Source organism: Talpa europaea, assembly GCF_964194135.1.
Source record: "Talpa europaea genome assembly, chromosome: 12".
NCBI classification, from domain to species: domain Eukaryota; kingdom Metazoa; phylum Chordata; class Mammalia; order Eulipotyphla; family Talpidae; genus Talpa; species Talpa europaea.
In genome coordinates this window covers 47,291,201-47,342,941 of record NC_140079.1, presented here as the reverse complement: position 1 = coordinate 47,342,941, position 51,741 = coordinate 47,291,201, and the positions used below count along the sequence as shown (strand labels likewise).

The 51,741-nt window shown below is 47.5% G+C and overlaps 2 protein-coding genes across 2 annotated transcripts; both read right to left on the bottom strand.

The window, feature by feature from the left end:
- Nucleotides 1-16,066: 16,066 nt before the first annotated feature.
- On the bottom strand, nucleotides 16,067-30,661 carry MAP1S (microtubule associated protein 1S; the record flags this gene model as incomplete). The annotated part of the gene is made up of 8 exons (XM_084250029.1): nucleotides 16,067-16,259; nucleotides 17,118-17,353; nucleotides 23,511-25,872; nucleotides 26,449-26,589; nucleotides 27,335-27,435; nucleotides 28,773-28,874; nucleotides 30,255-30,517; nucleotides 30,657-30,661. 8 exons carry the CDS (start codon nucleotides 30,659-30,661, stop codon nucleotides 16,104-16,106), a joined length of 3,366 nt encoding a protein of 1,121 aa, XP_084106155.1. The 3' UTR covers nucleotides 16,067-16,103.
- Nucleotides 30,662-43,871: 13,210 nt separating this feature from the next.
- LOC311182039 (large ribosomal subunit protein uL6-like) lies at nucleotides 43,872-44,357 on the bottom strand (the record flags this gene model as incomplete). Its single annotated transcript, XM_084250589.1, has 1 exon — nucleotides 43,872-44,357. The coding sequence occupies one exon, from the start codon at nucleotides 44,355-44,357 to the stop codon at nucleotides 43,872-43,874; it is 486 nt and encodes a 161-aa protein (XP_084106715.1).
- Between the last annotated feature and the right edge of the window lie 7,384 nt (nucleotides 44,358-51,741).

Sequence of the window (51,741 nt, the reverse complement as noted above, 5' to 3'; positions counted from 1 at the left end):
TGTGTCCCCATGAGTCATAACCCTGAACCCAGAAGCCAGCATTCACATGGTATCTGAGTCACTGTCTAGTTCGGTGTCTCAGTTTCCCCACTATCAAAACAAGAAAAGCGGCTAGAAAGGGTCTTTCTAGGGACCCCCAGGTCTCCCTGCAGTAGGTGCTGGGCCAAGTTTCTGGGCATGGGAGGGACACTCAGTGTCCTTGGCATGTTCTCGAGGCCGGGTTTGTCACTGGAGCCTGCAGGCCTCATCCATAATTCATGACCCCGCTGGTAGCTCAGCAGCAGCTGGGAGCCCAGGAGGTGCAGTGGCAGCAGGGACCACAGGATGGGAAAGCTCCCAGGCTTCCCCAGGAAGGCCTGAGCAAGGACCTCTGGCATGGCTGCCCCTCATTGATCCTCAGTTTATCTGATCTTGAAAGTGAGTTTAATTTGACCAATGATCATCTATTCCCCTACTCCCTTGATTTCTGTGAATCATGTAGCACCTATTAGCCCACCCAGGCGAGGACAATGCCAAGTCCCATGAGATGATTCAGCCTCAGGTCTGGTGCCCGAGGGACCCCTAGTCCAGGGGGAACGGAGCTGGATGTGACATCCCAGTACTGTAGGGTCCAGTCTGGGCCACGTGAAGGAATGAGGGCTGGGGGATTCTGGAGTGAAGAAGGGGGCATGGGAACTGGGGTTTCCAAGCACAAGCAGGCGTTTAACAGGCAAGAATTTATATCAGCAAATATTGCCAACCACCACTCTGTGCTGGGCAAAGCTGGGGCCTCTGAGAAAACCCAGTCTGGCAGAGAGCATAGGAGGTTGATATCTCAAGGAGGAAAAGGCCTGAATTCCCATTCATTCCTTAGGTTCTGGCCATGACCTAGACAATAGTCCAGATCCCTTAGAGGGGTACTGACCAATATGGGAACCATGAGCTCCAAATGGTAACTTAATTTTAAAGCTCTCTGCAATTAAACCCCAGCTTCTCCATGTGCTAGCCTTGTTATCAGGACTCAGTGGCCACATGGGGCTGGTGGCTGCCGCCTTGTGTAGCACAGATAAAGTTCTGCTAGACAGTGCTTGCTAGATGATTTAAGAGCCACTGGGTCCAAGTTCCCCAGAAACCAGGAATCTCGCTATTGTTTTTACAACTCTGAGTAAATGGCCCCTTCCCCACACATACACCAAGTGCCATGTGTGTGCCCAGCTCTTACAGGTACCAGTTCATTCAGCCTCTACAATCACACCATGAGGCTCAACCCCAACTGTACAAATAGGGAAACTGAGGCACAGAGCTGTCAGTTGTTGCCCCCAGGCCCGTGAGATTTTATCCCTGACCTGTCAAAGAACTCTAGCACAGAACAAACATATATGGCTCTGGATCTCCAAGTTCCATCTACAGCCCTACTATAATGGGGAGCAGGAAGGCAGTGAGGAAGGGGGCCCTCACGCAGGTACAGGCCCAGCCCAGGAAGTGACATCTGCTGCTTCTCCCAGAGCCTCAGGGGGCAGATAGGCCTTCCTTCTCTCAAGGGGGTTGAAGAGGGGCTCCAGGGCCATAACCTGAACTCACCAGAGAGGGCAGCGGGTGTGGCTGGGGCCCCAGTGAGACAGGCCGTGCCAGCAGACAGCCACAAGCCTGCCACTTCCGTCAGCACCACGCAGAGGCCCTACTGTGTCGGGACAGGAAGCTCATCCCGCCCCGCCCACTACCCAACCGTCACCTTAAGTCCCCTCCCAGACCAGCAACCCTGGGGCCTGCCTGGAATCCCACTGGCCTCAGGTGGGTAAACTGAGGCCCCTGACTTGGTGCCTCCAGTCTGGGGCAATTATTACTGAGCATAAAATGCACAACAACAATTGTGAAATAATACACCCATAAATTAAGCACCAAGCCTGGGTAAGTAAGCATTCCACATCTCGCCATCCAAGGTGTAGCAATGATGCCTGCTTCACAGAGGGTGAAACTGAGGCTCAGAGAGGTTAGCCTAAATACCAAGATTGCACAGCAAATATCAGCAACGCTGAGACTCAAATCCAGGGCTGCATTAGCATTTTCATGGACCCTGAGGCAATAAATATTGCCTTTGTGGGCTCCTTTCTCCATTAACAAAAGAATATAAACCCTGTTTTACAACTGCACTGGCATGGAGACAAATATATTAATGTTACATATGAATATGTTTTCTTTGTCCTAAAGCTCATTTTTTTCCCCTTCTGAGTTTAAAGGAAGTTAAAACATCATCACAGGCCCCAGAAATTTTGTGCCTCAGACAGAGTAGTTACTGCATCTGATGGGCAAGTCAGCTTGTCTTGAACCAGGTCTCCTGGCCTCTGCAGCACCCAGGCAAAACCCAGAGAAGGACCTGACCAATGTCACACAGCAGGTTGCTGGCTGACCTGGAAGGCCCCATCCTTGGGTTGCTGTAAGTGGGGAACAGAGTCCTTCCCAAGGGGGTTCTGACATGAGCTCTGGGCACCACCTGGAGATACATCCTGCCACGTAAGCACCAGTTTCCCAAACCCTGGACCTCTGAGGGGGTGTGAGAGTGTGTGGACAGGCCCAGGAGCAGACGAAACAGCACAGGAACCAAGTCAGCAAAGAAGGGTTCTGCTCTTCACATGGCAGGGTCCCCAGCACCCCTGACCTCTTGCTGGGTGACCTTGGACTGTCCCTGACCTCTGAGTCTCCAGGGTCCTATAAAATAGGATCTGACATTTTGCTCCCTGCTGGACTGCAGTTTGCACATAGTACAGTCCACGTAGGGGCTTTTCTCTCTTTCTTTCCAGTAACCAACTACTCTGCCTGTCGGGTACCACTCTGATTCAGTGATTGGCTCTGTCAGGCCTTTCCTCCCCTTTAGGCCTCAACACCAGGGCTGGGAGCACGCGTGTGACTGGCTTGGTTATCAAAACGGCACCTGGAAGCTGTGTCTCATCTCAGTCATTACCTCAGTAGGGAAACTGAGGTATGGGCCCATGTAATGCGGCACCTGGGCTGCTGAGTGGGCATTTGAGTGCAGAAATTTTTCAGTCCTCCTCACTGCTTCCCTGGCTCTTTGTCACTTCATTTGGCAAACACCCATTGAGCACCAAATGTATACATGAGTCTAGGTTCTAGAAACACAGCAGACAACACCCTGGCAAACTCCCCTTTGTTCGCCCCTCTCCCAGCCAGCTGTGACCCCATTTATGATCGTTAATATCACAATTAGTATTATAATGATTATGTCTGCATTTACAGCACTCCCAGCCTCCCACAGTGTTCTCTGATCCTCTGAGAGAGGGATACAGTCCATTCCACAAAAGGAAATACCAAGGCACAGAGGGCAAAGCCCCACACACAGGGGAAGCCACATTTGAACCTGGGGGCATCTGACTCCCGACTGAAGGTTCAACCCTACACATGCTCTCAGGACAGAGCGTCAAGGGACAGGTGATGGGCTGCCCTGGCACCTCTCCCATCTCCTGCCCAGGACCCCGCCCAAGAACTGGCTCGCCCCTGGCGTGGGTGATGGTATGTGGGTCAGGGTGTGCCCTGGGCAGCCCCACCGGTGAGGCCAGGGTGTCAGAGGCCCTGTTCCTACAACTGCAGCTTGATAACATGTTTTATGGTTGGCCCTTCCAGCAATGCCTAGATGCAACCATCAACCCATTTTGCAGTGCAGTAAACTAAGGCTCAGAGACCACCAAGTCACATGGGGGTGCCTCTAAACTCACTGCTCTCTCATCCCCAAACCTCCAACATCTTAAGCAGAAGGGTAGAATCACAATCTGGCAATGGATGAGATGAATGGGTTTCAGAAACGTAGAGCACAGGCTCCAAAGCCTCCAACCCCATTTCCAAACAGGGAAACTGAGGCTCAGGGATTACAGTCACCTGCCCAAGGTCACTGGTGAGGCAGGTCCCTTTGAAGCCACCTCATGGTCTCCACTGCGGCTGGGGCAGGCAACTCCCAAGATCTGAGGCAGATGGAGGGGCTGCCCACCCCCAAGCCTCCTCCACACCCCACTCACAGTCAGCCTCCAGCAAGATCTTAATTTACCTCAATTTATTTTAATCTGGGAACAGATGCTCGCTGCCCACCCCCCTACTGAGGAAGGGATCATCCCCAAGTCTGATCTCCAGGCCCTTTCAGACCTGACTGGCCAGTCTTGGCCAGGCAAGACACCACACTGACCCTTTCCCCAGAATTCCAACCTTGGGGTCCTGGCAGAGGATGCCAGTGAAACGCCCTCACCCCATCCTTGTAGGGAACTGGAATAGGACCATTGAGAGGAGGAATCAGGGGATCCCCAGCTCCTCAGCCAGGCCTAGATCAGGGTTCACAGCCTAGAAAATGGGAAGGGGGCTCCTCATCTCTGTCCTCAGGGTAGCAGGCCATGGCTGGGAAAGGGAAATTGGGATAAAAACCACTTCGGCTGTTTCTCTGGACCCCAGGTTGGAGTGGGAGCAACGCCCTATCTCTGCATCCCCGAACCCGGATCCAGGCTTAGAATAAAGGGATTTGGGGAGGGGTCTCGCGTCGTAGCCGCCCCTCTGTTCGCTCTGGTTCTAGGGCTGGACACCGGGTACGTGGAATGGGAACCCTGTCTCCCTCCACTGACCAGCGATGATCGAGAGGCGGGGGAGGCCGGGACGCCCACCGCGCAGCCCCCCACCCCGTTCGCCATCCCTCACGCTCCGTCGTGCCTTTGCTCCCGCGGGCTGCCAGGATTGCCCGGCGCGGGGGAGCTGAGCGGGCCGGAGGGTTCGGGGTTCCCGGGGACAGCACTCACCTCCCGAGCTCGGGCCGAGCCCCGCGCCCGCCGCCACCTGCGGCTCGGTCGCTGACACCCGAGCCCGCCCCGCCCCGTCCCGCCCCGCCCTTCGCGGCTGCGGCGCCGCCGCCCGCAGCTCCACCCCCGGGGCGTGGCCAGGGGAGTCCCCACCCCCGCTACCGCGCCGGGAGGCTGGGGCGGGCTCTGAGTTCGCGTCGCCCGCCATTGGGCCATTTAGGCGGCCAGCGCCACCAGCCCAGTGCGCTGATTGGCTAAACTGAAGAAGAGGCTCTTTTTTAAAAAAAATTTCTCCCCCCTAGCACCACCCTAAATCATTTGCATAATTTAAAGCGGCAGGCGCCATTTCTTCCAATAGAGACCTGGTGGGAGCGGGCAGTGGTGACATGTTTCTTAGCCCCCAGTGTATTCCAGGCACTGAGCAGGCTCGTTTGATGTCCCCCACAGACCTGTGAGCGGGAGGGTAGTAATCCTTATTTGAGCCACAAAGTGGAGAACGTTAGGAGGGCAGCTTCAGGATCTGGCCCCAGGCCGAGAACCATCCCCCCAAGAAGTCTGTCTTATCACCAATCTTTAAGGCCTCCCCTTCTTATCTGAGTCGGTGCCCCATTCAGTCTTCCACTGGGGCCCTTGACTGCTGTCCCTGGCAGTAAGCTTGCTCCACCTTGACCTCCCAGCTCAGTAAGGGAGCCTCAGAGGCAGACCATCAGGGTGTCCCTAAGCGTCTTCTCTTTATCATTCCACACTTGGTCCTGCTGCCCCTGTGTCTCTGAGACAGGCCCAATTTACCCATTTTTCCTGTGCACCAAGGTGGCTCAGGTCCTGGTCCAGCTATCTGCAGCTTGGTTGCTGCCTCAGCTTCGTAAGCAGGCCTCTTACTCCCGCTACCCAGATCATCTCTGTCCCCATGACAGCAATAGTGTTTTGTAAAATAACAGTTTTATTTTAGAGCAGTTTTTAATTTATAGGATTATTATGAAGATAGTACAGTGAATTTCTGCGTAACCCACCCCCACATGCTGACATCTTAACATTCCAACCACAATGCTGTGAGCCAGTACTGAGGCATTATTATTAATTGAAGCTCACATGTTATTAAGACAATTCCATTTCCCCTAATGTCCCTTTGCTGCCAGCACCTCAGTTCACATTTACTATCAGATCCCTTAAGTTCCTCTGGGCTCAGATATATTTTCACTTTCTGGTTTTGATATCCTAACAATTTTGAGATCTGTTAAGGAGTGTGTGGGATGTCCTCAGTCAGGGTTTGCCTGGCGTTTTACTTGTAGTTGGACAGGGGAATGGGTTTGGGGGACCACAGAGGTGATGTGCCCTCTCACCACAGTGTGTCCGAGACACTTGCCATCATTGTGATTGCCACTGACAGGGCCTTGGTACTTGGCTGAGCAGCATCTGTCAGGTGTCTCTACTGTAAAGTGACTCCCCCCACTTCCATGCCCTGACCTTTGGAAGGAAGTCCTGTGCACAGACCCTGAAGGTGGGGGGTCCCTCTTCTCCCCTCCATAGCATCTGCACAAATTATTTGGGATTCTTCTGCCTGAAGATTTATTTTTGTCCTCCATTTATTATCTTTATGCTTTATTGATTATGTTGCTGAAATTGTACTAACTTTGGCTTCTGGAAGCTGGTTCACTGCATGTCATGTCCCTAGGACATGTCTCCATTGCATCCAGGTTTTTTTAGTTTGTTTTAGTACTTCCTTACTTTTGTCATTACGATATGCTCCAGACTCATCTGGTATATCTCCTCCCCTAGTCCTTGAGTAGGGCTTTTTTTCCAAAGTTATAATCCTGGAGGCTTTCTTTTTTTTTTTTTAAAGCCATTTTCTTTTTTTTTCAAGATTTATTTATTTATTTATACAAGCACTGGGTACAGTCAGAAGTGCAGGAGGGTGAGAGAATTCACCAGAGCCAGAGCGGGGAGCAGAACAGGCAGAGTGACGAGGTACACTGCTGAGGGAAGCAGCGGGCGGCAGGAGAGGTCTGCTTGCCTTGTGGGACCCTCCTCCGGTGGCCCGGGAGCAGCCGGGGATCAAACTGGTGCTGCAGAGGCTGCGGGTAGCTTCGCAGCCCAGCGCTCAACTGCTGCGCCACCTGGGAGGCCCCTGGAGGCTTTCTATAGAGAATCCTCTTAGAAACTGAGGTCTGGGGCCTCCCTAGTGGTGCAGGGGTTAAAGACACAGCACTATCAAGCTATTGGCAGCCACTGCAGCACAAGTTTGATCCCCAAATCCCCCACCACCCAAGGAGCTGGCCTACATGGCCATGGTACAACAGACCTCTCCTCTCTTGCCCACTGCTCCCCTCAGCAGTGTATTTCAGTAGATTCACTTGTTCTGCTCCCCACTCTGTCTCTGATGAATCCTCTCACACACCCCGCACCTCTGGACTACACCCCAGTTCTTGTATGCATAAATAAAAAAAAAGAAGAAGCTGAGGCCTGGGCAGTAGGCATGCTGGTTGCTGCTGGGGTGCTGTTGCTTCTAAGTCCCTCAGATGACAGGACAAGGACACAAATGTGTGTATATGAACCTATGATTAGGCACATATCTATAAATATTGATTTTCCATATGTAGCTCTTTTGCCTAAATTGAATGGTATCTATATTAAGTTAAACATGAGCTCAGGCAGATGTCTCTGCATCTAATCTATTATCAAATGAATCCTTCCAGTCTCCTCCCCTTGCCTATCTGCAATCTCCCTCTCCAGCTGCGAGAGGGAGCTGTCTCCTACCACCTGCCCTGCATTTGCTTGCTCTATTCCTGTGTACACGGCTTCAGGACATTAACCGGGGCTCACAGAGCATTTCCAAACACAATCACCTTCCTCTCCAGCTCCAAGTTCTCTGGTAACTGCCCAACATCATCATTAAAGACCCTGGCTGTCTCCCTGAAGTCTTCAGGGCCTACGTCGTCTGGCCTGGCTCACAAATCTGTCTTCACCTCTTCTGCCACCTGGCTGCGTCTAGCAGAATTGTTCCCACTTTCATGCCCTTTGTCCAGTCCCACATCTGACTGGTAACTTCTCTATCTATAACTCTCAGTTCCTATATAGTTGCCTCTCGCCTCCACCCAGCCTTTCTTCCACATCATCGCTGACCCTCCAGGGCTGGGGTGGTAGTTTGAGGGTCCTGGCACCACTTACACTGTCCAACTGTATTGCTCCTTCCCATACATGCCTCCCCAAGGGCAAGGGGGGAGGGCAGTGGTTCCCGGTTTACAGATGAGGGGTTGGGGAGGCAGGCATCAAAGTCATGTCAGAGTCACTTGACGCAGGAGCTCTGGTGTTAAAGCTTTCATCCGCCCTGACTTTATATCCCCAAAGATGACATAGGGATGGGAGGAGAGAATGCAGAACCAGGTAGTTTGTTCATAGTCTGAGGCACCTAGAGGTTCAGGTAATTTCTTATTTCTGAGATGAGGGAGCAGAAAAGTAACATTCCCAAGATCAACCAGCAGTACCGCCAAGCTAGGACTCAACCAACATTTCCTGAGCACCTACTATGTACAGGAGGGTAAAGGCACCAGCTGTGTGTTGGTCAGCGGGTGCACACCCTGTCTTCTCCCAGCAGCAACCCTGCTGCCCCTCTGTCCTCAGGGGTTCACAGTGGGGAGAACAGATAAAACAGAGTCTGGAAGGGTTAGGAGTTAAAAAAAAAAAACCAAACAGACATGTTGGTGGACAGTGTGGCATTTAAAACAGAGTGCGCCTGCAAAAACCAGAGGAGGAGCAGAAGACCAAAAGCAGGGAGAGCTTCCTGGAGGGACCACAGTAGATGCGGCTGGGGAGATGAGCTGGTGTTACCTGCCTTTCCTGGCAGGCCAACTATCCATCCCACAAGCCCACGTCTCCCCAGAAAAGTGCCCTGGTTGGTGATGCTCCACAGGGAACCAGGGCCTCCAGCCCCAGCATCAGCCTCTCCCAACTCGTTCTCCCAGACCCCAACAGCCCTCGATCCTGGCCACCTCCCACCCCTGGAACGGGAAGTCGCAGGAAGCTCCAGCCGGGTATCTGAGCAGCTGCAGCGCCAGCCACAGCCCCAGGTTCCCAATCTCCTCTCGGTTCCTCTAAGCAGAGTCTGCCTCCATGGGTCTCACGGGAGGGGCAGAAATGAGCTCCTGCTCCCAACATGGCTTAATCTTTGCATCCCATAATGGCTCCGGATCCCCGGGTGCCTCATGCATCCCCTGTGTGTCTCCCAACTTGAGTTCACCTCGAGAGGGCAGCATCCACTGATTTGAGTGGTTGCCAGTGATGAATGATCTAAGGGAGAGGACCCCCGGCCTTCAAAGTCTGGAGCTGATTCTATATTGAAGCAATACTGAGAAACGGGGTGGGAGGGAGAAGGGCAGACTCAAGGTGAATATCGAGGGGTGGAGTTACAGGCCAAGGTCACAAAGGAGGATCCTGAGCCTGCTGCAGGGCCAGGGCCTCCAGGTATCTTGGCAGCAGCAGGGATATTTTTAGTGCAAGCTCAGCTGAGGCTGAACCAGACAGCTGTCTGGAGAGATTGGGGGAGAGGGAGGGAGAAAAGGAAAGAGTGAGGGTAAAGGGGATAGAGAGGAATGGGGGAGGGGAAGTAGAGAAAGGGGTGGAACTCCAGTCCCCAAACTGTTCCAGCTCTTGGATGGGAAAGTCAGAGACTATGGCCCTTAGGCAGGACTTGGCAAACCACCGCCCTAGGGCAAAGTGCCACCTTTGTCTATTTGTGTAAATGAAGTTTACCTCAGGGTTGAGTGGACTGAACAGAGACTGTATAGCCAACAATACCAAAAATGGTTTACTATTGGCTCTTTGCAGAGACAGCTTGCCCACCACAGCCAGGACAAAACTCTCCTTGGGGGAGATTTGTCAGCAGTGATTGATTTTCACCAGTGATTTTGCTTCTCCTTGCTCTCCTCCTTCCAGGCCCAGATGGTCCCCACTCAGAATGGTTCCAATTTTCAACTTTATGATGGTATGAAAGTAATAAGCATTCAGTAGAAAGCATGGAAATGCAGTGTGATCCTTTTAAGACTGGGCCACAGGAATGATTTTCCAGTCAGCCAATACGCCTGTGTGTGCAATCACCACACGAGATATTCCTCGCTAGTATAAAATGGACTTTGTGCTAGATGATTTTGCCCACCTGGAGGCTAATGCAATCCCTCCCTGAGTTGAGGCAATTTGTACAGGGAGCTGTCATGTGATTTGCTTTGGTCAGTGACATGAGCGGCAGTGGTACCTGATTCATCATGTCTCTCCTCTCCCCCTCCTGCCTCTCACCACATGTTCTAGGTGGTTGGAAGTTGTGTGATCCTCGGCTGCTGAGTGAGGGTGATGAGAAAGAGCAACATCAAAATCTGAAGCAGGGAAAGATACACCAAGTGCTGAGGGCCAAAGCCCAGGCTCAAAGTGGAGTTCGTTCTAGGAAGTAAGGCTGGGTCAATATAAGAAAAACTATCAATAACTCAAAAAAGGGAGGGGGGAGGGATAAATGTATGATCCCCTCCAGTAGCTCTTTGAGACTGTGTTATCAAGTGCACACAAGTTTGAAACATGTTATATCTTCTTAGTGAAATAAAGCTTTAATTTATCTCATTTCTGGTAACATGCCAAAACTTTACATTATGTAATCAATATGGCTATATCAGCTTAAAAAAAGATAAACTAGATTTGTTTTCCCCTTTTTCTTCAGTTTTCAGCATCTTTATGTTTAGATGTTTCTTTTAAGTAGCATGAAACTTCACTTTTCAAAAATACAGTCCAGGGGCTTCCCTGGTGGTGCAAGGGGTTAAGTCTCAGCACTCTGAAGCACTCTGGGCCAGGCAGATGACCCACATGGCACAGCAGACCTCTCCTGACTCGCCCGCTGCTCCCCTCAGCAGTGTATTTCAGTACATTTGCCTGTTCTGCTCCCCATTCTGTCGCTGGTGAATCCTCTCACCCCCCACACCTCTGGCCTATATCCCAGCTCTTGTATGCATAAATAAATCTTTAAAAAATATATATAGTCCAACCATCTTTCCCTTTAAATTTTTTTTTGGTTCATTTAAATTTATTGAAATCACTGGAAATTTTTATGCATTTCTATTATTTTGGGTTATTTGTATCACCGTCCCTTTAGAAGGACTATTTTGCTTTTGAAAGATTTATTTATGCATACAAGAACTGGGGTACAGGCCAGAGGTGTGGGGGGTTAGAAGATTCACCAGAGACAGAGTAGGGAACAGAACAGGCAGATTGACTGAAATACACTGCTGAGAGGAGCAGCCGGCAAGTCAGGCAAGGTCTGCTGCATCATGTGGGTTGCTCCCTGGCAGGGGATCGAATTGTGCTGCAGAGGCTGTGGCTAGCTTCATAAGTTGCATCTTAACCCCTTGCGTCATCAGGGAGGCCCTGGAAGGACTATTTTGGATTACTTCTTTTTCACTCTAATCCCCCTTCCTCTTTAGTAGTTGGGAAGTTACAGTTTACTTCTATTCTCCTAGTCTTTACTATGACAAATTTTTAATATCATACTCTGCTCACCCAAATAATGTTCTCCCATCAAACAGGATTTAAAGCTTTCTTACTCCATCAGCTCTTCCTTCACATTGTTGTCTAAATTTAATTAAGTTTTTACTCCTATACCTGGGACATTACACATCTTGTTAACAAAGATGGCGATTCTTTAGTGGCACTCACATATTTCCCACTTTTATGTTCACCATTTCCTCCTTTTCACAGTCCGTCTAGCTATTTTCTGAAAAATTGCCTCAGAATTTTGATCAAAGAGGGTCTTCATTTCTCCCATATCCTCCTTTCTTGTTGTATGATAGTTTCTGGGTTGTTATAATAACGGGATGCTAAATGGCCTTTTACCAACATGGACTGCATATATGAAGGTGGTCTTAGCACTGTGCCATCAAGTCTAGGTGTGTAGGGGCTGTCCCATCTACATTTGGGTAATTATACTTTATGACACTCACACAATGACAAAATTGCCTAAAGGCGTGTTTCTCAGAATGTATCCCGGTTGTTAAGAGGTGTGACTGTTTTTCCCCAGCCCCTTGAAGAGGATCCCCACTGTGTCCTGGGTTCCCTGTTGTGGGCTGGGGCATTGGCGCTCCAATTGTCATTCTTGCTTTGCTTCTCAACTTTGTTTTTCTGCACTTTCATTCTTGTTTTTGTATATCCTTTTGGGGGCATTCTGAAAATACTGACGTGTTTAATGAATTCTGGAAAATTCTGTCATTACCTTCCTTCAGAGTTGCTTCTATTCTTTCAGTGCTTTTCTTTTCTCATGTTTGAGAAACGTCCTCAGTCCCATCTTCCAGTTCATCAGATTTTTCTTCCTCAGCCATCTCACATCCATGATCAACCCCATCCAGTGTTTGAAATCTCAGTGATTAATTTAATTTCTCTTCTATCTGGTTCTTCTGCAAATACTACCTTTTGCTTTGTTCACATTTCAGAATTAAACATACCTGTGGTGGGTCTGATGATCCCAAAATTGAAAGTTCTGGCTACTATCACTTCTGTTGGTTCCCACTCACAGCAGGTTCTGAGTGTTTTTTTTTTTAAAGATTTATTTTTATTTATTTATATAAGCACTGGGCACAGTCAGAAGAGCAGGAGGGTGAGAGAACTCACCAGAGTGGGTAGCAGAGCAGGCAGAAGGACCGAAGCACACCACTGAGCGGAGCAGCGGGCTGCAGGAGAGGCCTGTGCGCCATGCAGGACCCTCCTCCAGTGGCCGGGGAGCAGCCGGGGATCGAACTGGCGCTGCAGAGGCCGCGGGCAGCCTCGCAACCCAGTGCTCAACCGCTGCGCCACCGGGGAGGCCCAGGTTCTGAGTTTTGATGCTAGCTCGTACTCACTGGGATGTGATTGGGAAAATTCCTTACAGCGTGTGTGTGTTTGTGTGTGTGTGTATGTGTGTGTGTATGTGTGTGTGTATGTAGTTTCTTCCAGCAAACCCCTAGGGTCACTACCATCCTAGACTGCTGTAAACCATGCTGCCCAGTGGAGGCTGGCAGACACCCAAATAATGTCTGGGTTGCAAACTCACATGAGGTGACAGTCATGGGACTTGATTCACCACCTCCAATTCTCCCCCCAGCGCCAAACTACAAGGTTGGAGATATCCAAGTTTCCTTTCTATCCTGAAAACTAATTCTGATTCTAAAAACACCCTTTGAGGTCTTATCAGACTCACCATCCGAAAGTCCAAGAAAACAGAAGACCAAAGCTGCCTTGTCCAACTCAATCCAGCACTTCCAGTTGCTTTAACTCGATGGGGAGGGGCAGCTTGGCTTCACTATTTGGTCAGAAACAGAAGCTGACATCATTTCTCCTGCATGTGTCTGGGCCCCTCTGTGGAGATCTGACAACTCCAACAAGAATGAGCATGGGAAAATAGAAGGGAATTGATGAAGGAAAAAAATAGAAGAAAAAACCACCTAATCAGCTATTTGGACACCAATGACAAGAGCATGGAAAAGAAGTCAGCCCTGGGTTAGAGCAGATTCAGAAAGAGGCCAATACACAGTCTCATTCAGGGAGGAGGGCTTGTGGGACAGTCACTCATCCCTCTGGGGTGGGCCAGCCCTACTTCTCTTCATCCCCAAATAAATCCTAAATGGTAAAAAAAAAAATAATAGGAACTTATAAGCAATTTGTTTTTTGGGAGAATTCGTGTCAACTGCAGGAAAGGTCTCCTAAAGCACCAAGAGAGATTTAATGAGTGTGGTTTGAAAACCATAAATAAATGAATGGCTTTGCTATAAACGTTTTAAACAAAACTTGAAAGGTGAGTTTGGAAAACATTTACAACACAAAAGTTTATTAATGGTTAAGATGGTAAATTTTATGTTTTTGCTTGCCAAATTAAATATATTTTTTAAGTTTATTGTCCCTATTGAAAAAAAATTATAATATACAAATGAAAAGAGACAAACATCTTATGAGTTAAAGTTAAACAAAGAAAACCTCCCTGGTTAGGAAAGAAATGAGAAGATGCCACCCCCACTTGACAGTTTAGGCAAAATGAAAATCGGGGGGATGCAGCCTTGTGTATGAAATGACCCATCTGGAGACTGGGACTAAGTGATCATAGGAGGGCAAGGAACATAACCCACCCTGCCTGGCAGCAGGAGTGGCCAGTGCTGACTTTGTGTTGAGTCAACTTGGCAAGACCCAGGACTTCCTTCCCTGAAAATTTCCCTGGAAGTAGAGGGTGGAAATGGTGATGAGAGGTGGTTGCAGTCTCTGATCCAGACCCCATGACCTCTGAAGCCCTGCTTGTCACTGCGCCCCCTCCTGGCCACCATGTGTGCACTGAGATGGTGACCAGGTACCGGTTCTCGGGCATCACCGCCGTGTTCTCAGTGTCCACAGTGTTCTCCTGTGTCTCCAGGGGCTCCCATAGGATCACCCAATGTCTATCTGCCCATCCTGACTACCAGGCCCAGAGATAGGTCTCCACATTTCTCATGAAATTACCAGTGATTGTTTACCTGGCTCCCATAGGAAGTTGCCAGGTGCTGAAACCAATCCTTTGTTGAAATCTTCATGCTTGCTGCTGGCCCTGCAACTCTGATCCCCAGTTTTATGTATTCCCCACAAATTCAAAATTTGTATGTGAATGTCCTAATCTCCAAGGTAATAGTGTCTGGACGTGGGGCCTTTGGAAGGTAGTTAGAGTTAGATGGGCTCATGAGGGTGGTTCCCCATGATGGGATCAGCACTCTTATATGGGCTCCAGAAAACTTGCCGACTAGTGTTCCTCCCTCTGGCCATGTCTGTACATAGGGTGAAGGCCTTTCACCTCCAAGTTAGGAAGAGAATCCTGACCAGAAACTAACTCTGTGGCACCTTGATCTTAGATTCCCCAGCCCCCAGAACTGTGAGAAATGTGTTGTTTAAACACCCCCCACGCCCCAATCTGTGTACAGTAGTCCCCCTTATCCTCAGAGGATCTGTTCCACGATCCCCAGTGGATGTGGGAAACCATGGACAGTCTGACACCCTACATGTGTTGTTTCTTCCTATACACACATACCTCTAGTAGTTTAAATTATAAATCAGGCAGATTAAGAGAATAAAAACAAAAATTAAAAATAGAACAATTTTAACAAATATAATGTATAGAGTATAGTAAAATTTGGGTAAATGTGGTCCGTCAAAATATCTTATTGTATGAAATATTTTTGGACCATGGTTGACTGTGACTGACACCTTAGATGAAGGGAGACAAGCGTACTCTGACAGCAGTCTGAACGCACTCAGACACGGACTGTGATGCAGAGGAGCCTGTACCACGGAAGCCCATGCAGCCGGCCACACAGCGATCCAGTCACCGTCTGCAGGAAGAGAGCATGTGCTGACGCAATGAGGTTAGACCATGCTGTGGGGTGTGTCCTTGGGCCACCATCACAAAGGATCATGTATTGGAGACTACAAACAGGACTTTATTCTCTCCCAGTTCTAGACACTGGGAATCTGAAATCCATGTGTGGGCAGGGCTGGTTCCTTCTGAAAGTTCAATGGAAGAATCTTTCCTGACTCTTCCAGCTTCTGATGGCTCCAAGTGTCCTGTGCTTGGAGTGCTAGCACTGCACTACCTACCTCAGGCTTCATGTGCCTTCTCCGAATCTCCTCTTCTGTCTCTTAGGATGCTTGTCATTGGATTTAGGGCCACCCTAATCCAGGATGACCTTATCTCAAGATCCTTCATTTAATCATATTCACAAAGAGTCTTTTTCCATTTGTGGGGATACTCACAGGTATTGGGGTTCAGACTAATGTGGTTTTGGGGTAGCCATTCAATCCATCTTGATGGGACCTTGTCTAATACTCTATCTAGGTGTTTTTATATGGTACAGAGACAGGAAGGGGGGATCCCTCTGAAGCCCTTCCTGCAGAGTGTGCCTCTCCTGCCATAAGTGCCAATGGTTTCTGAGATGGAGTTTCACTGGTTTAATGGCTTTGGAGCAGAGACTGGGTTCACAGCTCACTTCAGCACTGACTGGTTTGTGTGACAGGGGTCCTGCAGTTGACTTTGGGGGGAATGCCACCTTCCCAGTCTGTCAAATGGACCCTTATGGTCACTGGGTTGGACCGGAAGGCGGTAGACAGCATGGTTGTTACCTGAGAGGTACTCTCACCCCTAGGTCTGACCTGGAGCCACCAGGGGAGTCCTCAGAATCTGTCCCCTGGGACTGAGGGCCCACTGTCTCAGACAAAGAATCCCATTGGTACGAGGAAGTGAGGCTACAGCCAATTGAAGTACCTGGTTTATTTCTGATGCAGGAGAATCTCAGAACAGTGGCAGGTTCTGGCAGTGGGGAGGTACTAGAACTCCACCTTGCATGCAGGGAAGGCCTCATCCTGCATCGATACAGTGCTGTTGCTGCCCAGCACCGTGATGCCCAGAGCCTGGTGCCGGGCATGCGTCTCCTCATACCATTCATGCATCGCCACTGAATCGAAGGTAGGAATCAGGGTGACCTGTGAGAAGACAAGCGAACCGCTATTGAGTGAAGTGGCTTCCCATCCCATTCCATACACTGCCGTGCATCACCTGATGCTTACAGCCAGACCAGCCCCAAAGTCCCTTCCCTTCTCCACAGCACCCAAAGGACCCTCACAACACAGTTCATCATAGCTCTGTGAATCCCTGGACCACACCCCATGCTTCTTATTCACCCTCTGCCTCCATTGCTCCCCCCTTTTCTTGTTCTGATCTCCCTCTGCTTCCTTGGTTAGTCAAGTTGGCTCCCACCTGCTGTGCCTCCCATCTGGGACTCTGCTCTATCAGCTGTGTAAGAGCAGAGGTTGCTCATACAAGGCCGGTGTCAGTGCTCACACACAATACCTGTGTACCATGTATCTGGAAACTTCCCTGTCTACCTAGATTTGGCTCAATATGTAAGGCTCTATTTCTATGTGGCTTTGAGCAAGCACAGCCTCTGCATAAATTCTCAACTTTCTAGCTGCATAGACACCACATATCCCATCATTTTCCTTGGCTAATTTTCATGCGACCACAGTGGTTAAGAGTCAGGGAGTCAAACCAGCTCTCTCCAGGTCCAAGTTTGCTACAGATGGATAAGGACATGGACATGATGGGAACAAGGTCCCGAGACTGGGACAGACTCCTCACTTTGGTCTCATTGTCCTGTTGGGAACAATCTACTTCCTCCTCTGTGACTTGGGTGAAGGTGGCACCGACCTCACAGGACTGTGCAGGGTTAACAATAAGACATCAGAAGGCATCTCACCCCATGTTCCATGCCAAGAGCTTGGGCAACGTCATAATGACATTTAGTGTTGTCAGACTACCTGAGGCCTCAAGTGGCTACACACCTGGAGGTCACGGTCCCACTGCTGCTTGCCGGCCAGCAGTGCATCCAATACAGACCGCATGCCTTCCTCCTTGCACTGGTCCTGACCACTGATGACATAGCAGAGGGCACGCACGCGCCGGAAGAACTCCTCATCCAGCAGGCGGGTGCTGTTCCCACTAGGCAGGTAGGCCAGGTCAAGGTAGACAGGAGAGCCAGATGAAGCTGCTGATCCTCCTGGACGGCTGCTGGTTGCCCCTGCAAGCAAGAGAACAGGGTCAGTCATGAGTTTCTGAAACCAGAAAGGGGCCAAGACCCAGGACCCAAGACAAGGCTCCCAGCACCACTGGCATCTCTCTGCACAGCACCACACTGGCAGGGGCAGTTATCCCAATGATCTCTGCAAACACCCAAGGCTCCCTTTCAGTGCCTGGAACCTCCCTGGCCAGTGCCTGAGCACAGACAACCCTAGAGTCAGAGGGTGGGGGCAACTGGGAAGGGCTTCCAGAAAGGGAGTTTTGAGAAGCTTGAGCTCCCACAGCAGCCAGAACCTGGAATGCGCTGCTGCTTCTGCAGTCTCCACATGTTCAATTACTCAAGAGACACTGATCACACCCTCCTGGGCCGCCAGGCCCTGAGGACATGGTGGTGACCAAGCAGACAAAAAACCCTGCCCCCAACAGTGATAGGGACCCAGAGGGGGTGTGGGAGGAACAAAGCTGCAAAGGGAAACTCAGGATGTGGCAGTCTGGATGGAGACAGAGTGAATCCAGAGTCTAAGGGGATGTAGCCACTCCTGGGCACGTGGGCTCATGACCAGCTGATCACAGCAGGGTATTGGGTGTGTAAAGTCTGCTCGACACTTAAACCATCCTACAATCATAAACACTGCCCAGCTCAGGGTGTGGGCCCATGGGGCACCTGTGGCATTTGCAGAATAATAAGACCCCAGCTCTAGGGCAGCAGAGTCTCCCACTCATAGCTAGGGATGGAGAAAACAAGGACCCAAGTGGAACCTTGGGAAGGGAAGGTCATCAAAGCTGTGCAAAGTGTGGGGAAGTTGGAGGCAGAGCATAATGGCAACAAGAGATCAAGGATTCCGGGCCTCCCCGGTGGCGCAGCGGTTGAGCACTGGGTTGCGAGGCTGCCTGTGGCCTCTGCAGCGGTTCGATCCCTGGCTGCTTCCCGGACACCAGAGGAGGGTCCCACATGGCGCGCAGACCTCTCCTGCCGCCCGCTGCTCCCCTCAGCAGTGTACTTCGGTCCTTCTGCCTGCTCTGCTCCCTGCTCTGGTGAATTCTCTCACCCTCCCACGCTTCTGACTGTACCCAGTGCATGTATAAACAAAACAAGCAAACAAACAAATAAATAAATAAAACATGCCTCTATAAAAAAAAAATTAAAAAAAAAAAAAAAAAGAGATCAAGGATTCCATGGGCAGGATAGCGGTCAAGTAGGAGCCCTAAGTTATAGCCTGGCAATTGCTGCTTTTGTGGTTAAGCTTTACTAGAACACATGCCCCACTCAGGTACTTACTGAGCTGCATTTGCCCTACAGCAGCCGAGATGATTATGGCACAGACAGCTGGCCTGCAAAGCTGAGAATGTTTACCCTTTAGCAATCTGGATTTGTCTTAAGCAACTAAAAATGGAGGGCCTCCCTTGTGGCACGAAAGGGTTAAGCACAGCACTGTGAAGCTATCCACAGCCTTTGCAGCACGAGTTCGATCCCCAGCCAGCCAGGGAGCTGACCCACATGGAGCAGCAGACCTCTCCTGTCTCACCCGCTGCCCCCCTCAGCAGTGTATTTCAGTCTGTCTGCCTGTTCTGTTCCCCACTCTGTCTCTGGTGCATCCTCTCACCCCCTGCACTTCTGGCCTTGTACCCCAATTCTTGTATGCATAAATAAATAAATCTTTTTTAAAAAAACTAAAAATGGAAACACTCTTGGGGATCTATCATCAACTCAAAAAATTATGTGCTCTTGCTATGTTTATTGCAGCATTATTTACAATAGCTAGGGTACGGAAACAATTAAGTGCCCATTGATAGAGAACTGGATCAAGGTATGGTATATCCACACAATGGATATACCATAAAGATGAAATGTTGCCACTTACAGCAAAATGGAATGGAAGGAGTTGGAGGGAATTATGTGTAGAAAAACAAGTCAAAACTACAAATATTGGACTTTACAAAGTGGATTACACAAAGCAAAATACTCTTAAAAACTAGTGATGCTAATAAATGATATGAGGCTTCTAAGGTTAAGAGCGAAGATGCTAGGGAGAAAAGGTCAAAGGGGTAGAAGAGAAGGTGGCAGGGAATAAAACCTTGCCATAGTTGATGAAAGACATAAACATAAGCATCAAAGTAGCTCAATTAATCCAAATGGGATGAACTCAAACAGACCCATACTGACATACAAAATCAAACTGTTGAGAGACAAAGAGAGAATCTGTTGAGACAGCTCAGGGGGAGCTTATAACTATAAATGCTTATATTTGATGTAAGAGAAGACTCAAATCAACAATAAATTTACAACTTAAGGAACTAGAAAAAAAGTTAAATTCAAGTCTAGAAGAAAGGAAATAATTAACAGCAGATTAAAAAAATAAAAAAAAAAACAACAGAAGAAAACCAACCAAAAGTTGGTTCTTCTAATCTAAAAAGGATTAACAAAATTGAAAAAGGAAAAAACCCTCAAATTTGTAAAATCAGAAATGAAAATGGGGATACCACTATGACTCCACAGCAATAAAAACACACTATGAGAGTATTATGAACAACTGTGCTCCAACAAATAGGAAAAAAGTACAAATTCCTAAAAAATAAAACCTACTAATACTGACTACAAAGAAACAGAAAATTTTTAAAGAAATGTAACTTTCCATAGTAAGGAGATTGAATCAATGATCAAACTGTCTGGGCTTACCTGTGAATTCTACCGAAACACTTAAAGAAGAACTAATACCAATCCTTCTCAAAATTTTCCAAAACACTGAAGAGCAAGAAATGCTTTCTATGATGCCAGCATTGTCCTGACACTAAGGTCAGACAAAGACACTATGAAAAATGAAATACAGACCAATATCTCTTAAGAACATGATGCAAAAATTAACAAAAATACCAAGAGACCACATTCAGTAGCATAGTAAAATGATAACACACCACAACCATGTGGGATTTATTCCTGGGGTGCAGGGATGGTTCAACAAACGAAAACTGAGCAATGTCACACATCACATTGACCGAACAAGGGAATAGCCCACATGAGCATTTCAACTGATACAGAAAGGCATTTGACAAAACTCAACATTCTCAACACTCAACAAACCTGGAATAGAAGGAAACTATCTCAACAAAAGAAAAATTATATATATGAAAAACCCAGAGTTCACATAATACTTAATGGTCCAAGACTGAAAGCTTTTCCTCCAAGATCAGGAACAATGCAATGATGCCACTTTCACCTCTTGTATTCAACATGGGACTAGAAATCTAACCAGAGCAATTAAGAAAGAAAAAGGTGTGAAAGCATACACACTGGAAAAGAGAATGTAAGGTTATCTCTTCTACAAAATGTAGTAGTATAGAAAACCCTAAAGATTCCACACACACAAAAGAAATCTGTGAGAACTGATAGATGAAATCATCAAAGTACTAGTTTGTGAACCAAAACCAGTTGAATTTCTATATAATAACAATGAAAATGCAAAGGGGGAAATTAAGAAAACTCCACTTACAATGGCATCGAAATTAAAGACACCCACGTTCATGAATTGGAAAACTTAACCCTTTGCACTCCGAACCATTTTACGATATTTTGATTTAATTTCTTGTGCCATTTCAAGATAAAACTTCAGGGAAACATGCATGTCTCAAAAAGTTGCGTTGAAATAACCTCAATTCCCCGTAATCACTAATAAATTGCAATGTCCCCTGAGAGGGGACATCCGAGTGATATGCTAAAATTCTGATGTCCCCTGAGAGGGGACAGCGGAGTGCAAAGGGTTAATACTGGTAAGGTATTAACACTACTAAAAACCATCTATAGATCAAAATCAAAATCCCAGTGATGTTCTTCTGAAGAAACAGAAAAATTCATTCTAAAATGTATAATGGAATCTTCAAGGGATCCCAAATAGCCAAGACAATCCTGAAAAAGAAGTACAAAGTTGGAGGATTCACACTTCTAGATTTCTAAATTTACTATAAAGCTCAGTAACAAGACAATGTGTTCTGGCATAAAGACAAGATATATAAATCAGTGGAACAGAGCCCAGAAATAAACCATCCCACATATGGTCAAAAGATTTTTGACAAGGGCACCAAGATCATTAAATGGGGACAGTCTCTCCAATAAAAGGTGCTTGGAAAACTGGTTCTCCACATGCAAAAAGATGAAACTGTAATCTTAATTAGCACCCCATACAAAAATGAACTTAACTGATCAAGAGCCAGACCTATAAAACTCTTAGAAGAAAACCTAAGACAGAAGTTTCAGGACATTGAATTTGATGATCTCTTAGATATGACACCAAAAGCATAGGAGACAAAAGGAAAAGGAGACAATATGGACTTTACAAACTGAAAACTTAGGAATCAAAAAAACCCACTATCAACCATATAAAAAGGCAGTCCACAGAATGATAGGAAATATCTCAGACATTTGTACACCATGCTCCTAGCAACTCAATTGTCCACTGGATGATGAGAGGCTAAACAAAAGATGGTTCATCCAGACACTGGAATATTATTCAGTCTTGAAAAACTGAAAATTCTCACACAGGCTAGATGGATAAATATTGAGGACATTTTGCTGAGTGAAATAAGAAAGAAACAAAAGGGCAAACACTGATTCCACTTATGAGGTCCCCAGAGACAGAAATTAGGATGATGGCTGCCAGGGGCTGGAAGAGGGGTTGTGGAATGAGTTTAATGGAGAGAGTTCTGAAAGATGAAAACGTTCTGGACATGGAGAGTGGTAATGGATGAACAACAATGTGAATGCACTTAATGTCACTGAACTGCACACTTAAACAGAGTTAAGACAGGAAGTTGTATCACTTGTAATCAGGGAAATGCAAATCAAAACTACCATGAGGTACCATCTTACACCAGTGAGAATGGTACATATTAAAAAAACTATCAACAACAAATGTTGGCAAGGATGTAGAGAAAAAGGAACTCTCCTGCACTGCTGGTGGGAGTGCAAACTGGTCCATCCACTATGGAGAGCTGTGTGGAGATTTCTGGACCTACTAAACATAGAGCTTCCATATGACCCAGCAATTCCACTCCTAGGTATCTACCCAAAGGACACAGAAACATCCATTCCAAAGAACACCTGCACCCCTATGTTTATAGCAGCACTGTTTACAATAGCTAAGCTTTGGAAACAACCCAAATGCCCAAAAATAGATGACTGGATCAAGAAGATGTGGTACATATATACCATGGAATATTACTCAGCATTCAAAAAAGATAAACACATGCAATTTGCAGCAACATGGATGGCGCTGGAAGGGATCATGCTCAGCGAAATAAGCCAGAAAGAAAAAGAAAAATACCGGATGGTCTCACTCATAGCAGGAATCTAGAAAACTTAAATAAGGGACCAGGAAAAAGAATAACTATAAGAAAGAAAATATCAAAATCAACAAACAACTATGAACAAGAGACACTCTATGGGGGGTGGGGAGGGGAGGGATTGGGGTCAAAATAAGGGGGTTGCAATTGTATGGGGAATATAAAAATAAAATTTATTTAAAAAAAAAGACAGGAAGTTGTTTCATATAGTTGACCATTAAAAAAAATTTTAAGCACTGTGGGACTGAGACCACTTTTCTCAGAAAGCTGACAGGTTGGCCCCTTGGCTGGTGTCAGGGAACCTGGATTTCCATCCCTCCCTAAACCCTAAGAGCAGCTCACTCTACTAACTGTCCATATATGAATGTGGCTTACATGGATCCCTGCTTTCCCCTTTCTGGGAGAGTGGAATTTAGGGTCATGTCAGGTGGGGGCTGGGGGAGAGACCCTATGTTATCAGCCCCCAATAGAAATTATGGGTGCTGAGTCTATTGGGTTCCCCTGGTAGACAGAACCCCACACAGATCTTCTTAACATAGTGAGAGATGGAGTCAGCACTGTGGGTACCCCCCCATGAGGGCGGCAACAGGAGGCTCATGCCTGTCCTTGTGGCCTCCCTTTTGCTTGTCTGCTCTGGGTCCTTTTGCTGTAAGTCTCAATTGCAAGTCTATGCCCTCCTCCTGGTAAACCAGTGAATCAGGGCCGAGGCGGGGTGTGTGGTGGTCTCAGGAACCCTGGGTATGGTTGAGGTCACACAACAAACAGGGCACAGAAGGAGCTGGCCAGTAACCTACTGTAGGTTTTCCCAGTCCCCAGGCACTTACCAGTTGGGCCTCGAGCAGCTGTCTTGGGGGCTGAGGACTTCCTGGACAGGGGTGCCCGACCCCCCTTGTCACTGAGCTCGCTCCGGGCACTGAGGGGTCGACTGTTCCGGTCCCCACTTGCCAGTCCCTTGGTTTTGGCAGTAGTCACTGGAGTGGCTTTGGGGGCTGTAGTCCCGGGGTTGGTGCGGACAAGGGACTTGCGGGTACGGCTGAGGGCTTCCGCTACTCGGGCCTGCTTGGGGGGCAGCATCTCAGGGTCCACCATGCAGATGCTGGGCGGAGTGGGCAGAGGTGGGGGAAACTTGAGGGGCTCAGGTAGGGGGTCATGACGAGGGACCCCAAAGCCCTCTGTGTCCTCATCTGAGTCCACAGTGCCAGAGGCAGCAGGCAGTGGGTCTGAGTCAGACAGGGTGGGCAAGGACTCGCTGACAGACGTGGGTGGCGTTTCCTCAGCCCCTGGAGCCCCTGCTCGCTCCTGGGACCGGGCACTACTGTCGTTGGAGCTCCCAGGCGATGCAGGAGCTGGTGCCATGGACATAGCCTTGCGGTGCTCAAACTCACAGGGCGACACCAGGCACAGGTCCACATCGTGTGGGGAAGCTGAACGCCGAGCCCTGGGGCCCCGCAGTGGGAGGCTCAGCCCGGTCTCATTGGCAGTGGCAGGAGCTGGCGGCAGCACCTGCTCAAAAGAAACAGACAGGGACTCGTCCACCTCTGTGGAGTGTGGAGAGCCCACCTCAGCAGGCAGTGAGGGTGTAGTCACTGTGGGTGAGGCATCTGGCCCAGCTTCCCCACCCCGCAGGGGGCTCAGGGACATCCGCCCACTGCCCTCGGCTGGGCCCTGGTGGGCTTCCACAGGCGAGGGGGTACATGGCTGGGGGGTGCTGTTGATTAATGGCAGTTCCAGAGACTTCTCCTGTGAGTTGCCTGCATTCTCCCTGGCAAGGTTCAGCCCCAGTTCCAGGCTGCTCTCTTGACTAGGTGCGGCCACCTGTTGGGGGGCAGGGGAACTGTGGGTCTCTGAGGGAGGGCTGGCCTCTCTGCACTGGAAGCTCGGGGGGCTGTGGGGTCCATTCTCTGCTGGTGGGCCACCAAGACTGGTGGAAGCAGGTGCTCTGCGAGACTTAGGGGCTGCCTGGGCACCTGCTTTCTTGACATTGACCACAGAAGAGGCTGCCCGGCGCACTTCACGGACTTGGGGCTGGGCCCGAGGGACACTAGGCTTGGGTTCCTTCTTCAGCTCCCGGGGGGGCCTAACTTCTTTCTCAGCTCTTCGAGGGGCCTCAGCCCGCGGTGGTTCCTTCCGGGCCACCCCAGAGCGCTCCTGGACAGGCCTGGCAGGTGCTTTTGTCCGGCTCTCTCTCCTCAAGCTGTCCCTGGAGCCCACGCTTTCCTTGCTCTCAGCACGCCGAGGTCCTGCCAGATCTTGGGGCGTCACCACAGGCTCCCTCAAGAACCCCAAGTGCTGCAAGCGCACCAGACCATCCAAGAGGCGAGCAGGTGGTGTGCAGCCAGGAAACAGCACACGTACCACCTTCTCTGCAATGCCAGCAGGGTGCCATACCAAAAGGGCACACACAGAGGCCAGAGAATGGTCAGCTCCAGCTGCGGGTGGGTGCAGCACATACATGTCCAGCCGGCCCACACCCATCTTCTGGAAAAGCACAGTAGGCTCGGCTGGCAGAGGCCCACGGCTCAGGGGCAGGGGCGTGAGGCCTAGGCGAGTCAGGAGGCTCAGGGCCAGCTCTGCCTCATCCTCACCGCATACCAGGCGTGAAGCTGCCACACGGGCATTGAGAAACACCACCCCCAGGGTTGGGGAGATGAGTCTGCGCAGACGGTCATCCCCAGAGCCCCCACCAGCTGCTGCCTCCTCCCGCTCCGCCAGTTTGCGCCGCAGGAGGCTGTTGAGGCCAGGGAGGCTGTCAGCACCTGCATGGGTCACTAGCACAGCATCCACCCGGTCCAGGTGCCGCACCAGTTTCCAGAAGCTCGACTTGGGGTTTGAGCCACCGTTAACCAGCACAGTGAAGCCATTGACGGCAAAGAAGGCAGCATCACCGAGACCCCCAGGGAAGATGTAGCAGCAGGGCCGAGCGAGCCTGAGGAAGCCCACGGAAGCTGGTGGCTCAAGCAGCTCAAAGGGAGACGGCGGTTCCAGTGACTCAGCCACGTACTCTAGGAACTCACGCAGGCCCTCAGAGGCTGGCAGCTGCCCTGGTGGGTTTAGTCGCAGCTGCAGCACCCCTTGGAGGCCCAGCACTTCAGGAGCCAGCTGGGCCCAGTCCCCGAAGGTTGGACAGGTGATGGTAAGCTTGGAAGGCTCTGTAGGAGGTGATGCTGAGACCAGTAGATCCTGGATCTGTAGAGGGGCAGGGAAAGGTTAAGGGGCTACCCAGTGCCAGGCAACACCCAGACCCTGGAGAAAACTAGGCAGATACCCCATCCTGCTTCTTGGAGTTTGGAGGGTCTCTTGCTAACTCAAGAGACCAGGACAAAATGCAGCCCTCCCCAGGTTGGCTTCACCTATTGTCCCTCTCCTCAACCCTTCCCTGCCTCTAAGCCTTTGCTCTTAATCCCCACAACAGACTCCATGCCCCACCTCTGTGCTGGCTTTATTCAGCATCACTATACTACCATATCATTCACAGTGTGAAAGTGAGGTTGGCAGCATTTTCTGCTCACTTGCCCCCCCTACCACCACCCCCCAGCTCTGTCCCAGAGAGGATCAGGAATCTGGGCACCACTAGAAGCCTCTGGGACATCCTATGACCTTAGGCACAGTCTTTACCGTGACTGGACTCTGAGAACAGGGGGCACATGTGCCACCACCACGGTCCACAGAGCAGGAGGGGATGGGGCTCACGGGAAGGGGGGCAGCAGGTCGCTGTAGCATGCAGCCAGATGGGGATGAGCCAGGATGGGCAAAAGTATTTACCTCTTTGTCCCCCAGAACCTGAAGGAAGTGGCGGGATGAGAAGCCCCCTGTCTGGAGCAGCAGTTCCCCAGTATCCTCCAGGCAGGGCCCAGCGAGTACCAGGAGCTTGTGAGGGGCAGGGTCCAACAGGAGGTTCCGAAGCTGGGGTGGGAGGAAGAGTGTTATAGGAGCTATTCTATGCAGTGACATAACCAGAACCCCTCTTTGGGGTAGCCCCAAATCTATACCTGTTCTGGTCCCAACCCAGGGCTAGGTCAATGTTCAACCCTAATAGAATCTGGAAGGGTATACTCGAGGTCTTCTGCTGGGCCCTACCTCCACCCCCCCCGGCAAACTCCTACTCATCCTACAAAGCCCAACTCCATCCTACAAAGCCCACTCCTCCTGGAGACCCTCTATACCTTTTCTGTGCTCCCACAAGCCCAATCCTAAAGCCATGCAGAGGGAGGTATCCTCCAGAGTAAGCCCCTTGAAGGAGTAAATGTGAACATTTTTTATCTGATGAATCAAGGGTCTCTAGAGGAGTGCCCCAGGGCTCTATTGTACTCATCTCCCTGATGGGCAATAATTGGCCGAAGGCTTCAGAAGCCTACAAGATTGAGTATTCAGAATTCAGTGCTGATAACTAATGTGCCCATATGGGTAAAAGCACATCAGCAGAGTCTTGCCTGTTCCCTTCCATCTTTACGGTCCCACCCCTTTCTCCCAAATTCCAGCCTTTTCTGATCTCAATTCTTCCCCAGGAGAGAGTATGTTGAGGCTGGAATCATCAGGAGTGGCTTCCTGTATAGAGACAAGGATTTCATACAGCATGATGTCAGGGACAAGGAAGATCAGGATAGGAATGGTGACCGGCTATCTCCCCTAGGGTCCGATCCCTGCCTACCTCATCACACAGGGATTTGTCGGATGGGTTCAAGAGGACCAAGGTCTCCAAGGTGTCTCCACGGTGGTGTAGGCTCCGCTGGCCTGTGAGGGAACCAGACCCTATGAGTTTGGGGCTGTCCCAGGATCAGACACTGCCTGCCCTGTGAGGCCCCAGGCAGCCACAGGCTCCTGTAGACTATTTCCTGGGAACTCCAGCCAGAGGGTCACCCAGGATTAAGAGGTACATGGAAGAACCACAAATCATAAGGCAGAATCAACAAGCCATTTTGAAGGTCACACACTAGCATGGCGGTGACAAGGTCTCTTGTGGGGCCCTACTCCCAACTGTTAGCTCTGTGGGGTATACCATGATCACTCCATTTTATAAACAAGGAGTCTGAACCCAGGAAGAGCCAAAACGGGATGCCCCACAAGAGGGCTCATATGGGATAGGCCCTGAGACAGGACCAAGGTTTCTGAGGATCAGGAAGTGGTGGGTGGGGCATAAAGCCTCATGGGCTTGGAGGGGGGAGCCAAAGCCTGGTCTGACCCCATAGCCCAGATGTGTTCTAAATATCATGCTTGTCAGTATTAGTCTTATCACACAGATGTTGTCTCACTAGGGGGAAACCAAGGCACATAGAGGGGAAGTGGCCAACAAGGTCACACAGAGCAGATGGGATTTCTAGCCCTTCATCCTGTTAGAGGCCAGGAAGCCACCAGGAGTCACTGGGACAATGAGGTGACAGACACTTCCTTCCCACCCAGAGGCTGGGAGGTGACTCAACATGCTGGGGGCGGGGGGGGGGGGTTGTAGGGAATACCCATGCCACACTCAGTTGCTCTGTTCACCCTGGGTCACCCCTGCCCGCTCCCCAATCCTAGCCACATGCTAGAGAGAGTGGGGTAGGGAGGAGGCCAAGGAAGAGTTGGTTACTCCTCCATCTGGCCTCTTCTCAGCCCATCTATTCAGCAGCTACTGTGCACCTGGTCCTCTACAGAGGTCACCACTACAAGCCAGACACAGTCCCTCCCTATGCGGGGCCCATATTCCACCCCTGGGCCCTCAATCTTCGCAGTGCCTCTCTTTCTAAACGCCCTTTCCTACTACTAAGCCTCTATATGACACACCACCTGACACGCCAGCCCCAGCTGCTTCTGACCCAAAAGACTGCTGGTTGGAGGTCTCCCTTCCCCTATGCCTCCGCTGCCTCATATGTAAAAGGTGGACAAAATCACTAATTCCTGCTTTGTCGGTTGTTGAGGACTGAGGACGTTGACACTGGGTCAGTGGCCACCACTGCTTGGTATTCACCATTGGGGAGAATCTCAGCTACACTATTACTGAGGTTATTTATTACCGTGCCCCCCTCTCTCCACGCCTAGCATTCAGAAACACCTAACCAATGGACAAGTGGAAGGGAAGCACCTAGGACACCTGGGGAGCCCAGTCTCACCTTTCACGATGCTGGAGAAGGTTGCTGAGTGCCGGGACACGAAGACCTTGAGTTGCTCATCCAGGCTACAGAGGCCAGGGTCAATGTCCCAGGACCGAATGCCTGGTAAGGGCAGGGCATGGGGGTGTGGGGTTAGCTGGGCTCCTTAGCTCCCTGAAAGTTTCAATAACTAGTATCTGGTGAGAGGGGTTACCCCAGCATCCTCCCCTTGACTCCCATTGCATCAAGAACATAGAACATAACCTATAATTTTACAGAGAAGACTCAGAACATTAGCAAAAAAGTCCGTCTCCCAAGTGGTCAATGTCCCCTTCATCTCACCCTTTCCTCTGATTTTGCAGCTCCCCTGACTTTCCAGTGTGGCACAGGTCATTCTCACTGCCCGGAGGCCCTTTCTCTTGCCATGCTCCCCTAACCTTCTACATTGTCTAAGCACCCCTGACACCACGGGAGTGCTTAAACTTGGTCTATCCTCAGAACTGAAGTGTGGACTGCAATCCCATTGTACAGGCCATGAAAGGCACCTGTCATTCTGAGATGCATGGGTGAATACCTTCCAACTTCGGTGTGGGGTGCACCACATCTGCCCAACCTACATGCCAAGTGGCTGCAGGTGAACCTTGCAGGTGCACCCATGAGTCACCACCCCAGCTGCCAAATCCTCTGGGCAGGTCGCACCCGCCCACACCCCAATTAGCAGCTTCTCTTAGAGCAACTAAAAGTGAACCCCGCGGCTCTGGGCATAGCCTCTCCAGGCCTACTCCTCCCTGCAGCACTACTCTGCTGCTAAGCCCAGGCAATGCAGGCCACCCCGCCTTCCCCTCGACGGTCCCGGGCTGGCGGGAAGTTGAGCGGTCGCCCGCGTTACACAATTGCCAGGGCCTCAAAGCCCAGCCCGTGTGCCCTCCCCGGTCTGCACCCTTGTCTGCATCCCAGGCTGGGCGGGGCTGCCCAACTCCGACGCCGATGCCGCTTCCTACAAGGGCGCCCAGGGCCTGTGCCCGAGTCATGCGCCTAGTGGTGAGGGGGTACCGAACCGCAGGCCGCCAGGGCCTAGATTCCTCCGTTTACGGTCCCACCCCTCTCCTTTGCCCCAGAATTCCGCCTGGGAACCCTGCGCCGCCCTCCCGGCCCCTCAGGATCCAGCCTCCGCCCCCCCCCCGACCGGCCGCCCCGCCCCTGGGCCCCACTGGCCTCCCACACCCGGAATCCTTAAATCCTCTGCTCCGGCTCTTGGCCCCCTCGCCCTGCCTCCCCACCCCTCGCCGCTGAATCCCCGCCACCCCGGGTCTTTGCCCCAGTCACCCCCAACCCTGACACCCCTGGGTCCAGTCCTTATCCCGCGAACAATCCCCGCTCCCGGCCCCGAGGTCCCGCGGTCTCCTGCCTCTGACCCCCCACCCCGACCCCTTCCTCGGGGGCCAGAATCTCGGCGCGCGCCCGCGCCCGCCCCGCCGCGCCCGCGCCCCGGCCCGCCCCAACCTCGCTCGAGCTCCTCCAGCACGTAGGCCAGCAGCCCCGGGCACCCGCACTCTCCGCCCACCACCAGCAGCAGCGAGCTGGGCGCCTCACTCGCGCTGGGGCCGGCCGCCGCGGGCTCGGGCACCGCCGCCATCTTCGCACCGCCCTGACGCCGCCAGCGCCCGCCCCGCCGGCCCCGCCGGCCCCGCCCCGAGGGGCCGAACCGGAAGAGCCGAAGACCCCGCCCGGAAACCCTGCCCCCGCCCCATCCCCCGGCCCCGCCTCTGGAGGGCCGGCGAGTTGGGGGATGCGGATGCCCAAGAGCTTGGTGGACTCTGGAGTTTCCACTTTAGGACCGCCTCCAGATGACCCTTTATGCAATTCATTCATTCATTCTTTCAGCAAGCTTCGACTTCTCCCTACCGCATGCCAGTCGGAACCCTTGACCCCAGGGAACTCACTTCTCATGCTAGTGGTCCAAATCAGAACTAGGCCCAGATGATCCCAGCTGCCTAGGTCAAGGCTTGAACAGAGAAAAGAAAGGTATCTTAAGCTAAGATTTTGAGGATTCTGTAGGAGTTTGCTAAATGTAGGTAGTTGGTACCTTGATAGCTTGATAGAGCATGTGAGGCAAAAGTTTAGAGGTACATAAGTACACGTGTTTGTCACACATTCTGGAACCCTCTGGTCCTGGAGCAAGGTGACATACTTCTGCACATACTATGTGCCAGGTATTCTATTCCATTAGCCTACGGAATACATGGCCAAACCTATAGGTAAGTACTGTTACCATGATCATTTCAGATCAAAGGAGAGGAAGCTGAAGTTTGCAGAGGTGAAGTCACCAGGCATGTAAGTAGTATAACAGAGATTTGAACACCTGAGGGTCTGATTTGAGGTCCATCCTCTGGCAGGGTCTGAGTGCCTGGTGGATATGGGTACTCTTCCCTTCCCAAACAATCTCATTCAACCCTTTTACCTAAGAGAGCCACTACTCAAAAAATCAGGTTGTGTAAAACATTTATTTTTAGATTTATTTATTTATGCATACAAGAACTGGGGTACAGGCCAGAGATGCGGGGGGTGAGAGGATTCACCAGAGACAGAGAGAGGAACAGAACAGGCATATTGACTGAAATACACTGCTCAGGGGAGCAGTGGGCAAGACAGGAGAGGTCTTCTGTGCCATATGGATAGCTCCCTGGCCGGATCGAACTCGTGCTGCAGAGGCTGCGGATAGCTTCATAGTGCGGTGCTTAACCCTTTGCGCAACCAGGGAGGCCCTAAAACATTTTGACAGTTGCCTAGACTCAGGAAGTGTTGGGCTGTCTCCCTCAGGAATGAACTTCCCATCTCCAGAGATGTGAAAAGCAAATCAAGACAAAAATGAAAAGGTCTGGCAGCAGGGTCAGCCTCCTGCTGCCTTTCATTATCTGAGTTGTTCAGCCCAACTTCCTCCCTGGTCAGTGTGTAACGGTCACTGGACACATGCAAGCTAATGTTCTAACATCCACTTCCTCTCTTTTTTTGATCCAGCATCCTTCCTCTGTCCTGTTTCCTCCCTCTTGGCTCTCTTCCCTGTGTCCTAGCTGCTGTGATTTTTTTCTCTTAGTGCTCTGAGCAATAATGGGAATGGGAGTTTCTGTGTCAGGCTCTGTCTTCTTCTCCAGGCTGGGAGCATGTTGGAGGTCAGATTAGACAGAGGCCTCCCTGGGGCCCTGGCTTTTTGCATGAGAAGGCTGAGCTGGAATGGGATGAAAAACCCATTCATCCACCATTCATTTGCTCATTTACTCCTTCATGTATATTTATTGATTGGGTCATTTTCAAGCCTAGGACTTTCTGACTGAAGTTTGTGCTTTTCCTTCTGCCCAAGGCTGTGAGCCATGATTGTTCATATTTCTTCTAGTTGTTCATAAAGGGCCCTGAGGTACCAAGATGTGACTCTAACTGGGGACTGATGTGGGTGTGAAGGTTCCCTTTAAGGCCTCCAAGGCCTGATGTTCTGGTGTGTTGAGATTTACCTGTCCCAAAATGTCCTCAGACTAAAAACTGGTGTAGGGAATGCAGGGAACATCTCCTCACACGTAGAGCAGGAGACCATTTGTACTTTTTTAAAAAGTTATTTGAATTCTGTGGTGAGTGTGTGTGAGCATATTTGTCACCTTTAATTTTGTTTTTTCTTTTTTAAACAGCAGAAATTTTGTTTCTTTTCACTGCCTAACAAAATTTTAATTGAAATTGGTCCCTTTTTTCTACTTTTTTTAAGGTTTATTTTTATTTATTTATGAGTACAAGAACTGGGGTGTAGCCAGAGGTGCATGCGTGTGCACAAGTGTGTGTGTGTGTGTGTGTGTGTGTGAGGGAGGGAGAGAGAGAGAGAGAGAAAGAGAGAGAGAGACAGAGAGGATTCATCAGAGACAGAGTGGGGAGCAGAACAGGCAGACTGATTGAAATACACTGCTGAGGGGAGCAGCGGGCAAGATAGGAGAGGTCTACTGTACCATGTGGGTAGCTCCCTGGTCTGGGATGGAACTCATGCTGCAGTAGGGATAGCTTGATAGAGCTGAGACTTATACCCCTGCACCACCAGGGAGGCCCCCCCTTTTTTTCTACTTTTGAAGATAACAACAAAAACATCCCTATATCCTTTTCACCTTTTTTCCCTCCCCACCTTCCAACCTGTTTAACCTCAGATAATTTCAATTTGGTTATCAGAATCCACTGTGTCTTCATATGTTACCCATATATGCAAAATCATCCAATATTTGTTTTTGTCTTTCTTGCTAACTTCACATAACCCTCTCAAGCTTCTTCCATTTTGCTGCAAAAGGCAACATTTCATCTTTCCTTATAGCTGAATAGTATTCCTTTGTGTATCTGTACCACATCTTTATCCAATCCTTTGTCAGCACTTAGATTGCTTCCATATGCTAGCTATTATAAATACACTACAATAAACTTGTGGCGTATATAATTTTTTGAATTGATGGTTTTGTATTCTTTGGATAGAATACAAATACCTCTGGCTACACCCCAGTTCTTGTACTCATAAATAAATAAAAATAAACCTTAAAAAAAGTAGAAAAAAGGGACCAATTTCAATTAAAATTTTGTTAGGCAGTGAAAAGAAACAAAATTTCTGCTGTTTAAAAAAGAAAAAACAAAATTAAAGGTGACAAATATGCTCACACACACTCACCACAGAAGTGGGATTGCTGGATTGTATGATATTTCTATTTTTACTTTTAAAATAAGCGTCCAGACTATTTTCCAAGATGGTTGCACCAATTTGCATTCCTACCAATAGTGAATAAATGTTCCTCTTTGTCCACATACTCTCCAGCACTTAGTAATTTCACAGGTATGAGATATCTCATTGTGGTTTTGCTTTGCAAACCCCTTAATAGAACTGATGATGAGTGTTTTTTATATGTCTGTTGGCCATCTGTATATCCTCTTTGGAAAAATGTCTATTCAGATCTTCTGCCCAACGTTTAATTGGATTATTGCTTGTTTTGTTGTTTAGGTGAGTTCTGTTGGTGCTTGGGATGTTAACCCCTCGTTGCTTGTGTGATGTGTTAAATATCTTCTCCCATTCAGTAGGCTATCTTTTTCATCTGGTATTTTCTTTCACCATGTAAAATTTGATGTAGTCCCAATTGTTTATTTTGCTTTTCTGTTTATTTTGCTTTCTGTTGCTACAGGAGTCTCCAAAGATATTTTTAGTCATTGATATCATAGAACTTATTATCTATGCTTTCTTCTATGTATTTTTTATGGATTTGAGACTTATATCCATGTCTTTAATTCATTTTGAATTTATTTTTGTGCTTGGAGTTAGAGTGATCCAGTTTCATACTTCTACATGTAGCCATTCAGTTTTCTCAACATCATTTGTTGAAGAGACTCTCTCTATTGTATGGTCATGGCTGCTTTACTATAAATAGGTGTCAATATATGCATGGATTTATTTCTGGGCCTTTTATTTTGTCCCATTGATCCATTTGTCTATTTTTATTTTGAAACTACATTGTTTTAATTACTGTTGCTTTTAAAAATAGTTAAAAATCAGGTAACATGATGCCTCCACCACCCTTCTGCCCCCCCCCCCTTTTTTTTCAGGATAGCTTTAGCTATTCCAGGTCTTTTATGACTACGTGTGTTAGTGCTTTTTTGGTTCTAACTTCTTGAAGAATATCATTGTAATTTTAATGGGAACACATTAAATCTATATACCACTTTTTTAAAAATTTTTTATTTGATTTATTTATTTATACATGCACTGGGTGTAGTCAGAAGCGCGGGTGGGTGAGAGAATTCACCAGAGCCAGAGCAGGGAGCAGAGCAGGCAGAAGGACCAAAGTACACTGCTGAGGGGAGCAGCGGGCGGCAGGAGAGGTCTGCGTGCCATGTGGGACCCTCCCTCCGGTGGCCGGGGAGCAGCCAGGGATCGAACCGGCACTGCAGAGGCTGCAGGCAGCTTCACAGCCCAGCACTCAACCGCTGCGCCACCAGGGGAGGCCCTATATACAACTTTTGGTAAAAGTCATCATTTTCACTATGTTAATTCTCTTCATTCCTGAACATGGACTATCTTACCAACTCTTTATGTCTGTTTCTGTATGTTTTAATAGTGTCTTATAGTCTTCATTGTATAAATCCTTCATCTCCTTGCTAAGTTTATTCTTTTATTCTTTATTTTTGATGCCATTGTAAATGGGATTGTTTCTTCTTGCTCATTATTTGCATCTGAGAATGCAACAAATGTTTGTGTGTTAACTTTGTAGACTGCTACTTTACTGTACTCATTTATTGTTTTTTTGGTAGAGTCTTAGGATTTTCTATGTATTGTATTATATCATATGAAAGCAATAATAGTTTTACTTCTTTTCCAATCAGTATTCTTTTTATTTTTCTTTTATGATTGTTCTAGTTAAAATGTCTAATTCTAAATTAAACAGAAATGGTGAGTGAGAGTGGGCATCCTTACCTTGTTCCTAATCTTTTTTTAAAAAAAAGATTTATTTATTTATGCATACAAGAACTGGGGTACAGGCCAGAGGTTTGGGAGGTGAGAGGATTCACCAGGGACAGAGTGGGGAACAGAACAGGCATATTGACTGAAATACACTACTGAGGGGAGCAGCGAGCGAGACAGGAGAGGTCTGCTGAGCCATGTGGGTAGCCCCCTGCTGGGGATCGCACTTGTGCTGCAGTGGCTGCAGATAGCTTCATAGGTTGCATCTTAATCTTCTGCATCACCAGGGAGGCCCACCTTGGCACTGATCTTAAAGGGAAAGGTTTCAGTTTTTCACTGTTAAGTATGAGATGAGATGGCTGTAGGTTTGTTATACATGGCCTTTATTATGTTATGTTCCTTTCATATTCATTTTGTTAAGAGTTTTTATTATAAATAGGTGCCATATCTTGTCAAATACTTCCTCTGCATTTAGTGACATAATCATGTGATTTTTTATTCTTTCTTTTTTTTGAAGATTTATTTATTTATACAAGCACTGGAGTACAGGCCAGAGCCGCAGGAGGGTGAGAGAATTCACCAGACAGAGCAGGGAGCAGAACAGGCAGAAGTACTGAAACACACTGCTGAGGGGAGAAGCAGGTGAGACAGGAGAGGTCTGCCTCACCATGTGGGAATCTCCCTGGCCGGCCGGGAATCAATCTGGTGCTGCAGAGGCTGGGGACGGCTTCACAGCACTGCGCTCAACCCTCTGCGCCACCAGGGAGGCCCTTGTTCTTTCTTTTGTTAATACAATGTATTACATTAATCGATCCATATATGTTAAAGCATTTTGCATTCCTATAATAAATCCTGTTTGGTCATTGGTATATAATCTTGTTAACATATTGTTGAATTCAATTTGATAGTAATTTGTCAAGAATTTTCATATCTGTATTCATTAGAAATATTGGTCTGTAGTTTGTTTATTTGGTGATGTCCTTGCCTGGTTTTGGTATGAGGGTAATGTTGGCATGATAGAATGTATCAGGAAATGTTCTGTCTTTTTTTTTGGGGGGGGGAGTATTTGAGTAAAATGGGCATAACTTCTTTGAAGATTTGATAAAGTTCACTTAAAAAGTTATTTGATCCTGGACATCTGTTTTTAAGGCGGTTTTATTTATTTATTTATTTATTTTAAGATTTATTTATTTGTGCATACAAGAACTGGGGTACAGGCCAGAGGTGTGGGAGGTCAGAGGTTTCACCAGAGCCAGAGTAGGAAACAGAACAGGCAGATTGATTGAAATACACTGCTGAGGGGAGCAGCAGGCAAGACAGGAGAGGTCTGCTGCACCATGTGGGTAGCTCCCTGCCTGGGAATCTAACTCGTGCTGCAGTGGCTGCGGATAGCTTCATTGGTTGGATAGCTTCATAGGTTGCGTCTTAACCCCTTGCGCCACCAGGGAGGCCTTGTGTTTAGGGAGGTTTTAGATTACCGTTTTAATTAACTTTAATACTTGTAATTAGTTTATTCAAGTTGTCTCTTCCTGGTCAATCTTGTAAATAGCATTCTAAAAAAATTATCCATTTCTTCAAGATTATCAAAATTTGGGGCATATAATTATTCATAGTAGGCGTATTTTGACATATAATTGTTCATAGTTCAAAGGCTCTCTTATGATCCTTTGTATTTTTGTGGTATCTGTGGTAATTTCTCCTCTTTCACTTCTAATCCTATTTATTATCATTTTCTATCTTCTTTGTGAACCTAGCTAAAGCTTTGTCCTTTTGTTAATCTTCTTCTTCTTCTTTTTTTTTAAAAAATATTTATTATTTATTTATACAAGCACCAGGTACAGTCAGAAGCATGGGAGGGTGAGAGAATTCACCAGAGCCAGAGCGGGGAGCAGAGCAGGCAGAAGGACCGAAGTACACTGCTGAGGGGAGCGGTGGGCGGCAGGAGAGGTCTGCGCGCCATGTGGGACCCTCGCCCAGTGGGCGGGGATAGAACTGGCAGCTTTCCAACCCAGCGCTCAACCACTGTGCCACCGGGGAGGCCCTTGTTTATCTTCTTAAAGAACCAACTCTTGATTTCAGTGATCTTCTGTATAATATTTTTTACTACTACTTCATTTATTTCCACACTAATTTTTATTATTTCCTTCCTTCTACTAACTTTTGATTTCATTTGTTCTTCTTTTCCAAGTTGTTTTAGGTGTAAGGTTGAATTTTTTGAGATATTTCTTGCCTCTTTTTTTTTAAAGATTTACTTTTTGCGCGCAGACCTCTCCTGATGCGCCTGCTGCTCCCCTCAGCACTGTATTTCGTTGGTCTGCCTATTCTGTTCCCCACTCTGGCTCTAGTGGATTCTCACCCTCCTGTGCTTCTGACTGTATCCAGTGCTTGTATAAATAAATAAATAAATCTTAAAAAATAAAGATTTACTTTTATTTATTTATGCATACGAGAACTGGGGTGTAGGCCAGAGGTGTGGGGGGTGATGAGATAATTCACCAGAGACACAGTGGGGAGCAGAACAGGTGTATCTACTGAAACCACTGCAGTGCATCTTATTACTACAGGGAGCAGTGAGCAAGACAGGAGAGGTCTGCTATGCCATGGGGGTTACCTCCTGGCCTGGGATCTGGCAATAGCTTGATAGCGCTGAGACTTTAACCCCTGTGCCACCAAGGAGGCCCATTTCTTGCTTCATAATGTAGGCATACATTACAATTAACTTCCTTCTTTTTACAATTAACTTCCCTGTTACAATTTGCTGTATCCTATAGATTCTGATAATGTATGTCTTCATTTTCATTTGTATCCAAGTATTTTTTTTCAATTTAACCATATTCAGATATGTTAATTAAAAATTTATCAAGGGTCTCCCTGGTGGTGAAAGGGTTAAGACGCAACCTATGAAGCTATCTGCAGCTATTGCAGCACAGTTCGATTCCCAGCCAGCCAGGGAGCAACCCACATGGTGCAGCAGACCTCTCCTGACTCGCCCACTGCTCCCCTTAGCAGTGTACTTTGGTCATTCTGCCTGTTCTGTTCCCCACTCCTTCTCTGGTGAATCCTCTCACCCACTACACCTCTGGCCTGTACCCCAGCTCTTGTATGCATAAATAAATAAATCTTCAAAAAAAAATCTATGAAGAGTGCGCATCAAAAGAGTGGAAAAAAATAAAGAAGCCCATCAAAAATGGTTCCCTGGAAAGTGTCAGGAGCCCTCTTTAGGGAAGGAAATGTCCTGGTCATGAATGCCATTTCTTTAAAATTTATTTTTAATTATTTTATATATGTTTTGCATCATTTTTCACTTTTGTACAATGTATGCATTTTCAACTTGGTTATAGTCCCCATAAAGTTCCCACCACCCATTCACCATATCACCCTTGTGCTCTTCCCACCCTTGTTTTGATCCTACTCCCTCCCCCCCCACCCCCCCAGTATGTCTCTGGTTTTTAGTTGCCTGTTGATTCTGATTTTCACTTTATTATAATTAGTTTTTTTTTCTGATCCCTTATTTTGATCCTCCACTTTCCTGCTATTTTTCTTTTCTGGTGTTTTTCTTTTTCTTTCTGGCTTATTTCAATGAGCACGATCCCTTCCAGCTCCATCATGGATGCCATTTTTGTCAATGATTCAAACACCAAAGGTTGGCAGACTCAGGCTGAAGCATTTGTGGAACTTCTCTGTACATTTCCTAAGAAGGTCCACTGCTCTCTCATGTGAGAGTTGGTGTGCATATTGGTGCAGGATACTGAAAGTTAGGATGGCACCATAGCCGTGGGCTGCAAAAAACACCTTGGCCAAGGATGCTAGATAGTCCAGGTAGTAAAATGCTGGGCCCTCCTGCTCATCATAGCCAACTAGGATGAAGATGACGTGATATGGGATCAGACTCCAAAGACAGCTAAGTTTCAGTGTGTGAAATTAGCCTGCTGCTTTGGGAAACAATTCATAACTATTTTGTATCTTATAAAGTTACAAAAATTTCTGAATATAGTCTGCAAACTGTACAGTGTCTCCAGACTCTCCAATACATAACAGTAAGATTTTACTTATCTTAAACACCTTGATCTGGCTGATCATCCTTCACCTGGATAATATTGCTAGTGGTCATCCAGTCAGAGGTAACAAGGACATAGTTGGGCCCCAGATGCCAGTGAGGTGCTCTATGGTGGTAGGAGGCAGAGGACTGTGAGTTCGACAGAATGCAGGACTCACCATCTTCCAAGTATTTTAAAATTTCTGTTTTAACTTCCTCTTTGAGTTAGTGATGTTTGAGCAGCTTGTTATTTAATCTCCATATGTTTGAGTTTTTTCATTTTTATAGTTGATTTCTAGCTTTATAGCATTATTATCAGAAAAATGCTTGGTGTGATTTCAATCTTCAATATGTTTATTGATAGCTGATTTGTGTTCCAACATATGGCTTGTACTTGAGAAAGTTTCATGTGCACTTGAGAAAAATGTAAATTGTGCCGTTTCAGGGTGGAGTTTCCTGTGGATGTCTGTTAGAACCACCTGATCTAGTTCATCGTTTGAAACTATTGAATCCTTTTTTTTTTTTAATAGAGGCATGTTTTATTTATTTATTTGTTTGTTTGTTTTGTTTATACAAGCACTGGGTACAGTCAGAAGCGCGGGAGGGTGAGAGAATTCACCAGAGCCAGAGCCGGGAACAGAACAGGCAGAAGGACTGAAGTACACTGCTGAGGGGAGCAGCGGGCACAGCAGGAGAGGTCTGCGCTCCATGTGGGACCCTCCCCTGGTGGCCGGGGAGCAGCCGGGGAATCGAACTGGCGCCGCAGAGGCCGCTGGCAGCTTCGCAACCCAGTGCTCAACCGCTGCGCCACCGGGGAGGCCCTTGAATCCTTTTTTATGTTCTTTCTTGTTAATCTGTCCATAATTGCAAGTGGAATGTTTAAATACCCTCCTATTATTGTGTTGTTAATGTGCCTATTTCTATTAGTAATTGCTTTATATATCTTGATACTCCTTCATTTGGTGCATATATATTTTTAAGTGTTATATCATCATGTTGTATTAGACCTTTATTTACTCTGTCAATCTCCTCCTTCTATTACACTTTTTAACTGGAGATCTATTTTATTTGATATAAATATAGCTGTTACTGCCTTTTTAAAAAAATTACCATTGTTTATAGAATTGTCTTCCAGTTATTTAATTTTATTATTTATTTTAAAAAATATTTACCTATGCATACAAGAACTGGGGTATAGGTCAGAGGTGCAGGGGGTGAGAGGATTCACCAAAGACAGAGTGGGGAACAGAACAGGCAGACTGACTGAAATACACTGCTGAGGGGTGAGTCAGGAGAGGTCTGCTGCGCCATGTGGGTAGCTCCCTGGCTGAGGATCAAACTTGTGCTGCAGAGGCTACAGATAGCTTCACAGTGCATGCTTAACCCCTTGCACCACCAGGGAGGCCCCAGTTTTTTATTTTAATCCTGTGCTTGTCTTTATTTATTTATTTATTTACCTTTTTCCCCCTGCGCTTGTCTTTAGAAGTGAGGTGAGTCTCCTATGAACTATTGTAAGTTGGACTTTTTTTTTTTTTTTTTGGACTTTATTATCTATTCAGTCACCATTTCATTGATGAGTTCAAGCCTTTTACATTTAAGGTAATATATATATAGAAATATATATTTTTATCTCCTCTTTTGTGTTTTTATAGTTTGTTCTTTATGTTTTGATAACTTTCTTTTATGTTTTGTTTGGGTTTCATTTCCATCAGCTGTTTCCTTTCTCAGGTTAGTCAGACTCATTTGTAATTTCTTTTTTTTTTTAAAGATTTATTTATTTATTTATTTATTTATTTATTTATTAATGCATATAGGAACTGGGGTACAGGCCAGAGGTGCAGGAGCTGAGAGACAGAGTGGGGGACAGAATAGGCAGGCTGACTGAAACACACTGCTGAGGGGAGCAGTGGGCGAGTCAGGAAAGGTCTGCTGTGCCATGTGGGTAGCTCCCTGGCTGGCCAGGGATTGAATTCCTGCTGCTTAGGCTGTGGACAGCTTCACAGCACTGTGCTTAACCCCTTGCACCTCCAGGGAGGCCCTCAGTTATAATTTCTTTAAATAAATTTTCTATCTCCTCTCTCTTCTCCTCTGGGACCTCCATGATCTGGATAGTGTTTCTTTTCATATTGTCTTAAAGAGCTCTTACACCATTTTTATTCTTTTTAATTCTTTTTTCCTTTGCTGGTCTGTTTATATATTTTCCACAGTGGTGTCTTCAAGCTTGCTGATTCTGTCTCCATCTTTTGTTTATCTACTATTGAGTCCCTTTATTGTAATTTTAAATTCAGCTATAGAATACTTTAATTTCTTTTTGAAGCTTCCTCATATGTTTTCTTTGTTGCAATCCTGCAATTTTTCTGTCAATTATTTTTCTTATTTCAATATAGTTATTACTGTAGCTTTAAACTCTTAATTAGATAAATTACATAGTTCTGATGGATTTAGATTCCTCTGGGTGTTTGTGTGTTCCATTATTTGTGGTATATTCCTCTATGTCTTCATTTTCAGTTTTTATAGGTTGAGATAAAGAGCTTTCTTTCCTTTTCTTGGCCTTGCATTAACATCACAGATTGGGGGGTATAGTCTTAGAGTTTTTTTGCCCAGGATCCATAGGCATCTGTTACTTTATAGAATGGCACCTGTTTAGATGACCACACCTCTAGAGTCAAAAAGTGGAAAGAGGTAAGAGTTGGGGGAGAAGGTACCAAGAGGTTGCTACAAGTCTCCTAAGGTATTTTGGACGCATGGATTGGGTGTGTTTATGAGAGAATCTACAGATTCCTTCCCAGATCAATTCCTCAGCCTCCCTAATAGTCTGAGGATAGCACCAACCTCTCAGCTGTGATCCAGTTTTGCAACAAGTAGTTTTTCACCTGGGGTACAGGCAGGAATAGAGTGGTCTGAGAACTGTGGGCTCACACTGCAGACAGGCCACTGTCCCGCTTATGATCACAGGCAATGAGGGGTGTGTGTCTCTCAAATTTTGCTCTGCTGTCCACAAAAGACTTATTTCCTTGCACACCTCTTGATCTTCTCAATGTTTGTAACATCAGGAGGGGACTGCGGTGCCAGGGGATAAAGTTGTGAATGAATCTGTTCCCTGTTCCCTACTTTCAGGTACAGAGTTTTGCCTTGAGGTACTACTTACAGCCTCTGGGACCCAGTGTTTTAAACTGGTCATGAATAACATACGACTTACATGGGTGTTATCTCAGCTTTAGCCCAGGGCAACAGTAAGACAGTGTTTTGCATAATACAACAGTCAACTGTAGAGAAGAGAGACTCCTCTTATGGAGACACATACAAAAAACTTTTTACCATTCAATTCCAGTTCCTCTAATTTATTCTTCCCCACTGGTTCAGGCTCCAGCTGCTCATATTAGGGAATCACAGGCTCAAACCAACAATCACTAGGCTGATAGTCACTATGACTGCTGTCCTCAGACACCACTATTGGGGGTGCAGAGTATTTCACCCTCCAGCCCTGAGCTTGGCTGCTTTCTAGCAGTACAGCTTATGTATTAGCCAGCATCAGTCAGCTCTTCCAGCATTCAATCACAGATCTGTCTGACTCCTGTAGCTCTCCAGGGGTAGCCTTCCATGCTGCACACTGATTATGTACACTCCACTCTCCAGTGCAAACCAGCAGTTCTAAAATCCCCTATGTGAGCATGAGCTTTTCAGTCAAAAGAGAGGCTCCTTATCACAGCCATCCCTCCCTCTCTTGAGTTTCACTGCCCCAGTAATATCCCAAACACCATTATATTTCAAATTTCCTGGTCTGAGGACCATTTTTTTTTTCAATTTTAAACACTACAGTGTTTAATTTACATATCAAAAATTTAACCATTTTCAAACCAAAGATTAACTGTTTAATATAGAAAAACCATACTTATTTGGCTTAAGGTCTCACTAAAACATACATGTTCCAAGTGATTATCTATTTTTTCTTAATTTAAAATTATGAGGGACTAGGATGCTGAAATAAATGCCTAAAGCAAGTCAAAGATTTAAGATTGAGAGGATCCTGGAGCACTGAAACCATGTTTATTATAAACTCAATATTCCAACTCATACCAAAACACTTTGTTCTATTTCTCAGTTGCCTTTTCACAAAAAGTTACTGGTATAGACAAGTGAATGACGCATACCTGCCTCACAACATTCAATTTTAGATCACTATAAAATTTCTAAATTTCTATATCCAATTAACAATTTCAAGTCATCTGACACTGTTACTATATTCCTCTTGCCTGTAACACCCTTGATATTCCTTTGGAAATCAGATTCAAGCCTTTTCTCTGTCAAGTCCTTCGGTAAAACTGTTTCTTGTTACTTTTCTTAGCACACTAGAACTGACTTGAACTGTTTATTTGCTTAAAAGTTTGAAAGGATAATCAGCTTAAGGAAAAAAAAAAAAAGCCCCAAACCAATGATGACTTTTATTATTGCATCTTAAAGATGTATCACAAATAGGTCTAAGAAATCATCCATTATCTTGCTGCTCTGTAGCTGGACAACTTAAATCTTATTCATCAGCTTGCTGAACTGTTCCTTTTTCAAAAACATAGATACCATCCAAAAATTTCCTGATATCTTTGTTTTTAACTGTCGTGGCTTGCTAAATCAAAGCAGCTGAATTTGATACAAGTTCAATGTTGTTTCCTTCAAGAATCAACTCATCTTTCTGGGCTTGAGATACTGAACAAGCAACACCTTGTCTCATCCGAACCCTGCGAATATATTTTTTGCCCAAGAAATTTCGGATTTCAACAAGAGACCCATTCTCCTGAATAACAACGTTGATAGGGAAGTGAGCATACACAGACCTCATCTTAAAACGGAAGCCCAGTGTAACATCCTTGATCATGTTCTGTACATGACTACAGATAATGCGAACAGTAGCCAGTTCCTTTCTATTTCCCCACCATTTGTCAACCTGGAGCCTCTTCTTTTTCTTCCCAAGCAGACTGAGTTCGACATTGATGTGATTGAAGTCCCTCCGCAGGGTGCCTCTGGGGCCCTTCACAATAACAGTGCGACCCTTCAGGGAGATGTCAACATTTTCTGGAATGTCGACAGTCTGATTGCTGAGAACGGTCTTCATTCTCGCTGTAGATGCGGCAAAGCCTGAGGACCATTTTTGAAATCCCAACTTTGAACTCAGATCACAGCCCTCCTGCCCGTGTTCACATCAAGCTCCATGTCTGTTTGCAGTCCCCAGAGGAGTCAGGTGATGATATTTGTGGGGGAGACAAAACCCTGGGCCCTGAAAACTTCCAGACCAGTTTCACCTCCCCCTGGCAATTTTCCCTTATTAGCCATTTTGTTGAGGTTTAACATGGGCATGGCCAAGTTCACAATGTCAGGAGTGGAGCTTGATGAGGGTGATGACCCTCAGGTCAAGATTTCCTAGCTCCTGCTGGTTCATGGGAGCCTCCAGTTGATTATCTCCTCCCGCAAGGTGATCACTACCCTGACTTCTGTTCCTATAGATAATGTTGACCTGATTTTGAACGTCACATAAATGGGATCACAGAATGAATAGACTCTTGAACATGCTTTTCCTGTTTTTCTCACTTCAGTGAGAATCATGTGCTTGTTCCTTTTTCATGGCTAGATAGTATTCCCTGTTACCAGTTTTTATTTTTATATAGTCATGCATCACTGAACAATGGAGATACCTTCTGAAAAAAGTGTCATTAGGTTATTTTGTCACTACACGAGTGTCAGAGTGTAATTACACAACCCTGGATAGTACAGTCTACTACATACCTAGGCTTGGTGGTGTAGCCTATTGGGACCACCATCATCTATATGGTCTGTTGACTAAATTTTTTTAAAAAGATTTATTTATTTATGCATACAAGAACTGGGGTACAGGCCAGAGATGCAGGGGGTGAGAGGATCCACCAGAGATAGAGTGGGGAACAGAACAGGCAGATTGACTGAAAAACACTGCTGAGGGGAGCAGCAGGCGAGACAGGAGAGGTCTGCCTCGCCATGTGGGTTTCTCCCTGAACGGCTGGGAATTGAACTCGTGTTGCAGAGGCTGTGAATTGCTTCACAGTGCGGTGCTTAACCCCTTGCGCCACCGGGGAAGCCCTGTTGACTAAAATTTTATTAATGCGTGACTGTGGCAAAATTCTTATGACATATAACTTGTCATTATAAACATTTTAAAGAGTTGGGTGCCCCCTGTGCACTGGATCCTGCAAGTCCTGGTTCTGTTTTCTGGAGATTCTAGCTCAGTGTGTTCAGGAGGACCAAGGGCTCCATAATTTTTGATACAAGATTCATTTGTTAATTATTCCACTGTACATACATTTCTTGAGCACCTACCAAATGCCAGGCAATGAGGAAGATGTTTGCTGATATTCTACTCTGGCTTTGTAGGAACTTGCTGCTTGGTTGGGAAATAGACAAGAAAGCTGTTATGATGAGAACACAGGATGCCAAGGATCCAAAGGAAGTTGTCAACTCAGGATGGGGAGTCAGGGAAGGCTTCCTAGAGGAAGGGGCACTGAGAACAGCAAAGAAAGTAGCTTATCCTGGAGAACAGAAAGGAAGGGGTGTTTCAGATAGTAGGAAAAAGCATGTGCAAAGGCCAGCAGCTGAGGAATTAAAGACATTCCGGGAGCAGAAAACAAACAGAGGTGCAGGACAGGGGGAGTAATTGGGGGCCAATTACTGTGTTAGAAGGTCCTTGTGGACAGAATTTTAGAAGGTATCCTTTCACTGTTTCTATGTGTTCTATGAGAGCCTGGCAGGTTGGTTACACTTATCCTAGTCCAATCAGCAGTGTCCGCAGGGCCATGATTAGGGACAGAGTTGCAGTTCATCCTGGTGCCCTAATCTGCAGTACAAAGTGACCCACCTCGGTGACTCAAAGTCTTGGGGGTGGGGGTGTGGAGAGGACCAAGATGGATCTTTTTTTTTTTTTAAGATTTATTTATTTATGCATACAAGAACTGGGGTACAGGCCAGAGTTGTTGAGGGTGAGAGGAGTCACCAGAGATAGAGTGGGGAACAGAACAGGCAGATTTGACTGAAATGCACTGCTGAGGGGAGTAGCGGGTGAGTCAAAAGAGGTCTGCTGCGCAATGTGGGTTGCTCCCTGGCCGGGGGTTGAACTCTTGACCAGGTTACCAACTCCTGTTCAGATGTGAATCCCCAAGGCAGCACTATGTCCTGACATCCAGACTCCAACCAAGTCAAATGGTCATCATTGTCCCTGTATCTCCCGTCTCTTTTATGACCTCACTATGAAACCAAGCATAGCAAACATATGGGTATAGCTTGTGTTGTTCAAATTTCAGCTGTGTCCTTCTCAACAGTGTGAACTCCTGACCGCTTAGAGCCTTAGTTTCCCCATCATTAGAACTCATATCATAACAGCCTCCCAGGTAGAAGGGATTAAATGAGTTAAAACATGCAGAGGGCCTCCCTGGTGGCAGAAGGGGTTAAGCACAGCAATATGAAGCTATCCACAGCCTCTGCAGCGTGAGTTCGGTCCCCTGCCGGCCAGGGAGCTATCCACATGGCACAGCAGACCTCTCCTGCTGTGCCCGCTGCTCCCCTCAGCAGTGTATTTCAGTCAGTCTGCCTGTTCTGTTCCCCACTCTGTCTCTAGTGAATCCTCTCATCCCCCACACCTCTGGCCTGTACCCCAGCTCTTGTATGCAAAAATAAATAAATCTTTAAAAAAAACCATGCAGAGTGTGAACCAGTGCCAGCAGATGTGTTACTGAGGAATGGGGCCTCTACCTGATGTTCATATATCACTTAATGACAACAGGTATTTGAGAAGAAAAAATCAGCTTTCTTTGCAAGTTGATTGGCAAGGAGATAGGTGATAAACTCAAATCTACCTCCTCAGTTAACAGCAGAAATGAGGCATTTTGATTTTGGGGACCAAGATTAATTTTGAAACCAAAGGAGTTGACATTTATTAGCTAAAGATTAGGTTGGGGCAAAGTAATGTGAAGTTGACTGGAGCTCATTGGTAGTCACAGGACACTTAATACATGAAATACGAATAGGCTTTTCTCCAGGTAACCGGAGTTTTGAATTTCTGTTGGTGGGTCCCTGCCCCTGGGTAGCCCCCTCCTCCTCTCCATTCTCAGTCTCCAGCCAGCCTTGGTGCTCAGCTCAAGGTCGTTTGTTTCTGCTTGCTCAGGCTGTGTCAGACAAATTGTGTCTGTAAACACACGCCTCAATGAGAAGATTTTTTTCTCTTTTGTATTTTAGGGTCTCAGATCAATTTAACCATTTAGCCTTGGTTTGATGCTCATCCAGTTAATTATTCTTGGAATTGATCGTTTTGCTTTGGAACGTCACTGGCTACAGGTTACTCTTGGATACACAGCTGGTGGCTTCCCAGGGAGACTATATCCAACCCCACTTCAACCCCAGCACAATCATGAATCATGCATCACCTAATGATTGGGATACAATGAAAAATGTATTGGGATACATTGAGCAATCACTAGGTGATTTCACGCAAATCTAAATGATACTGTCTACTATGCACCTAAGCTAGACAATACAGCCTACCAGGGCCACCGTCATAGACGCAGTCCATCATCGACTCAACGGCTGTTAAACAATGTAAGACTGTAAAGTTGACATCCTATCCCTGAACATAGTTAAAGTTCAATTTATTTTGAGTTTATAGTTCCCCAGGAGCCAAAGTTTGTTTGTGTTTGGTTTGCAAACATTTACATAGCTCCTCAGAGTGCTTAGCAGCCCCGGGAACCCAAGATGCTGAGACAACCCTGCCTGACAGTGTCTTAATGGTAGGCCAAGAGGCATGACAGTCTAGAGCTCTGGGTTTAAATTCTAGATACTGCCTGGGCAGTTTGGGAAAATGGCTTTGATCTCTGATCTTCCATCTCCCCCCTGTCAAAGGTGACATTAACCAAGCCCCATGTCAAATGTTCTTAGTCCCTTGCCCTTCAGGCTGGATTTTAGGCCATGGGGTCTCCAGCCGGTCTGGAGCAGGGAAGCAGGGCTTGAATAAAGGAGCATGAATAAAGTCATGAATAAAGGAGCAGCCCTAATCTGGGGAATCTTTTCCAGCAGGGACCTGGAAACCGCAGAGGGCAGACATTTGGGGTTCCCACTAACCCCTCTTCTGAGCTAGTGACCCAATGTTAGATAAGGGCCACATGCTCCTGGTATTCTCAGAATGTAGCACCACTCTGGTTCCCAGTATCTTTCCTTTATGTCTCAGTTTTCTCATCTGTGAAATGGGAACATTATATATACCGCAGGGAGCAGGTGCATAAGTAATGGGCACATGAAAGCTCAATAGTTGTTCAGATGGAGCCATTACATTTTTGCTGTTTTGTTTTTTTTTTAACTATCATTGTAGGGAACTTGGGGAAATAGGAACCAGTGAGTGGAATGCAGGGGTTAAGTGCTGTCTTCTTCCAAATCCTGGCCCAGCATGTAGGACAATCTTAATTAACACCCCTCTAACATCTTTTAAAAAAATAAAAAAAGGACCTCCCTGGTGGTACAGGCGGTTGAGCACAGCACTGTGAAGCTGTCTGCAGCCTCTGCAGTGCGGGTTCGATCCTGGCTGCCTGCGGAGATACCCACATGGTGCGGCAGACCTCTCCTGTCTCGCCCGCTGCTCCCCTCAGCAGTGTATTTCAGTCAGTCTGCCTGTTCTGTTCCCCGCTCTGTCTCTGGTGAGTCCTCTCACCCCGCCCCTGCACATCTGGCCTGTACCCCGGTTCTTGAATGCATAAATAAATAAATCTTAAAAAAACCCAAAAAACCCAAAACAAAAAAACACCCCTCCAGTGGGCCCCCAGTCCTGGAGGTGCCCATTGGCTCAGTGCTTCCCCCTGCTGGTTGCCCTGGAGACTTCAGACTGAGACTCACCTTCAAGCCTAGAGCTCCACCCCCCACCCTGTCTGAACCTACTCTGTCTCTTTGCCAAATTAAATGTCCCACCCTGCCTCACTCTCCTGATCAATCAAATACCTTTTTAAAATTGACCTTCCCCAGGCCAATCCTTCCCTTTCCCTGTAAAGAGGACAACTCCCACAACTCCCACTCTACAGCCTTTCTGGTCAGGGTCTAGAACTTGCAAGGAGTCAGAGTTGTCCTCCTCCTGTGAATTCTCCGGGAAACAATTATTTTTTTAACCCCCATATAATGGCCAGTAAACCAAGATTGCTCTCATCAATTTTGCTTTGTTACCGCTGGCCTGAGGGCCACGCAAGTCCATGAGGAGCAGAGCATTTGTTCTTCTCAAGCCCGCTGCCAGGGATGTCCCTTCTCCTAGTGCCTGCTGTTCTTAGCAAGGCCTCCTCACTCCCCAGCTTTCCTTCTTTCCCTCTTTCCAGCATCCCAATTGGAGCTTCCCACCTGTCCCTCTCCCTACAGTTGCCCAGCCCTGACATTAGAGATTGGCTTCAGTTGTCCCACACTATCCCCATCCCTGACCCCAAGCAGGACCCGTGACCTTGGACATGGCATGGCCAGGGGTAGGGATCCAGGATGTGTTTTTGAATGAATGATTACATGAAAATATTTGTTGCAGAGAAGAGTAATGCGGAAAGCTGGTCCAACCTTACTTTATAGCTCAACCTTGTTCCTCCAACCTCTCAGGAACTCAGTCTTCCTATCCATAAAATGAGCGCAATATTGCTCCTTCCTCAGGTTGCAGAGGGTTAAGGGAAATAGCATATGTCAGGCACTCAGCACATTGCCAGCATGGTCCCCTCAGGGACCAAGTGGGGTACTCCTCCTTTTTCCAATTTTGAGAACCTTAAACACAGGATCCGGTCTCCTCCATCAGTACTCCCCTTCCCATCCTGCTCCAGTACCCAGGGCAAGGCCGTCGCTGACAGAACTGTTGCAGGGAGAAGACAAGAATGTATGGCCGTCTGCAGGGCTCGGAATTCCATGTTCCCTGCATATCCCAGTACTTGCTGCCCTGATAATAGGGACTGGGATTGGGAGTGGACAAGCATGTGGAGGCTTTGATGATGTCCAGGCTTGATGTGGTTTCAGACATGGAAGTCAGGGGGGCCTTTACCTCTGTCTATACTGTGACAACATCCCATCCCATGTTGATGTCTATCCATTTTTGTCACCAGCCGACCTCTCCCCTGAACTTCAGACTTCATACACTGCCCTGGTGTTGTCAGTGGGTGCCTGGTAGGCTTCTTGAACTCATCAGGTTCCAAGCACAGCTCTCAGTTTCTCATCCTGAGAACCCCCATCCTTTTGATGGCTCCACCAACACCCAGCTGGGCTTATACTTGTCACTTCTCCTTCTTTACCTGCATGTCCAGTCAGTGGGTGGGTCCTCCAGGCACAGGCTCCAGAATGGATCAGAACCTTCCCTGCATTCTCACGTGATGCTGCCCTAGACTCCTGCCACCTACATGGCTGCCCCAGATCATCTTGCTCCTTGGGCAGCCTCAAAGGGACTCTTTTTTTTTTTAAATTTATTTATTTATTTTATTTGTTTGTTTGCTTTGTTTATACATGCACTGGGTACAGTCAGAAGCACGGGAGGGTGAGCGAATTCACCAGAGCCAGAGCAGGGAGCAGGGCAGGCAGAAGGACCGAAGTACACTGCTGAGGGGAGCAGCGGGCGGCAGGAGAGGTCTGCGCGCCATGTGGGATCCTCCTCCGGTGGCCGGGGATCGAACCGGCACTGCAGAGGCCACGGGCAGCTTCGCAACCCAGCACTCAACCGCTGCGCCACCGGGGAGGCCCTCAAAGGGACTCTTAAAACCCAAAATAAAATCCTATCCCTGGGCCTCCCTGGTGGCACAAGGGGTTAAGCACAGCACTATGAAGCCTCTGCAGCACAAGTTCAATCCCCAGCCAGGGAGCAACCCCCTCTCCTCACACTGTGTATCTCAGATTAAATCCCAGACCCTTCCCTATATTCCAAGACTCCTCACAGCCCAGCCCACATACCCTCTCTCCCACACGGTACCAGCTACACCTGCCTCCTCAGTATTCCTCCAACACATCAGGTATGAGCGTCACTCCAGGGCCTTTGTACCTGCTCTGTCATCTGCCTTGAACACCCCTACCTCCACGCTCTCCTCCCCACGCCTTGCTCCTTCTCTTCCGTTGGGCGTCAGCTTATGCGTTGATTCACCGGGTGGCAGTTCCCCACTCCTTCACCATTCCTCTCTTCCGTGGTGCCCTCCCTGTTTTCCTCCTTTTCCTTAGTTTCTTCCCTGCATGCTTGTTTGTTTCTAACCCTCACGCTAGGCCATGTCACTCGGTGGAACCTGATGAGGAGTGTTCCAGCATCCAGACGGCACCAACAAATGTTTGCTGAACAAATTGATTAGCATCTGACTCATACCCACCCCCTCCATGGAGTTTCACACCGCACCAGAAACATCATTGTACTTAGGACAAAAGGGATTTTTTAGAAGGTTCCCCTGGGTTGGGGCTTCTAGAAGAAGCTCTGCCCCTTCCCCATTAAAAGCTTGAGTTCAGCA